At 44.0% G+C, this 72,089-nt stretch overlaps 3 protein-coding genes and 1 long non-coding RNA gene across 4 annotated transcripts; 2 read left to right on the forward strand and 2 right to left on the reverse strand.

Annotated features, from left to right (window-relative positions):
- Positions 1 to 20,304: 20,304 nt before the first annotated feature.
- zgc:152830 (putative aminopeptidase W07G4.4) lies at positions 20,305 to 30,279 on the reverse strand. Its single transcript, XM_026995617.3, has 16 exons — positions 30,170 to 30,279; positions 29,782 to 29,823; positions 28,765 to 28,855; positions 28,399 to 28,547; positions 27,770 to 27,878; positions 27,477 to 27,610; positions 26,867 to 26,966; positions 26,694 to 26,769; positions 25,796 to 25,881; positions 24,740 to 24,844; positions 24,476 to 24,551; positions 24,228 to 24,346; positions 23,762 to 23,845; positions 23,156 to 23,213; positions 22,533 to 22,714; positions 20,305 to 22,415 (listed from the first exon to the last, which is right to left on the reverse strand). The coding sequence occupies exons 1-16, from the start codon at positions 30,253 to 30,255 to the stop codon at positions 22,284 to 22,286; spliced, it is 1,629 nt and encodes a 542-aa protein (XP_026851418.3). The 5' UTR covers positions 30,256 to 30,279; the 3' UTR covers positions 20,305 to 22,283.
- A 27-nt stretch (positions 30,280 to 30,306) lies between these two features.
- Positions 30,307 to 34,520, forward strand: fahd2a (fumarylacetoacetate hydrolase domain containing 2A). Its single transcript, XM_026995614.3, has 8 exons — positions 30,307 to 30,675; positions 31,069 to 31,331; positions 31,490 to 31,706; positions 32,273 to 32,332; positions 32,656 to 32,818; positions 32,945 to 33,053; positions 33,303 to 33,390; positions 34,319 to 34,520. The coding sequence occupies exons 2-8, from the start codon at positions 31,069 to 31,071 to the stop codon at positions 34,379 to 34,381; spliced, it is 963 nt and encodes a 320-aa protein (XP_026851415.2). The 5' UTR covers positions 30,307 to 30,675; the 3' UTR covers positions 34,382 to 34,520.
- A 919-nt stretch (positions 34,521 to 35,439) lies between these two features.
- On the reverse strand, positions 35,440 to 59,037 carry gpat2 (glycerol-3-phosphate acyltransferase 2, mitochondrial). Its single transcript, XM_035536450.2, has 21 exons — positions 58,943 to 59,037; positions 55,919 to 56,029; positions 55,204 to 55,277; positions 54,396 to 54,506; positions 53,254 to 53,379; positions 50,637 to 50,736; positions 47,471 to 47,604; positions 45,813 to 45,912; positions 43,453 to 43,638; positions 42,179 to 42,277; positions 41,721 to 41,803; positions 40,560 to 40,678; positions 40,409 to 40,479; positions 39,932 to 40,196; positions 39,523 to 39,665; positions 38,405 to 38,482; positions 38,010 to 38,135; positions 37,565 to 37,685; positions 37,072 to 37,140; positions 36,208 to 36,263; positions 35,440 to 35,829 (listed from the first exon to the last, which is right to left on the reverse strand). Exons 1-21 carry the CDS (start codon positions 59,003 to 59,005, stop codon positions 35,713 to 35,715), a joined length of 2,352 nt encoding a protein of 783 aa, XP_035392343.1. The 5' UTR covers positions 59,006 to 59,037; the 3' UTR covers positions 35,440 to 35,712.
- Positions 40,069 to 45,651, forward strand: LOC145652585 (uncharacterized). The gene is made up of 4 exons (XR_014118814.1): positions 40,069 to 40,244; positions 40,605 to 40,742; positions 41,184 to 41,609; positions 44,040 to 45,651. It is a non-coding gene; the product is annotated as an uncharacterized LOC145652585 (long non-coding RNA).
- Positions 59,038 to 72,089: the final 13,052 nt, after the last annotated feature.

A 72,089-nucleotide genomic window follows, 5' to 3' on the forward strand; every position in this document is an offset into this window, starting at 1 on the left:
TAAAAATTCAGGAAAAAACCCATTAAGCACCAAGGATTTAGTATCGATTTTTTTTGCTCCTGGGATTAGTGCATGGAAACCTTTTACTAGGACACGTGCCCCTTTAAATTGCCCTAATGACGTCCCTGCATTGAGTACATTCATCTAATTATCACAAACTCGCTACTTGGAATTTTGCAAATGTTTAAACCCTGGTAACACAGCATGTTTACGACTGAGGGAGTCATTTCCCTGTGGTTGACATATTTCAAGCTTTTCTGTTCCACCATTTACCACTGGATGGCACACTGGGTGAGACTTATTTCTTTCTAAAAAGCTGAGCAGATCCCGCTTGTTCTCGCCGGGCGCAGTGGCGCGCGCCTGTAATCCACGTTACCGGGAGGCTGAGGCTGGAGGAGCGCTTGAGTTCGGGGGTTCTGGACTACAGCGCGCTATGCTGAGCGGGTGTCCGTACTAAGATCGGTGTCGATATGGTGCTCCTGAGGGAGCTTTGGGCCACCAGGTCGTCTAAGGAGGGGTGAACCGGCCCAGATCGGAAACGGAGCAGGTCAAATCCCCCGTGCCGATCAGTCGTGGGAGCGCACCTGTGAATAGACGCTGTAGTGCAGCCTGAGTGAGATAGTGGGACCCAACCTTTTACACGGCGATTCTTTAACCTTTGAATAAATTCGTGTAACTGCATCCCAAATCTCACTACTAATTAAAACTTTCACAAAAGTCACATAAAAACACATTTTTGCTATAAATATAATTTTGATTCACTACTCACTTTTCAGGATCCATATGAAGATCTTTGCCAACCTACTTAGAAGAAAAGTCCCCTTTTCATATTATTTTGTAAGAAATTACATATTTTGATCTCTAACCAATATTGCAATTTTTGCAATAAGTAAATTGTAATATTTTGTTTTGATTTTACATGTTTAAAAACTTTTTTTTTTTAATTATGGCTATTAAATCATGAAATATGCAGAATGCATGCTTATTGGGTCAGTACTGTCATGATGACTGAGGTTTAGAAAGTAGCCACACAAAAAATTGAAACACAAAATGATTTGATAGAGCTGCATTTTGTGCGAACATTTCAGTGGACTACTTGAAATGATTTGAATCAACAGTCCCACATGAATTTTTCAAAATTATCCTTAAGGTTCCACTAATTACACTGAGGGCACACTGGCAGAGAAATGTCTCATGTTAAAAGATTGTGTTATCTATTTAGAAGAGGCCCCTTTTTCTAACATAACCAATGTCTTTGCTTTAGTGGTATAATGTATTTTTGGTAGCTTAAATGGCTATATATGGCTAGCAGTCAAATGTATGCGTTATCTTTCCTTTGTCTTCTGCGTGGCTGGATTGCTTTTAAATAGTAGCATAGGTCAGTTTTCTACTGCTAGCTTCATATAGTGAACACAGAGACTGAAATGAACTGGCTCTGAATGAAAGTGTTTCCCGCTAACGCGTCTGGAAAAATACTGGTTGTTTATCGGAAATGTAGGACCTGTAAATGAGCGGGGCATTAATATTTGCGTCGTGTAGTATTTCTGCTTAAAAATTCAGGAAAAAACCCATTAAGCATCAAGGATTTAGTATCGATTTTTTTTGCTCCTGGGATTAGTGCATGGAAACCTTTTACTAGGACACGTGCCCCTTTAAATTGCCCTAATGACGTCCCTGCATTGAGTACATTCATCTAATTATCACAAACTCGCTACTTGGAATTTTGCAAATGTTTAAACCCTGGTAACACAGCATGTTTACGACTGAGGGAGTCATTTCCCTGTGGTTGACATATTTCAAGCTTTTCTGTTCCACCATTTACCACTGGATGGCACACTGGGTGAGACTTATTTCTTTCTAAAAAGCTGAGCAGATCCCGCTTGTTCTCGCCGGGCGCAGTGGCGCGCGCCTGTAATCCACGTTACCGGGAGGCTGAGGCTGGAGGAGCGCTTGAGTTCGGGGGTTCTGGACTACAGCGCGCTATGCTGAGCGGGTGTCCGTACTAAGATCGGCGTCGATATGGTGCTCCTGAGGGAGCTTTGGGCCACCAGGTCGTCTAAGGAGGGGTGAACCGGCCCAGGTCGGAAACGGAGCAGGTCAAATCCCCCGTGCCGATCAGTCGTGGGAGCGCACCTGTGAATAGACGCTGTAGTGCAGCCTGAGCGAGATAGTGGGACCCAGCCTTTTACACGGCGATTCTTTAACCTTTGAATAAATTCGTGTAACTGCATCCCAAATCTCACTACTAATTAAAACTTTCACAAAAGTCACATAAAAACACATTTTTGCTATAAATATAATTTTGATTCACTACTCACTTTTCAGGATCCATATGAAGATCTTTGCCAACCTACTTAGAAGAAAAGTCCCCTTTTCATATTATTTTGTAAGAAATTACATATTTTGATCTCTAACCAATATTGCAATTTTTGCAATAAGTAAATTGTAATATTTTGTTTTGATTTTACATGTTTAAAAACTTTTTTTTTTTTTAATTATGGCTAGTAAATCATGAAATATGCAGAATGCATGTTTATTGGGTCAGTGCTGTCATAATGACTGAGGTTTAGAAAGTAGCTACAGAAAAAATTGAAACAAAAAATGATTTGATAGAGCTGCATTTTGTGCGAACATTTCAGTGGACTACTTGAAATGATTTGAATCAACAGTCCCACATGAATTTTTCAAAATTATCCTTAAGGTTCCACTAATTACACTGAGGGCACACTGGCAGAGAAATGTCTCATGTTAAAAGATTGTGTTATCTATTTAGAAGAGGCCCCTTTTTCTAACATAACCAATGTCTTTGCTTTAGTGGTATAATGTATTTTTGGTAGCTTAAATGGCTATATATGGCTAGCATTCAAATGTATGCGTTATCTTTCCTTTGTCTTCTGCGTGGCTGGATTGCTTTTAAATAGTAGCATAGGTCAGTTTTCTACTGCTAGCTTCATATAGTGAACACAGAGACTGAAATGAACTGGCTCTGAATGAAAGTGTTTCCCGCTAACGCGTCTGGAAAAATACTGGTTGTTTATCGGAAATGTAGGACCTGTAAATGAGCGGGGCATTAATATTTGCGTCGTGTAGTATTTCTGCTTAAAAATTCAGGAAAAAACCCATTAAGCATCAAGGATTTAGTATCGATTTTTTTTGCTCCTGGGATTAGTGCATGGAAACCTTTTACTAGGACACGTGCCCCTTTAAATTGCCCTAATGACGTCCCTGCATTGAGTACATTCATCTAATTATCACAAACTCGCTACTTGGAATTTTGCAAATGTTTAAACCCTGGTAACACAGCATGTTTACGACTGAGGGAGTCATTTCCCTGTGGTTGACATATTTCAAGCTTTTCTGTTCCAACATTTACCACTGGATGGCACACTGGGTGAGACTTATTTCTTTCTAAAAAGCTGAGCAGATCCCACTTGTTCTCGCCGGGCGCAGTGGCGCGCGCCTGTAATCCACGTTACCGGGAGGCTGAGGCTGGAGGAGCGCTTGAGTTCGGGGGTTCTGGACTACAGCGCGCTATGTTGAGCGGGTGTCCGTACTAAGATCGGCGTCGATATGGTGCTCCTGAGGGAGCTTTGGGCCACCAGGTCGTCTAAGGAGGGGTGAACCGGCCCAGGTCGGAAACGGAGCAGGTCAAATCCCCCGTGCCGATCAGTCGTGGGAGCGCACCTGTGAATAGACGCTGTAGTGCAGCCTGAGCGAGATAGTGGGACCCAGCCTTTTACACGGCGATTCTTTAACCTTTGAATAAATTCGTGTAACTGCATCCCAAATCTCACTACTAATTAAAACTTTCACAAAAGTCACATAAAAACACATTTTTGCTATAAATATAATTTTGATTCACTACTCACTTTTCAGGATCCATATGAAGATCTTTGCCAACCTACTTAGAAGAAAAGTCCCCTTTTCATATTATTTTGTAAGAAATTACATATTTTGATCTCTAACCAATATTGCAATTTTTGCAATAAGTAAATTGTAATATTTTGTTTTGATTTTACATGTTTAAAAACTTTTTTTTTTTAATTATGGCTATTAAATCATGAAATATGCAGAATGCATGCTTATTGGGTCAGTACTGTCATGATGACTGAGGTTTAGAAAGTAGCCACACAAAAAATTGAAACACAAAATGATTTGATAGAGCTGCATTTTGTGCGAACATTTCAGTGGACTACTTGAAATGATTTGAATCAACAGTCCCACATGAATTTTTCAAAATTATCCTTAAGGTTCCACTAATTACACTGAGGGCACACTGGCAGAGAAATGTCTCATGTTAAAAGATTGTGTTATCTATTTAGAAGAGGCCCCTTTTTCTAACATAACCAATGTCTTTGCTTTAGTGATATAATGTATTTTTGGTAGCTTAAATGGCTATATATGGCTAGCATACAAATGTATGGGTTATCTTTCCTTTGTCTTCTGCGTGGCTGGATTGCTTTTAAATAGTAGCATAGGTCAGTTTTCTACTGCTAGCTTCATATAGTGAACACAGAGACTGAAATGAACTGGCTCTGAATGAAAGTGTTTCCCGCTAACGCGTCTGGAAAAATACTGGTTGTTTATCGGAAATGTAGGACCTGTAAATGAGCGGGGAATTAATATTTGCGTCGTGTAGTATTTCTGCTTAAAAATTCAGGAAAAAACCCATTAAGCACCAAGGATTTAGTATCGATTTTTTTTGCTCCTGGGATTAGTGCATGGAAACCTTTTACTAGGACACGTGCCCCTTTAAATTGCCCTAATGACGTCCCTGCATTGAGTACATTCATCTAATTATCACAAACTCGCTACTTGGAATTTTGCAAATGTTTAAACCCTGGTAACACAGCATGTTTACGACTGAGGGAGTCATTTCCCTGTGGTTGACATATTTCAAGCTTTTCTGTTCCACCATTTACCACTGGATGGCACACTGGGTGAGACTTATTTCTTTCTAAAAAGCTGAGCAGATCCCACTTGGTCTCGCCGGGCGCTGTGGCGCGCGCCTGTAATCCACGTTACCGGGAGGCTGAGGCTGGAGGAGCGCTTGAGTTCGGGGGTTCTGGACTACGGCGCGCTATGCTGAGCGGGTGTCCGTACTAAGATCGGCGTCGATATGGTGCTCCTGAGGGAGCTTTGGGCCACCAGGTCGTCTAAGGAGGGGTGAACCGGCCCAGGTCGGAAACGGAGCAGGTCAAATCCCCCGTGCCGATCAGTCGTGGGAGCGCACCTGTGAATAGACGCTGTAGTGCAGCCTGAGTGAGATAGTGGGACCCAGCCTTTTACACGGCGATTCTTTAACCTTTGAATAAATTCGTGTAACTGCATCCCAAATCTCACTACTAATTAAAACTTTCACAAAAGTCACATAAAAACACATTTTTGCTATAAATATAATTTTGATTCACTACTCACTTTTCAGGATCCATATGAAGATCTTTGCAATCCTACTTAGAAGAAAAGTCCCCTTTTCATATTATTTTGTAAGAAATTACATATTTTGATCTCTAACCAATATTGCAATTTTTGCAATAAGTAAATTGTAATATTTTGTTTTGATTTTACATGTTTAAAAACTTTTTTTTTTAAATTATGGCTATTAAATCATGAAATATGCAGAATGCATGCTTATTGGGTCAGTACTGTCATGATGACTGAGGTTTAGAAAGTAGCCACACAAAAAATTGAAACACAAAATGATTTGATAGAGCTGCATTTTGTGCGAACATTTCAGTGGACTACTTGAAATGATTTGAATCAACAGTCCCACATGAATTTTTCAAAATTATCCTTAAGGTTCCACTAATTACACTGAGGGCACACTGGCAGAGAAATGTCTCATGTTAAAAGATTGTGTTATCTATTTAGAAGAGGCCCCTTTTTCTAACATAACCAATGTCTTTGCTTTAGTGATATAATGTATTTTTGGTAGCTTAAATGGCTATATATGGCTAGCATACAAATGTATGGGTTATCTTTCCTTTGTCTTCTGCGTGGCTGGATTGCTTTTAAATAGTAGCATAGGTCAGTTTTCTACTGCTAGCTTCATATAGTGAACACAGAGACTGAAATGAACTGGCTCTGAATGAAAGTGTTTCCCGCTAACGCGTCTGGAAAAATACTGGTTGTTTATCGGAAATGTAGGACCTGTAAATGAGCGGGGAATTAATATTTGCGTCGTGTAGTATTTCTGCTTAAAAATTCAGGAAAAAACCCATTAAGCACCAAGGATTTAGTATCGATTTTTTTTGCTCCTGGGATTAGTGCATGGAAACCTTTTACTAGGACACGTGCCCCTTTAAATTGCCCTAATGACGTCCCTGCATTGAGTACATTCATCTAATTATCACAAACTCGCTACTTGGAATTTTGCAAATGTTTAAACCCTGGTAACACAGCATGTTTACGACTGAGGGAGTCATTTCCCTGTGGTTGACATATTTCAAGCTTTTCTGTTCCACCATTTACCACTGGATGGCACACTGGGTGAGACTTATTTCTTTCTAAAAAGCTGAGCAGATCCCGCTTGTTCTCGCCGGGCGCAGTGGCGCGCGCCTGTAATCCACGTTACCGGGAGGCTGAGGCTGGAGGAGCGCTTGAGTTCGGGGGTTCTGGACTACAGCGCGCTATGCTGAGCGGGTGTCCGTACTAAGATCGGTGTCGATATGGTGCTCCTGAGGGAGCTTTGGGCCACCAGGTCGTCTAAGGAGGGGTGAACCGGCCCAGGTCGGAAACGGAGCAGGTCAAATCCCCCGTGCCGATCAGTCGTGGGAGCGCACCTGTGAATAGACGCTGTAGTGCAGCCTGAGCGAGATAGTGGGACCCAGCCTTTTACACGGCGATTCTTTAACCTTTGAATAAATTCGTGTAACTGCATCCCAAATCTCACTACTAATTAAAACTTTCACAAAAGTCACATAAAAACACATTTTTGCTATAAATATAATTTTGATTCACTACTCACTTTTCAGGATCCATATGAAGATCTTTGCCAACCTACTTAGAAGAAAAGTCCCCTTTTCATATAATTTTGTAAGAAATTACATATTTTGATCTCTAACCAATATTGCAATTTTTGCAATAAGTAAATTGTAATATTTTGTTTTGATTTTACATGTTTAAAAACTTTTTTAAAAAAAGTTATGGCTATTAAATCATGAAATATGCAGAATGCATGTTTATTGGGTCAGTACTGTCATGATGACTGAGGTTTAGAAAGTAGCCACACAAAAAATTGAAACAAAAAATGATTTGATAGAGCTGCATTTTGTGCGAACATTTCAGTGGACTACTTGAAATGATTTGAATCAACAGTCCCACATGAATTTTTCAAAATTATCCTTAAGGTTCCACTAATTACACTGAGGGCACACTGGCAGAGAAATGTCTCATGTTAAAAGATTGTGTTATCTATTTAGAAGAGGCCCCTTTTTCTAACATAACCAATGTCTTTGCTTTAGTGGTATAATGTATTTTTGGTAGCTTAAATGGCTATATATGGCTAGCAGTCAAATGTATGCGTTATCTTTCCTTTGTCTTCTGCGTGGATGGATTGCTTTTAAATAGTAGCATAGGTCAGTTTTCTACTGCTAGCTTCATATAGTGAACACAGAGACTGAAATGAACTGGCTCTGAATGAAAGTGTTTCCCGCTAACGCGTCTGGAAAAATACTGGTTGTTTATCGGAAATGTAGGACCTGTAAATGAGCGGGGCATTAATATTTGCGTCGTGTAGTATTTCTGCTTAAAAATTCAGGAAAAAACCCATTAAGCATCAAGGATTTAGTATGGATTTTTTTTGCTCCTGGGATTAGTGCATGGAAACCTTTTACTAGGACACGTGCCCCTTTAAATTGCCCTAATGACGTCCCTGCATTGAGTACATTCATCTAATTATCACAAACTCGCTACTTGGAATTTTGCAAATGTTTAAACCCTGGTAACACAGCATGTTTACGACTGAGGGAGTCATTTCCCTGTGGTTGACATATTTCAAGCTTTTCTGTTCCACCATTTACCACTGGATGGCACACTGGGTGAGACTTATTTCTTTCTAAAAAGCTGAGCAGATCCCGCTTGTTCTCGCCGGGCGCAGTGGCGCGCGCCTGTAATCCACGTTACCGGGAGGCTGAGGCTGGAGGAGCGCTTGAGTTCGGGGGTTCTGGACTACAGCGCGCTATGCTGAGCGGGTGTCCGTACTAAGATCGGCGTCGATATGGTGCTCCTGAGGGAGCTTTGGGCCACCAGGTCGTCTAAGGAGGGGTGAACCGGCCCAGGTCGGAAACGGAGCAGGTCAAATCCCCCGTGCCGATTCAGTCGTGGGAGCGCACCTGTGAATAGACGCTGTAGTGCAGCCTGAGCGAGATAGTGGGACCCAGCCTTTTACACGGCGATTCTTTAACCTTTGAATAAATTCGTGTAACTGCAACCCAAATCTCACTACTAATTAAAACTTTCACAAAAGTCACATCAAAACACATTTTTGCTATAAATATAATTTTGATTCACTACTCACTTTTCAGGATCCATATGAAGATCTTTGCCAACCTACTTAGAAGAAAAGTCCCCTTTTCATATTATTTTGTAAGAAATTACATATTTTGATCTCTAACCAATATTGCAATTTTTGCAATAAGTAAATTGTAATATTTTGTTTTGATTTTACATGTTTAAAAACTTTTTAAAAAAAAGTTATGGCTATTAAATCATGAAATATGCAGAATGCATGTTTATTGGGTCAGTACTGTCATGATGACTGAGGTTTAGAAAGTAGCCACACAAAAAATTGAAACAAAAAATGATTTGATAGAGCTGCATTTTGTGCGAACATTTCAGTGGACTACTTGAAATGATTTGAATCAACAGTCCCACATGAATTTTTCAAAATTATCCTTAAGGTTCCACTAATTACACTGAGGGCACACTGGCAGAGAAATGTCTCATGTTAAAAGATTGTGTTATCTATTTAGAAGAGGCCCCTTTTTCTAACATAACCAATGTCTTTGCTTTAGTGGTATAATGTATTTTTGGTAGCTTAAATGGCTATATATGGCTAGCAGTCAAATGTATGCGTTATCTTTCCTTTGTCTTCTGCGTGGATGGATTGCTTTTAAATAGTAGCATAGGTCAGTTTTCTACTGCTAGCTTCATATAGTGAACACAGAGACTGAAATGAACTGGCTCTGAATGAAAGTGTTTCCCGCTAACGCGTCTGGAAAAATACTGGTTGTTTATCGGAAATGTAGGACCTGTAAATGAGCGGGGCATTAATATTTGCGTCGTGTAGTATTTCTGCTTAAAAATTCAGGAAAAAACCCATTAAGCATCAAGGATTTAGTATGGATTTTTTTTGCTCCTGGGATTAGTGCATGGAAACCTTTTACTAGGACACGTGCCCCTTTAAATTGCCCTAATGACGTCCCTGCATTGAGTACATTCATCTAATTATCACAAACTCGCTACTTGGAATTTTGCAAATGTTTAAACCCTGGTAACACAGCATGTTTACGACTGAGGGAGTCATTTCCCTGTGGTTGACATATTTCAAGCTTTTCTGTTCCACCATTTACCACTGGATGGCACACTGGGTGAGACTTATTTCTTTCTAAAAAGCTGAGCAGATCCCGCTTGTTCTCGCCGGGCGCAGTGGCGCGCGCCTGTAATCCACGTTACCGGGAGGCTGAGGCTGGAGGAGCGCTTGAGTTCGGGGGTTCTGGACTACAGCGCGCTATGCTGAGCGGGTGTCCGTACTAAGATCGGCGTCGATATGGTGCTCCTGAGGGAGCTTTGGGCCACCAGGTCGTCTAAGGAGGGGTGAACCGGCCCAGGTCGGAAACGGAGCAGGTCAAATCCCCCGTGCCGATTCAGTCGTGGGAGCGCACCTGTGAATAGACGCTGTAGTGCAGCCTGAGCGAGATAGTGGGACCCAGCCTTTTACACGGCGATTCTTTAACCTTTGAATAAATTCGTGTAACTGCAACCCAAATCTCACTACTAATTAAAACTTTCACAAAAGTCACATCAAAACACATTTTTGCTATAAATATAATTTTGATTCACTACTCACTTTTCAGGATCCATATGAAGATCTTTGCCAACCTACTTAGAAGAAAAGTCCCCTTTTCATATTATTTTGTAAGAAAATACATATTTTGATCTCTAACCAATATTGCAATTTTTGCAATAAGTAAATTGTAATATTTTGTTTTGATTTTACATGTTTAAAAACTTTTTTTTTTTAAATTATGGCTATTAAATCATAAAATATGCAGAATGCATGTTTATTGGGTCAGTACTGTCATGATGACTGAGGTTTAGAAAGTAGCCACACAAAAAATTGAAACAAAAAATGATTTGATAGAGCTGCATTTTGTGCGAACATTTCAGTGGACTACTTGAAATGGTTTGAATCAACAGTCCCACATGAATTTTTCAAAATTATCCTTAAGGTTCCACTAATTACACTGAGGGCACACTGGCAGAGAAATGTCTCATGTTAAAAGATTGTGTTATCTATTTAGAAGAGGCCCCTTTTTCTAACATAACCAATGTCTTTGCTTTAGTGGTATAATGTATTTTTGGTAGCTTAAATGGCTATATATGGCTAGCATTCAAATGTATGCGTTATCTTTCCTTTGTCTTCTGCGTGGCTGGATTGCTTTTAAATAGTAGCATAGGTCAGTTTTCTACTGCTAGCTTCATATAGTGAACACAGAGACTGAAATGAACTGGCTCTGAATGAAAGTGTTTCCCGCTAACGCGTCTGGAAAAATACTGGTTGTTTATCGGAAATGTAGGACCTGTAAATGAGCGGGGCATTAATATTTGCGTCGTGTAGTATTTCTGCTTAAAAATTCAGGAAAAAACCCATTAAGCACCAAGGATTTAGTATCGATTTTTTTTGCTCCTGGGATTAGTGCATGGAAACCTTTTACTAGGACACGTGCCCCTTTAAATTGCCCTAATGACGTCCCTGCATTGAGTACATTCATCTAATTATCACAAACTCGCTACTTGGAATTTTGCAAATGTTTAAACCCTGGTAACACAGCATGTTTACGACTGAGGGAGTCATTTCCCTGTGGTTGACATATTTCAAGCTTTTCTGTTCCACCATTTACCACTGGATGGCACACTGGGTGAGACTTATTTCTTTCTAAAAAGCTGAGCAGATCCCGCTTGTTCTCGCCGGGCGCAGTGGCGCGCGCCTGTAATCCACGTTACCGGGAGGCTGAGGCTGGAGGAGCGCTTGAGTTCGGGGGTTCTGGACTACAGCGCGCTATGCTGAGCGGGTGTCCGTACTAAGATCGGCGTCGATATGGTGCTCCTGAGGGAGCTTTGGGCCACCAGGTCGTCTAAGGAGGGGTGAACCGGCCCAGGTCGGAAACGGAGCAGGTCAAATCCCCCGTGCCGATCAGTCGTGGGAGCGCACCTGTGAATAGACGCTGTAGTGCAGCCTGAGCGAGATAGTGGGACCCAGCCTTTTACACGGCGATTCTTTAACCTTTGAATAAATTCGTGTAACTGCATCCCAAATCTCACTACTAATTAAAACTTTCACAAAAGTCACATAAAAACACATTTTTGCTATAAATATAATTTTGATTCACTACTCACTTTTCAGGATCCATATGAAGATCTTTGCCAACCTACTTAGAAGAAAAGTCCCCTTTTCATATTATTTTGTAAGAAATTACATATTTTGATCTCTAACCAATATTGCAATTTTTGCAATAAGTAAATTGTAATATTTTGTTTTGATTTTACATGTTTAAAAACTTTTTTTTTTAAATTATGGCTATTAAATCATGAAATATGCAGAATGCATGTTTATTGGGTCAGTACTGTCATGATGACTGAGGTTTAGAAAGTAGCCACACAAAAAATTGAAACAAAAAATGATTTGATAGAGCTGCATTTTGTGCGAACATTTCAGTGGAGTACTTGAAATTATTTGAATCAACAGTCCCACATGAATTTTTCAAAATTATCCTTAAGGTTCCACTAATTACACTGAGGGCACACTGGCAGAGAAATGTCTCATGTTAAAAGATTGTGTTATCTATTTAGAAGAGGCCCCTTTTTCTAACATAACCAATGTCTTTGCTTTAGTGGTATAATGTATTTTTGGTAGCTTAAATGGCTATATATGGCTAGCATTCAAATGTATGCGTTATCTTTCCTTTGTCTTCTGCGTGGCTGGATTGCTTTTAAATAGTAGCATAGGTCAGTTTTCTACTGCTAGCTTCATATAGTGAACACAGAGACTGAAATGAACTGGCTCTGAATGAAAGTGTTTCCCGCTAACGCGTCTGGAAAAATACTGGTTGTTTATCGGAAATGTAGGACCTGTAAATGAGCGGGGCATTAATATTTGCGTCGTGTAGTATTTCTGCTTAAAAATTCAGGAAAAAACCCAATAAGCATCAATGATTTAGTATCGATTTTTTTTGCTCCTGGGATTAGTGCATGGAAACCTTTTACTAGGACACGTGCCCCTTTAAATTGCCCTAATGACGTCCCTGCATTGAGTACATTCATCTAATTATCACAAACTCGCTACTTGGAATTTTGCAAATGTTTAAACCCTGGTAACACAGCATGTTTACGACTGAGGGAGTCATTTCCCTGTGGTTGACATATTTCAAGCTTTTCTGTTCCACCATTTACCACTGGATGGCACACTGGGTGAGACTTATTTCTTTCTAAAAAGCTGAGCAGATCCCGCTTGTTCTCGCCGGGCGCAGTGGCGCGCGCCTGTAATCCACGTTACCGGGAGGCTGAGGCTGGAGGAGCGCTTGAGTTCGGGGGTTCTGGACTACAGCGCGCTATGCTGAGCGGGTGTCCGTACTAAGATCGGTGTCGATATGGTGCTCCTGAGGGAGATTTGGGCCACCAGGTCGTCTAAGGAGGGGTGAACCGGCCCAGGTCGGAAACGGAGCAGGTCAAATCCCCCGTGCCGATCAGTCGTGGGAGCGCACCTGTGAATAGACGCTGTAGTGCAGCCTGAGCGAGATAGTGGGACCCAGCCTTTTACACGGCGATTCTTTAACCTTTGAATAAATTCGTGTAACTGCATCCCAAATCTCACTACTAATTAAAACTTTCACAAAAGTCACATAAAAACACATTTTTGCTATAAATATAATTTTGATTCACTACTCACTTTTCAGGATCCATATGAAGATCTTTGCCAACCTACTTAGAAGAAAAGTCCCCTTTTCATATTATTTTGTAAGAAAATACATATTTTGATCTCTAACCAATATTGCAATTTTTGCAATAAGTAAATTGTAATATTTTGTTTTGATTTTACATGTTTAAAAACTTTTTTTTTAAAATTATGGCTATTAAATCATGAAATATGCAGAATGCATGTTTATTGGGTCAGTACTGTCATGATGACTGAGGTTTAGAAAGTAGCCACACAAAAAATTGAAACAAAAAATGATTTGATAGAGCTGCATTTTGTGCGAACATTTCAGTGGACTACTTGAAATGATTTGAATCAACAGTCCCACATGAATTTTTCAAAATTATCCTTAAGGTTCCACTAATTACACTGAGGGCACACTGGCAGAGAAATGTCTCATGTTAAAAGATTGTGTTATCTATTTAGAAGAGGCCCCTTTTTCTAACATAACCAATGTCTTTGCTTTAGTGGTATAATGTATTTTTGGTAGCTTAAATGGCTATATATGGCTAGCATTCAAATGTATGCGTTATCTTTCCTTTGTCTTCTGCGTGGCTGGATTGCTTTTAAATAGTAGCATAGGTCAGTTTTCTACTGCTAGCTTCATATAGTGAACACAGAGACTGAAATGAACTGGCTCTGAATGAAAGTGTTTCCCGTTAACGAGTCTGGAAAAATACTGGTTGTTTATCGGAAATGTAGGACCTGTAAATGAGCGGGGCATTAATATTTGCGTCGTGTAGTATTTCTGCTTAAAAATTCAGGAAAAAACCCAATAAGCATCAATGATTTAGTATCGATTTTTTTTGCTCCTGGGATTAGTGCATGGAAACCTTTTACTAGGACACGTGCCCCTTTAAATTGCCCTAATGACGTCCCTGCATTGAGTACATTCATCTAATTATCACAAACTCGCTACTTGGAATTTTGCAAATGTTTAAACCCTGGTAACACAGCATGTTTACGACTGAGGGAGTCATTTCCCTGTGGTTGACATATTTCAAGCTTTTCTGTTCCACCATTTACCACTGGATGGCACACTGGGTGAGACTTATTTCTTTCTAAAAAGCTGAGCAGATCCCGCTTGTTCTCGCCGGGCGCAGTGGCGCGCGCCTGTAATCCACGTTACCGGGAGGCTGAGGCTGGAGGAGCGCTTGAGTTCGGGGGTTCTGGACTACAGCGCGCTATGCTGAGCGGGTGTCCGTACTAAGATCGGTGTCGATATGGTGCTCCTGAGGGAGCTTTGGGCCACCAGGTCGTCTAAGGAGGGGTGAACCGGCCCAGGTCGGAAACGGAGCAGGTCAAATCCCCCGTGCCGATCAGTCGTGGGAGCGCACCTGTGAATAGACGCTGTAGTGCAGCCTGAGCGAGATAGTGGGACCCAGCCTTTTACACGGCGATTCTTTAACCTTTGAATAAATTCGTGTAACTGCATCCCAAATCTCACTACTAATTAAAACTTTCACAAAAGTCACATAAAAACACATTTTTGCTATAAATATAATTTTGATTCACTACTCACTTTTCAGGATCCATATGAAGATCTTTGCCAACCTACTTAGAAGAAAAGTCCCCTTTTCATATTATTTTGTAAGAAAATACATATTTTGATCTCTAACCAATATTGCAATTTTTGCAATAAGTAAATTGTAATATTTTGTTTTGATTTTACATGTTTAAAAACTTTTTTTTTAAAATTATGGCTATTAAATCATGAAATATGCAGAATGCATGTTTATTGGGTCAGTACTGTCATGATGACTGAGGTTTAGAAAGTAGCCACACAAAAAATTGAAACAAAAAATGATTTGATAGAGCTGCATTTTGTGCGAACATTTCAGTGGACTACTTGAAATGATTTGAATCAACAGTCCCACATGAATTTTTCAAAATTATCCTTAAGGTTCCACTAATTACACTGAGGGCACACTGGCAGAGAAATGTCTCATGTTAAAAGATTGTGTTATCTATTTAGAAGAGGCCCCTTTTTCTAACATAACCAATGTCTTTGCTTTAGTGGTATAATGTATTTTTGGTAGCTTAAATGGCTATATATGGCTAGCATTCAAATGTATGCGTTATCTTTCCTTTGTCTTCTGCGTGGCTGGATTGCTTTTAAATAGTAGCATAGGTCAGTTTTCTACTGCTAGCTTCATATAGTGAACACAGAGACTGAAATGAACTGGCTCTGAATGAAAGTGTTTCCCGTTAACGAGTCTGGAAAAATACTGGTTGTTTATCGGAAATGTAGGACCTGTAAATGAGCGGGGCATTAATATTTGCGTCGTGTAGTATTTCTGCTTAAAAATTCAGGAAAAAACCCAATAAGCATCAATGATTTAGTATCGATTTTTTTTGCTCTTGGGATTAGTGCATGGAAACCTTTTACTAGGACACGTGCCCCTTTAAATTGCCCTAATGACGTCCCTGCATTGAGTACATTCATCTAATTATCACAAACTCGCTACTTGGAATTTTGCAAATGTTTAAACCCTGGTAACACAGCATGTTTACGACTGAGGGAGTGATTTCCCTGTGGTTGACATATTTCAAGCTTTTCTGTTCCACCATTTACCACTGGATGGCACACTGGGTGAGACTTATTTCTTTCTAAAAAGCTGAGCAGATCCCGCTTGTTCTCGCCGGGCGCAGTGGCGCGCGCCTGTAATCCACGTTACCGGGAGGCTGAGGCTGGAGGAGCGCTTGAGTTCGGGGGTTCTGGACTACAGCGCGCTATGCTGAGCGGGTGTCCGTACTAAGATCGGCGTCGATATGGTGCTCCTGAGGGAGCTTTGGGCCACCAGGTCGTCTAAGGAGGGGTGAACCGGCCCAGGTCGGAAACGGAGCAGGTCAAATCCCCCGTGCCGATCAGTCGTGGGAGCGCACCTGTGAATAGACGCTGTAGTGCAGCCTGAGCGAGATAGTGGGACCCAGCCTTTTACACGGCGATTCTTTAACCTTTGAATAAATTCGTGTAACTGCATCCCAAATCTCACTACTAATTAAAACTTTCACAAAAGTCACATAAAAACACATTTTTGCTATATATATACTCGTTCTAAATGATTCTCTGTGTTTTGTTTATGATTATGATTCCTGTGATACATGAAATGTTCGTCTTTATGTTTATATGTAGTTACTGATTGCAGGGAGTGGTGCCTGTTTGTTAGGGTTTTGGGTTTTCGTCTGTTTCTTGTCAGGGAGTTAGTGTAGATTTGTATTACGTTTTTGCCCTGTGAAGTGTAGTTAGTTGTCGTGTTTCTTTTGGTAGTGTGGGTTTTGTTTATGTTGGAAATTAGCCACTCCTGAAATTATTCACCGTTTGTGTGATTATATATATATATATATGTGTGTGTGTATGTGTGTGTTCACCATTTCAATACACCAAATTTCACTTCATCGTCCAGTCCAGTCCGTTGATTAATCATTCCACATACCATCCTGCTTCCAGTTTTTCACAGTGCTGTTGCGAGCTCACGGCCTGGACAGGGTCGTAACACAAGTTGGTGCTCATCCTCTGTTTTGCTCCTTCCCTCTTTCTCCTTGTTCTCTGTCTTTGGTTTGGTTTTTGTTTGGCTGGTGTTTTTTTCCGCTTTTTTTTGGGTGGGGCGCCTTGTGGTTTTGTGACTGTGTGTCATGTCTACTTTTTACCTGGCCGAGTTTACTGTTCGTCCCACTATTGAGCAGTTTTGATAAATGCCGTACGGCTGACTTGCTTTTCATAGCTGACTTCTATGATGTTGTTGTGCCTTGTTCTGCTCCTAAGAGAAAGATGAAGTCGATGTTGGAGGCACGCTTAGCTAATGATGGGGTCCTTCCTCGTAGAGGCTGTTCTCCAGGTGTTGCCGCTGACTCGGCCCAGAGCGCAGAAACAGTGGAGGCTGAGATTGGCTCCGCAGGCGGGTTGGCCACGAACTCTGGTAGGTATCCATCTCTTGGGAGGGATCCTAAGTTGGAAATAAGATTAAAAGAATTTGAGCTGGAAAAAATCAGAGTATGGGCTTGGAAAAGCATGTATCGCTTCCTCAGGAAGTGGTCTCACCAGCACCAGTTCCTGCCACGCACACCAATTCCTAAGCCTCGCTCCTCCAGTGGCTTGTCCAGCTATTCCTGTTCCAGAAAATGCGATGTTCGATGCAAGTCGGCATATCGGGTTGGTGCCAGTATTTAGGGAACATGAAGTTGATGCGTATTTTCCTATTTTTGAACGCATTCCTACCACACTCATCTGGCCACCTAGCATTTGGTCTTTGCTTTTACAATGCAAACTTGCAGGTAAAGCACAGGAAGTATGCTCTTCTTTGACTGTGGAGTTTAGATTATGACTTGGTAAAGTCTACTATTTTGAAAGCTCATGAATTGGTGCCAGAAGCGTATCGGCAGAAGTTCAGAAACACACACAAAAAAACCCAGTCAAACTTATGTGGAATTTCCCAGAGATACGTTTAGGTTGTTTGAGAACTGGTGTGCAGTGAGTGAAGTGACTACTTTTGAATAGCTTAAAGAAGCTGATTATATTGGAATAACAAACACTGTCTTCCGGATAAAATGGTGTTTTTTTTTTAATGTAGCTGCAGCTACATTGGCATATACATTTGTGTTAACACACAAAACCATCTTTTACCCAACTCCACACAGCGAGACCGCAGGTCAGTCAATGACTAGTAAACCAATCGGCAAAGCCATTGTTGGTTCAGACCACCACCACCGGATGAGACCACTGATTTGGATACCCGTGAATGTTTTTGTTATTATTGCCATATGTCCTGTTTTGAAACGCAAAAATGCCCGTAAAAGTGAATGCGTATTGCAAGGTGACTCTAGGACCCTGGAAATTGTGAAGTACCTACTGCTGAGGTTGAGCCTCTCTTTAAGCGTTTTGTGTTCTCAGGTACTGTTGCATTGACAGAAGATGAGCAGAGCAAGTCCATAACTCTCCTGCAGGATACTGGGGCAGCTCAATTGTTTGTTTTGGACAGTATACTATTGTTTTTGGAGTCGTCATATTTCGGAAGTGCTGTACAAGGTCTTGTACTAGGGGTACGTAGAGTTCCTCTCTATCTATATTTGTGTACAAATGAGATCTCTGGTTTATTTAAAGTTGCAGTTAGTTCTGAGTTACCTGTAAAAGGGGTTTCATTTATCCTTGGTAATGATATTGCTGGTGGTACACTGTTTTGACTTCCTGAGGTTGTGGATAAACCACTGGAAAATGTGGCCATTTCTGATCAGACTTTAGGGCATGTGTTCCCTGCATGCATCATGACTAGTGCGCAGGCACATAAGTTTGGTGAGGTGAACTTATCAGAAACATTTAGGTAATGAGTTGGTCTTGAGTTTAGCGTCTCGGCATCCAGAGCGTCAGAATGAGCAGCCTTTACTATTAATAGGACTGCTTTGATTGCTGCTCAGAAAGTCGATGCTGGTCTTGCCACTTGATTTGAGGCTAGTACAGACAACAGTGAGAAAACTGCACTGGAGGTGCAGCAGATTGCGGTTCCTAAGCCCATTGGCTCATGATCACCCTTTTTCAGGGCACGTATCTGAAAAACATGGCGTTTGTTGAAGCGTTTCTTTTGGCCTGCTGTGAAGTCAGATGTCATTAGTTACTGTTGATCTTGTTGATCTTGTCATGCATGTCAGCTTGTTGGAAAACCAAATCAAGTCATCCCTCCTGCTCCCGTGTGTCCCATTCCCGTAACAAGTGAACCTTTCGAGAGACTCTCGATTGATTGTGTAGGACCGTTACCAGCTACTAGATTCCCAGAAGCAAACCCGTTGTGGTCATTAAAGTCAAAAATCGTCACAAAGGCACTTGTGAAGTTCTGTACTACATTTGGTTTACTTAAGTATGTTCAGTCTGATCAGGGTTCCAAATTCACATCAAAACTCTTTGCTCAGGTCACGGCCGCGTTGAAAATACACCACCAGGTATGGAGTTCTCATCATCCCGGAAGTCAAAGGGCACTGGAGCAATTCCATCAGACATTGAAGAATGTGCTCTGCTCTTATTGTTTGGAAGCAGGTAAAGACTGAGACAAGGGTGTTCGCTTGTTGCTGTTTGTGATACGTGATACTGTTCGAGAGTCTGTGGGGTTCAGTCCACATACCCTAGTTTTTGGTCGTGAAGTGCGTGGTCCTCTCAAACTGTTATATGAGAAGTCGTTAACTCCTGCTACAACAAACCCTTAATTATCTGTGGATAAGTTTGTAACTACGCTCCGTGAACGGTTAAATGCTAGACTTAACTTAGACGCGGCCCAGGAATCTATGAAGGGTAAATACGACTGTGCTGCAGTCAGTCGGTCATTCGAGATGGGGGATAAAGTGTTGGTGCTTTTACCCATGCCTGCTTCAAACGCTTCGGACACGTTTTTCTGGTCCACATGTAGATCAACACAAACGATGTTGTGAGTACCCCTGATCGAAGATGTAAATCTCCTGTTTGTCACATAAATATGTTAAAGCCAAATGTTGATCGCAACGCTGAGTCGGAGGCTACTGCCACTGCTACTGTAGCTCATTCTTCGCCCTGTCCAAATTCAACCACTGTAATGTCATATTACAATCCAGAACAAGATGGTCTTAGCCCGAGTAGAAACAGCATTCCTACTGCCAGACTGCCAAATTCAGAAGCATTGAAACAATTGTCTACTAAGTTATCATAGTTATCTTTAGCTGCTCAGTCCGATCGTTTCACGCTGATTGGCCGGTATCCTTCTCTTTTTGTTGATGTACCTCCCGTACATCGGTTTTAGAGCATGAGATTGATGTACAGTCATTCTCCAATTAAACAGCAGCCCTATCGTGTGAGCTCTCAGAAACGATCATTGGCTAGCAATCTTGTTAAGGCAAGTAGTATCGCCTGGTGTTCACCATGTCTTAGTACCAAAGCCTGACGGTACTTTCTGTTTTTGCAGACTACCGCAAAGTAAATACCGTTACAGTACCGGATTCCTTGCCTCTGCCCAGAATGGAAGATTGTGCAGATAGAGTGTGTTCTGCAAAGTATGTCAGCAAATCAAATTTACTAAAAGGTTATTGGCAAGTCCCTTTTACTGATCATGCATCAGAGATCTCTGCTTTCACAAAAAGTTACATAAAAAACATTTTTGCAATAAATATAATTTTTATTCGTTTTACATGATTATCATTTATTTCATTCTTTAATCTCCAGGTTTGGGTTCTGAGTGAAAGATTAAGCTGTTAAACGACAAAGACATTGTTTAAGTTGTCAAATTTACGAGGGCACTGTACATACGTAAATATCATCCGCCCAATTTTTAAAAAAAACAGGTCAGTGGAAACGCCACAAAACTGCACAGAAAACAGTCATCACCAGTATCAGAACTAAAATGTACTGATTCTGTAATTAAAGCGCATCATAGCCATGAACTACAGGATAAACAAGACAATCACACGCCAGATCTCAAGTTCCTGACAAACATTATGAAAGGCAAGTATGGAAATTCAAATTTGTTATAAGTGACAAACAGCGAGTCACCTTTAGCATCGGTGTACATTTTTGGTGGAATAAAGGGTCAGTACACAGAGTGCAGATGTCACTGACATCATTTCCCATAATAATCTTAAACACACATTTGCAGTCATAACTGAGGTTTCCATGACTAGGTGGCATAGACCCTACCTCCTCTTGCCTGCTGGCCGACAAATCCCAAATAGTTTAGCGCTATATATATATATATATATATATATATGAAGAATGAATCGTTTTCTTCTCATATTTCTTCTCGACATTTCTACCATTCGTTTTGTACGGAATCAAATGTCGGCGCTTTCAAAGAAAAGATCATATGAGAAGAAAACGATTCGACTTCATACTCAGCCGACTATATATAAGCCCGCCTGTTCCACTGGGGTCGTGAAGTTATCATCTATACAACTGCATGCGATTTAAAGTGCCAAAATAACTGAAGGGGTCTCAGGTTATACTCTTGCAAGCTGAAATCTTGAACGTTTGTTGTTTGTAAAAATCATATGAGAAGTTGTTACAAAGAATTTGTAGGCCATCAGTGCAACGTCTGCAGTAAATAGGAACTGATCGTAACCGAAGGCACCGAGACGGTTTGATGGAAGCAATAGAACTGTCCATGGTGCTGAACGGGGAAGGCGCACGTCCGCCGTAACTACAATTTACAATGAAGGATCGATCTGCATTCGCCACACATAAATCATCTTTACACAGAAGCACGAAAACATAGTCGCTGGTACTATCTGCAGATATGAAGGCATTTTATCTCGAGCTGTTGACAAAAGGACCCGAAAAATAACATTTTAAAATGTTGCTTTATGACGTGAGAGTGTTCAGTTAGGCTGTAGCGAGTCAGCTGCACTGTCTCCATTGGTCTTTCAGAACTGATTTACATATACCGATGACCTTCAAATGCCTCCTAGTCTCACCCCATCAGAAAATGAATAAAATCCTGCTGTTGAAGGGAAAACACCCACTTCAGTGCCCATGTGGGTGAAGATGACAAACATAAGGAGAAACTGCAGACACACTAGCAGCACTCTATTGGTTTCAGATTATGTCTATTTCAGCAATGATTAGTAAATAAAGCTTTACATGGTTTCAAGTGTAATATTAAATTCAATTTATTCCCCCAATTTTAGTCACACACACACACACACACACACACACACACACACACACACACACACACACACACACACACACACACACACACACACACACACACACACACACACACACACACACACAGGATTTGGCAGGAGTCAAACTGATAAATAACCAATCCCATAGCCCTTCACCCTTCGGAAAACAGAGGTCAGTTTGTACGTGCCGATTATGAAGGGAAACAGTAAGCGCATGAAAGGACAAACACTAAGTGGACAGCGAGGAACAGAGGATGCCAACATGACGAGCAGAACCCCTGAGAAGCTTGCGATTAAACGAGCACTGGGCACGCTGCATTAGAACAGGAGCAAGGTGCTGTAAGAGAGGAGTAGAGCAGAACCGAACAGAGAAATCGGAACCAGCCAGACGTTTCCGAGCCAAATGGAGGGACGTTCGGTTAAAGGAACAGAAGACTGGACAGGCAGCATCTCAGAGCTGCAGGATGTATTTTGTTGCCATGGCGAGGAGAGGGGCCCCAGTAGGGACTCCTGGGAAGGGCCCGCTGGATCCAGCGATGTCGATATGAGAGTAGGACAGAGGCTGGGCAGAGTCCAGGCCGTGCTGACACACAAGACAGGCAGTGAGAGAGAGACTGTTTACGAATGAGGTGAATGTGTATTGTTTTGCAGTTGTGACATGTGAAATTGTGACTTGTTGAGTAATAAACAGGGTGTGTACCTTGTCCAGTCCAGAGGCCATGATGAGAAAGGCAGCAGGGCTCTGGTGCCCCCGGGGGGTGGCAGATGAAGGCAGGTTATTGGACTGAAGCAGCTCTTCATATTCTGACTTCCCTTTGTGGAAGTCATAGTCCTCTCTACGTAGAGTGGACACCTCGAACATATCGCCCAGAACCTCGCCCGCTGAAACACGCAGGCACGCACAGGCAAAGCAGCATATAAACAAATATTTATTTTAAAAGGCTTTGTTCCAGCCCCCGCACAGTACACAGAGAGCGAGAGACAGAAGAGTTTTGTTTATTTTATTGTTGTTTCCATGTATTAAGTATGACTGTTTTCGTGGTTGCATGTTACTCTTTGATTTTGTTAGGGAAAACATTGTCATGTAACTCTCACCAGGGGTCTTTAAAAGCACATAGTCTGTGCATGAACAGCTCAGGGACAGCACGTCTTAGCCTACAGTATCACTTTAGGTAGCATGAAGTAATACTTGATTAGCTGCCTGACTTTCCATTTCTGGAAGGGGCTACATAATGGGAAGAAATGGCAGTATGACAGGGGTGAGCTACGTGTGTTTATAACCCCCACCCACCCACACACACACACACACACACACACACCCACCTTTTTGCCACTGCAAGGCATTGCCCACAAGGTTAGCAGCTCCATTATCAAGGATTATCTAGAGAGATGGAGGTCAAAGCTTTAGAAACATACACATCTTGTTCAACTCCTTAAAGCCAACCGTTTCTTTATGAGCAGACACGGCCCAGAGTCAGGGCCGCGACTCAGCAGACACGGTCCTATTAGTGTCAGAGTCAGGGCTATTAGTGACCAAGGTCACCATCTGGTCAGGCTGCTGGTAAAATCAAGTACTAAGCCTTTGATGGTTAAAGATATTTTTCTGTCCATTACGTTTAGGACATGTGTGTGTGCACCAGCAAGCACGCCATCATCCTACTGGTCAATGTCGAGGTACAAGTAGTAGGAGTTATCAGAGTAGAAGACAGAAAATACACAAAAAATCAGACTCGTTAAAAAAAAAAAATCTGGGAGTGTTGTGGCGTGTCCCAGATGCCACATTACTGTTCTTCCACTGTCACACTATGAGGCTCATTCCTTGTGTCGCGATGCTGGAAACACATCGACGAGGACAAAATTGTGTCCAAATCAGGCTAACCTTGTGAAGTCCGACCTCAGCATTACACGGGTCAGTGTACTTGAACTCACAGAGTAGTGCGGGCCCATGGCTCTTATGGCATGACCAGTCAGGGTGGCAATGGTGACCAGGTGAGGAGATACCTCGTACACTGCCTGAACACACACACACACACACACACACACACACACACACACACACACACACACACACACACACACACACACACACACACACACACACACACACACACACACACACCCTCTAAAACATTTACAAACATACATCCAGCTGTAACCAACAGCTAATTTAGAATATATACTTATAAGTCAATGGGTGTGTATGTGTGTGAAAGCAAGGGTGTTTGTATGAGTCAGTGTTTGCATGAGTGTGTGTGTGTGTGTGTGTGTGTGTGTGTGTGTGTGTGTAGCTATGCCAGCACTGGAGCCTGTAACAGGAGGTTACCAACTGTTACTAATGCATGAATTTGCCTGTATGTGTGAGTGAGCGCGTGTATGCGTGAGCGTGTGTAAATACTTTCTCCTTCATCTCACAGAGCAGGTCCACCATTGCCATGCGCCCTTCAGCGTCTGTGTTTCCAACACGTATTCGACGGCCCGCACGAGACACGACCAGCTCATCAGCCACATAGCAGTCTAATAGTCAGGAACACACACGCACTTAAAACTGATGCAACTGTATGTGATGGGAGAAAAAAGGAAAAACCCACTTCCTTACAGCACAGACAGACAGACACAGACAGACACCCTCCATGCCGCACCCACCTGAGCCCACGCTGTTGCGCACCATTGCCATGGCTCCCACAACCTTTAGATGTTTGGGCTTCAGCTTGGCCAGAATCTGAGAGAAGAACATTTTGGCTCAAACTCTCCAATACACAAAGGACAACGATAAAGGACATTCAGTTAGACCTTCACCAGCCTTTCACAATGGCACCGTTATAAGTAGTAACATTGTTTGGTGGCTGCCGGATAATATAACAGATCAGTATCTGTGCTGGCTGTGGTGTAATGCGTGTGTGTCACCACCTGAAAGAATCCCGCCACAGCCGCAGATCCACACTTATCTCTGTGCATGCCAGCCATGAAGCCGCCGGCCTTTATGTCTGCGCCTCCTGTGTCATAGGTAACACCCTGCAGCACCGAGCAAGAGCAGAATTCACACACACACACACGGAGACACACACGGAGACACACACACCTTCCCTATGACCATAAGTGTCTCCTGAATGGGTCCTTCCCCACTATACTCGAGGTGGATCACACGGGCTTGATGACGTGGCACAGCTGTCCACACACACACACACACACACACACACACACACACACACACACACACGTGCGCGCACACACACACACGTGCGCACACACACACACACACGTGCGCACGGAGACACACACGGAGACACACACAGAGACACACACAGAGACACACACAGAGACACACACAGAGACACACACAGAGACACACACAGAGACACACACAGAGACACACACAGAGACACACACAGAGACACACACAGAGACACACACCTTCCCTATGACCATAAGTGTCTCCTGAATGGGTCCTTCCCCACTATACTCGAGGTGGATCACACGGGCTTGATGACGTGGCACAGCTGTCCACACACACACACACACACACACACACACACACACACACACGTGCGCACACACACACACACACTCACACACACACACACGGAGACACACACGGAGACACACACGGAGACACACACGGAGACACACACGGAGACACACACGGAGACACACACGGAGACACACACACCTTCCCTATGACCATAAGTGTCTCCTGAATGGGTCCTTCCCCACTATACTCGAGGTGGATCACACGGGCTTGATGACGTGGCACAGCTGTCCACACACACACACACACACACACACACACGTGCGCACACACACGTGCGCACACACACGTGCGCACACACACGTGCGCACACACACACACACACTCACGGAGACACACACGGAGACACACACGGAGACACACACGGAGACACACACGGAGACACACACGGAGACACACACGGAGACACACACGGAGACACACACGGAGACACACACCTTCCCTATGACCATAAGTGTCTCCTGAATGGGTCCTTCCCCACTATACTCGAGGTGGATCACACGGGCTTGATGACGTGGCACAGCTGTCCACACACACACACACACACACACGCACACACACACACACAAGCATGTGGGGGGGGGGGTGTTAGACCCACTCCTCTCCATTATATAATTTTAATGTCTAGCTGCAACTGTTGAATGCACTCTAATTTTTTTAAATGCACTGCTCTCATGAACACAACATATTTTGATATTTTTTCACAAATATTTATAGAGGCATGTTGATCTGCATTTTAAAGACATGATTTCTATTTTTAAATGCACGGCCCATCCTCCTATACTTATTAAGGCATTTAGCTTTGATTCAGATCTAGCCATGACCACTAACTCTATTCTATGATCACTAATTCTATTCTGCCAAGCTAAACTGCTAACAACATATGCCAACAGGCTAAAGCACCTTTAGCTATCATTATTTTGTGGCCATCATATGGATACAGAAACAGAGCTTTAATACACGGTTTCTATCCATAGTGCATTTATATCTACATTTCTTTAAACAGCATATTAATGAAGATTTTAGAACATTGATTAAGAACGACTGTAGCTGTGTGTAAGGTGCTGGCAGGTTTGCTGGACAGAAGTAAAGAACTGAACCGCATTGCCAGTGGTGAACCACCACTTTCAATTCTTATTAGTGTATTCTGGCTCTGGAAAACTGGCTCTAAATGATGTTACTGGAGAACTACCAGACCAACAGAATCAAGTATTCATCCATACCAAGCCATAATGGAAACCCAGTCGTAGTATAATAGTAGAGGACTGTACTACAAACCAGCATATTATCTCTAGACTACATAATGCAACTTAAGAAACTAATATAAAATCTTACCACTGGCACATCGATTGACAGCAGCCAGGCAGGGGTATTCTTTCTCCAGGGTGCTCAAATCACTCACTATTCTCACCTGAGAGAGAGAGAGATTTTGCTGCCTTCTGTAATAATTAGCTTACGCAGACTGTGGTAAGAACCTGCCCGAAACCCACTGTGGAATGAGGCGTTACCTGCACACAGGTGTTGCAGAAGAGTTCCGTAACATACTCAGCTACGCGAGGCGCAGCCATCCGTTCTGGATCAGAGCCCCCGATGTCTCGATATACAACCCTGCACACATCACCACACACAGCTTTCTCAAGTGCTCAATCTCTCTCTCACACACACACACCCCTCATGCAGAAAAGCCCATTTCACACAGAAAAGCCCTGCAGACCAGGGACACTATCCTAATAACACCCTGACAGTCCATCAACATATTAGAGAGTTTATTAAATTACATGATGCTCTCATAATACTAATGAAGTGATTTTTTTTTTTAAAGATGGGTCTCCAACTGGATTTTACAAAAAGTGTGGTTATAAAGTATGACCATCCTCAGGCATGTTAAAGTTGTCATTTTTTAAACAATAACAAATGTACCTCAAAATAACATTTTTATTTTTGTTCACAAAAGGCTGTTCACAAGACTAAAAAGACAGATAAATGATACATTCACTACATGCAGCATACAACTATAACATCTGTACAAAAACAAAACCCCTCACACACTACTATCTACACATGGTAAAGTGTCTTGAGTTTTCTACTGGAACTTCCTTATTGCAAACACAGCCTCACCTTCCACTCTCCAGAGCTGTGGCCAGCGCTATAATATCTTCACCCTCTGCCTGCTCCTTTACCCACACACCCAACACTGCCACCTTGTGGGGGGAGGAGTGTAGTGACAGCTTCACCTCCCTCAGCTCAAGCGGCTAGAACACATGCACAGAGAGATGAAAAAGATTGCAATATGGAGATGAAGAGCAGTAGATTGATAAGGAGGTCTTCATACTTAAAACTACACACAACATTGACATTTTATGAGAGTGTTTCATGTCCAAATGTTGCATTAAAATACCTCCCCCTCTCACCATATAGAGAGCCTGCAAGGCTCCCAATACAGCCGCTAAGGTGCTCTTCTCATAATCGCAGTGGGGAGGGCACACCAGCAGAGGGCGCTGCATACCCGCTTTCATCACCCTAAAGAAATGGGTGCGCAAAACCAGGAAGCGCTCAGACTGGTAACTGACATGACTTGACGGTCACACTTCATTTCTGAGCAAAGCTACAGAGCGGTAACGGGGCACTAGTACATTCCCAAGGGCCTTCGGTTTGGCAGAGGGTCATAACTGAGGGAACATTTGAAGGCTGACTATGTGACTGAGGTAATAAAACACTCCATGTGTTAAATACATATGTACTCTGCTTTATAAGGATCACCTGAAATTATACCATCTGATGCCTTTCAGACTATAGAATTTGTAAATTATTGTAATTGCAACTGATTATTTTGCTGTACAGCTATGACAAAAAAAACAACAAATTAAATAACTGCACGAAAAATCCAGCAAGATTTTTGACTCAAAGTCATAAACCAAACAAACACGCACGCGCACGCACACACAGATTACTTTAGGGCAATGGGAATCAGATCCAACAAGCAGTGACATGACGAATAATTTTAATACGAGGCCAAACCTGGTAATGCTCTGCCACTCACCTCTTTACGCCTTTAGCTGCAGCCTCGCTAAACAATCTGACATCATCGTAGTCCCTGTTCACTGGTCCAGTGGGAGCGAACACCAGTCTGTCACCTGGGAAACCCGGAACCTTCACCACGACTACTTCCTCTCCCAGGCCGCGGTCCACCTGCAGAAGAGAAGTGTCCAGTGGTGGTCGACTGTCTGGAGCCAACCGGAAGACTGTACACTCATACAGGTGCTACAAGCAGCTTCTCACGACTTCAGCTAAGATACAAACTCACTGGCTGAGCCTCCATGTCTGATCCACCATAGTCCAATTCTTTCCCCCACGCAAATCCAGCCCAAAACATGTGAATAAAGTGTTTATAGGCATTTAAACTCACAGTACTATAGTCCTGTAGTGGAGACTTCAGACCCTCCAGCTCATCAGGGAGGTCGTCAATGCTGTGGCCCACCAGAAGTATGCCATCGTAACTGAACAGAGATGGGTAGGAGATTAAAACTGAAGTCATTCAGAATTAAGACATTCACCAAACTAGGTCTGTAACTACATTTAGGATGAATAAACGCTCACTGATACTGTGTGGGTGTTTTGGGTTGGGGCTCAGAGTGGGTTTACTGCAAAACATGTTAAAACTTTGTGAAGCTGAGACAGAAAGAATTGAAGGTGAAACTTCTCACAGATTTGAGCCACAGCTGATCTGATAACTGAGGGTGAAGTGCAAAGGTTTAGTGAAGACAAACAAAAGGATTCCTTTGATGAAACTTTGATCTGAACAGGGTGGGCTTTCTCTGCTAAATGGTAATCATTAATGTATTGTGTATGTGTACACACACGTACGTATATATATATATAGCCTCCTCAATCCTATAATCAGTTCTACCACTGGCTGTTTCTCAAGTTATACCTTTAAGTCGGTTGGTTAATAAATTTCCTCTGTGGTTGTCTGGTTCACAAGTCGTCTGCCTGGTTGGTTGTTCTCACAGGTTACTTGAAAAGTTCTTTTTTTCTGTTTTTTATTAGACTAGTTGGCAACTTTGGTCCACGCTGGTTAAACTGTTACATTTGTTTTTATTTTAGTGGACTCGGTGACTCTGGTCATTAGTAGTAGAATCTTAGTGAATGATTTTTAGGCATATTGTCCCATCCCTGTTTACTCAATAAACAAACGTGTGCGGGTCAAGAGTGATGTTGCGATTTTTGTTAGACGGCAAATATTCACGTCATCGAACCTGCGGCTTTAGTGACTTGAGCCAGAATGATTAATCATTAACAAATGAGTTACAATTAATACATTTAATCTGTTAATAAGGGTAGTGCCCCAAATAACGATGAGGTTTAATAACACGGGTGTTTCTGAAACAGCCATGATGAGACCTTTGTTCTCTAAACGACTCACTCTTTGTTCTTGTAATCCGTGCTCCACCTGACGGGCTGGACGCTACAGGGACGAAAGCACATTATTAATAAAAGAGGCCATCAGAGGAGACCTCGCAGTTCATGTCAATGGCACTGAAAAAACGAAAGCGCCCGGAGGAGCTCCTAAAACCCCCGGGCAAATCAGATAAGCAAGGACGGTGGAACAATGTTACGCTGAGATTTATTCAGAAAGAAGGACCTCAGTCATCTCCCATAAACAAAGCATGCCGCTGCAAAAGATTAACAACATATAAGGCAACTTTCTATCATCGCGACAGAGCAGAGGCCAAACTAAACGGCCTCTCTCGCCAGCTACCACCAGCCGGAAAGCGCACAGACTACAGATCACACGACACGGTGCTGCTCACCTCAACGACATCTCGCGCTCGCTGCTCTCCGCAGACTGACACCCGCGTGACCCGCTCACGCCTATGTGACGGTCACGCGAGCACATGGTCGCCCGCGCGCTTGTGGGATTTGTAGTTTTGCAAAATGCTGCAGGTTCGGTGAAGTCGTCCAAAAGCCTGTCCTCGCAGCACGCCGTCGTGGCGCTGAACGGCAGCGCACACTCGCACGTTAATACCGGTGGCGGACACGACGTTATGATCGTGGGCTGCGTTTAAGAAGCTCAGCGTGAGCGCAGCGGACTACATTCACTACAAAGGAGGAGGCAACCCAGCAGGGTTTGCGAGAGCGCTTGAAAGGTCCAGGCGTTAGCTCGCAGGCAGGGCTCTGACCGTGCGAAGGTCTGTTTGTGGGCCATTAGTTGCTGGAAACAAAACTTTCGTTTCCAGTCATTGCATTGGGGTGCAGAATTCGTCGTTTCCTGAAGCTACTTCCACCTGCGCTGTGTGGTAACTGGTTGCGTTGACAGGTAGAGTTAACCAGTGTAATCATGCAGATCAAGATTTCGGTAACTGGTTATTTCAATGGAAATGCATATTAAACTGCCTTCGTAACTTGGCCAGCACCAGAGCCGGCTCTGGGCAGCACGTACCTTCGTAATCGTCTTATATCTATAGTGTTAGGCAGACTTGATAGTAGCTTTCAAATCTAGCTAAGTTTAAAACCGTCGACTGTGTTTCCTACCTAACTACATATTTAGGGTAAACATCGTTAAACTTAACACGAACACAAACCGTGGCTCTCTTATCTTCAGTTGTTTGTGTGTAACTTTATTTGTCCATGCTTTTCTGCTCTCGTCTCTTTCTTAATCTTACGTCCGTTCTCTGTCTCTCGTCGGCCTTTGGGTCTGTGTGTCGAGTAGATGAGAGGTCCGTGGGCTTTGTTTCTCAGCCTGAGGGGACTCGGTGGTGTGTTTTCCGTAGGTACATCCAGACGCACCTTAACCTCGGCCAGTATGCGACTAGTGCAGTTCTGCCACCCAGGAGCAGAGGGGGGAGTCCGAGTTGGCGTGGAACAAGAATATGGCAACGGAGTCATCGACGTGAAGGAGTTCGACCCGTCTATGCCCTCCACTATGAGAGAGTTTTTGGAGCTAGGAGAGAAGGCAATGGATTGTGCTCAAAGGTGTGGTTTGGAAAGCTCATTTTAAAGCACACCAAGCCGCTCGTCATCACTTGTGTTAGTTACACACACGCTCCTGCACTGTACTGCGTTGCAGCACTTGCTGTACAACTTAATCTGGCCTGTTATAAACTTGCTGACACCGGCTCTCTGTCGTGCAGAGCCTTATCCAGCGGTCAGACTACGCTCCCTTACTCTGCTGTCAAGCTGCTGTCTCCAGTGACCGGCCCAGACAAGGTGGTGTGCGTGGGGATGAACTATACGGACCACTGCCTGGAGCAGAATGCACCTATTCCCAAAGAGCCCATCATCTTCAGCAAGTTCCCCTCCTCCATCACTGGTCCCTATGACGACATCGCCCTGCCGAATGAGAGCCAGGTCAGACACGCAAGCACGGCAGCTACGGATGCTCTCGCCTTTGACCCTTGACCCAGCAACAGCACATTATGCTAATTAGCATGTTTGAATTCCAGCAGTGTGAAGAAAAAAAAAAAAAATCCTCCCAGGAGGTTCAATTTATGTAATACAACCATTAACTAGGACCATGAGTACACCTTTGCTAGAATTACTAGTCTGCCATTTTGTAATTTTGGCTACAGAACAGTAGGCCAAGCGTGATGACTATACAGGTATCCTAGAGGCATCTGAGCAGTGCTGTGACGCAGCTGCCTGAAACAGCTTCTCATTAAAGGAAAAGTTTCTGTTTAGTGACAGTGTGAAAGCTTTGGGTGGTTCAGAGTGAAGTAGTAAACAAAGCCGACTCCAGTGTTTGTATGGCTAATCTGCTCCAATTTCGTATTGGGGATAAATTGAAGTGTGATGGGAAGAGTTCTAATGTACAGCGAGCTAAACACTGCTTGGTGCAAGGCAGGTGGTTTCACTGCGTGATACATTTGTAACGGGTCTTTCAGTGGGCCTCTGGCTAATCTGGCGGTGTTTTCCAGGAGGTGGACTGGGAGGTGGAGCTGGCTTTTGTGATTGGACGAAAAGGAAAGCACATCAAGGCCAGTCTGCCCTTACACTCAGTGAAGAACATCTCCAATGAGCCACATGGGGAGAAACGAGACCTCTGATTTGTTGGAACATAAGACGACGCTGTGTAATTTGCTGGTTTGGAAACAGGAAAGGGGTTTGCTTAGTAACCACACGGCCTAACTAACCTTGAGATTCACATGAGCCATTTGGGAATCTGTTTGATCATTGTCTCCATTACTTTGTCATTCTTCACACACCTTTTTTTGTCTCTTAAACATTATTTCAGATAGAGAAATTGTCATACACGAGATGTGGGGTTTAACCAGCATTTAGGACCACCTCTCGTTTTCAGGAAGAGGACGCACTCTCTTATGTTGCGGGGTTCACCGTAGCCAACGACGTCAGCGCTCGGGACTGGCAGATGCGGAGGAATGGGAAACAGTGGCTTCTGGGAAAAACGTTTGACACATTCTGTCCTTTAGGACCCGCCCTTGTAACCACTGCAGCTCTGACGGGTAGGCAGGGTTGAGCAGGGAAATATGAACATGGTTCAGAGCTGAAAATATCGAGGGCTAGGAAACAAATCAGTTGTGTATGGTGTAAATAGGCATCAACTGATTACTGTGCTATTTTTAAATCAGATGTCCATAATCTGGGGATCCGGTGCCTCGTTAACGGCGGAGTAGTTCAGGACAGCAATACCAGTCAGCTTATTTTTAAGACGGAGAAGCTGGTGGCCTGGGTCTCTCAGTAAGTACCTACGGTGTGGTTTTAAAGGAGCACCTGTCAAAAAAAAGACACATCTCAAATAATAAAAGGAAACAGTAGCCAACCAGTAGCATTATGGCAGAAGGGGACAAGCTGATTGGTAGCGTCTTGAACTGTGATGTTTGTTCAGGCTTGTCTTTTATAGACAGCGTCAGCTTAGCGTGATGTTCAGGTTGTTACTGGCAGTTCTGCCTTCTGTTCAGCACCATGCTGTGTGTTTCATTATTGTAGGTTTGTGACCCTGCACCCAGGTGACGTGTTTTTGACAGGCACTCCTCCTGGGGTGGGTGTGTTCAGAAAGCCACCTGTGTTTCTAGAGGTGAGCTCACCTTTGGGGACGTGTAAATCCCCAACACCCTCCTACAACTTGAGACATTTTCCCTATACTGATTAAATGTAAATGGAAGTAAGTATAATGTCTTTTAAAGGTCACAGACTATCAGCACATTCCGTATTAAAATTTCTAATGATGAGAAACTACTGAATCGCACACACACACCTTGCTCAGGCCTTTTTGTCGATCGCATGCAAAATTCAATGTCAAAAACTGAAAAGTATATTATGTAGTGGCACTTCAGAATGTCTGACTTTAGAAGTACACTATGCCCCTCTGACCATAGGGCACAAACACAATAACCAAAGGCAGTCACAGACAATTAATTCCAGCATTGAAATAACCTGAACAGCTGAAGGGTTTCAGGTGAAAATGAGCACATTATGAGATTCATAAAAGCTCATTCTGCCTGCTTCAGCCTCCACTCTCAGTGCACGTTGGTATGCAGCGTCACAGGCTACAGGAGGGGCAGTAGGTTCTGTTCCACCCCACTGCCGCTGTGATTACCTCTAAACCGTCACACCGTGCTGCTAATTGATCAATCAGATCCTGTTAACACGAGCTCTCATTCCGTGTGGCATACTCAATTCACACCAGATTCATTCCTGTTGCAAAATGACTGACACTAATCTTGTCATTATGAATGTAATTCATACAACACTGACGTGACTCCTATTAGGAGACCCATCAGTTCATATTCAAGTACATCCCATTGGCTTAAGAATGTATTGACATGTTTTAAAATTAGTGTGCTGTATATCTGGCCTTAGAACGAACACATGAAAACCTCAGAATATTGTTTCAAAAGCTAAAGGTATACCTGAAGTCCACTTTTGGATCACTAAAATGAGTTCATATTTTCCAGTATATAACCAGCTGTGCATATCTTGTTGGTCTTGTCTGTCTCTTGCAGAGAGGAGATGTCGTGGAGTGTCAGATCGATGAAATCGGAACCATCAGGAACACAGTTGTTTAACTGCAACTTGTCAAGTTAATGGACTTACAAAAAGTACAACATATTGCCTAGACATGAAATCACACAACACTGATTCAGAAATTACACTGTTAACCTTGAAATCTAATTTCCAAAATAACACGAGCATTTGATTAAGATACTTTGAGATCAAGCTGAATTCTTTAATGATTTAAGTTAAAAACGGTGTATGCTATCAGTTTATAGTTCCTGAGAAGCAACAACAGCCACCAGCAGATGGTGCTATCCAGTTTTGTTTCTTTTTTAGTACTGGACCAGCTTTTTAAAATTTTTAATCCGGTCAGAGTAACTTTTTTTTTTTTTTTCTTTCTTTCTTCCAAGGCTGCTTTGTCTAATGTCCAAAGTACTGTCAGACGTCTCACAAGCTTTGCCCTTGGCTTCTGAGACGGGAAATGTCTGGTGTCATGTCATCAGTCAGTAACTACAGTCTCAGCACTTCTACTACCAATTATCAACTGATAATATCAGTAATATTTATTAATAACAGATATCTAGGTAAGCATCATCAGATAAGTTTGCTACTGCACATCCATCTTTAACTTTTCCCCTCCCCATCTCTGTCATACTGATGATGGGCCTGGAAGGGTGGGGTAGGGTGGGGCTTTGTGGGGTTGAGTGCTGCTCCTCAGGAAAGACCACTCAGCACCCAGCTGGTCTCCAGCAATCAGCCTGGGCTGTTCATGTCGCAGCCCCAGGGACTCATGCAGAAGGTCTTTTATCTCTGGCTCCGGGTGGGCGGTGCACCATTCAGGGCAGTGTTAAGTGATTGGAGGGATTCCAAGAGAGTGTTGCAGGCATCATCAACCTTGGGGTGTGTGTGTCTGTGTGTGTGTGTGTGTGTGTGAGAGAGTGAGAGCGAGCAGAGATACAGAGAGAATATGTAAGAAAGACATTCACACTGAATGATGGACAAAGAACATTTAAATATGTATGTAATGAACAGAACTATATTCAGTTCTCCAAACAAAAGCGATGGCGTCAATTTCTCAGAAACAAGCGAACATCTGTTTGATACAAAATTTCTGCCCATTTACACTCTTTGTGCATAAAAAACTCAACTACAAATACAGCAACATCCTACATAATCAAACATGGGCTCCAGAATAAATGAACTGAAAAGGGCTTTTGTTCTATCGGTTGCTCAAATCAAAAACTCAAAGCACAAATAAAAGTAATGAACTAATTTTTAAGTGCCAAGTTTGGTCTAACAAACCTCTTAAATTGCCTTGGTACCTTTGACTTTGACAGCATTGTAAATGAAGCCAAAACAGAATCAGGATTTGAGCACAGGCGGACACGCTGGCTTTTTGTTTTTAGCCGTAGAGGAACTGGGAGACGAACTGAAGGATTTTCCGTTTGTTCTCAGCCTGGAGAAACAGAGGGCTGATGTCCAGATACACAGCGTCTTTCTGCCGGTCCTCCATCAGCACCTGGTGCGACACACACGTGGCACTCACCTTAGGTTTGATTAGTACGCATCCTTTGCATTTGCTCATAACGATCTTAAGATCGGACTAGAGAACCCCCCAAAACAACCGAAATCTCACGGCTCCAAATCGGCAGCTCTCCTCAGACAGAGGGAGGCTGTGGTGCTCTATTTACAGTCAGTACAATGACTTTCAGCAGGTGAATGCACATGGACCAGAAGGTGCAGCTGGTTCTGGAAAAGAAAGTGGCTCTGATGTCTAGCAATAAAATAAAGCTAGGTCACGTCCCACTGAGGTGAAAGGAAGAATGTTCTTCACCCCTCAGGGTGAATGGTGCACTCCTACCCTGACAGCTGTGCAGCTCTGTGTGTGTGAACTCACCCCAAGGTCAATTAGGATTCGCACTGCCAGTCTCACCAGCTTAATCGAGGAGCTCTCTGCAAGACACACACAATTTACGGAAGAGTCACAATCACACGCATTGTTGGAGCTGTTAAATGTTTTTGTCCCAGTACTTAAATCACATTATTCTCTTGAACACTAAAACGGGATATTTTCAATTATTTCACTAAAGATGACTTATTCCATTTAATAACAGCAGAATGATCTGTGTGCCTGTACACTGGGCCAGGTCGTGGGCTGAGGTGCACCCTCACTGGCGAGTTGTCTAGTTTGCTGTTGTAGAGGGACTAGAAGACCTGATGTGGGATATTTCAACTAAAGCTACTCCACCTCAGAAAGTTAGCTGGGAGCTGCATAATAGCCAATCAGCAAAAGCCATATTTAGATGAGCTTTGGTTTTGCTTTTGGCAAGAGAATAAACGGAGACGGGAAGAGAGGAGGTGTGTGTGTGTGTGTGTGCGTGTGTGTGTCTCTGTGTGTGTGTGTGTGCGCGTGTGTGTGTGTGTGTGCGCGTCTGTGTGTGTGTACAGTGTGTGCGCGCGTCTGTACAGTGTGTGTGCGCGTGTGTGTGTGTACAGTGTGTGCGCGTGTGTGTGTGCGCGTCTGTGTGTGTGCGCGTCTGTGTGTGTGTGTGCGCGCGTCTGTGTGTGTGTGTGCGCGCGTCTGTGTGTGTGTGTGTGTGTGCGCGCGCTTGTCTGTGTACAGTGTGTGCGCGTGTGTGTGTGTGCGCGCGCTTGTCTGTGTACAGTGTGTGTGCGCGTCTGTGTGTGTGTGCGCGCTTGTCTGTGTACAGTGTGTGTGCGCGTGTGTGTGTGTGGGCGGGCGCAGCGACTCAGCTCTGACCGTGGTGCACTTTATCCAGCTGGGATCGGCTTCTCAGGTGCGCATGCAGTTGGATCACACACGCCGACTCTGGATAAACAGGACAAAATGGTGAGCAACACAAACACGTCTGCTGTGCTTCTCAACCCCAGGACCCCAGCTGACATGCGTCTACTGTTTCTCAGTCCCTCCGTGAGGGGAGGGCACACAATAGCGACTGGTCCTGAACGCAAGACAAACATCCACACACTGTGTGTGTGTGTGTGTGTGTGTGTGTGTGTGTACATTTTGAGGACAAGAATGTCCTGACTATGTAGAAAACAACAGGATTCTTATTATGGTGTAACATGTTTGATTCTTTTAAACTGAATGGGCAAAACCTTTTTTGGTTACTAAGGAATGCGTTGGCTTAGGTGCACATGGTATATATGAAGTTACACATATATAATACTTATGTAACCTATAGACCCTCACTTCCTGACACAGGACGTAGTGTGTGTGGGGGGGGGCTGACCTGTAAGAGGGGTGGGGAGCAGGTGTAGGCTCTGAATAGTCCAGCACAGCGCCCTCAACTGGACACTGAGCAAACTACAGAGGAAGAACAGCAGCTCTGGACACTGGGACGGCTGACTCAACTAGAGAGAGAGAGAGAGAGAGAGAGAGAGAGATTGACTTATATGTGTGTTAGAGAGAATATGTATTTAGCTCTTTATGGAGAAAAAGATGTCTTCAGGATGAGGAAACCAGTAAAATGGGGATGTTAGCAAGTCTCCATAATTATTATATTTTTTATTTTTAATAGTAATCTGTATTGAAATTTAGGCTTTAGTTTGTGAGTATACCATTATTTACTTATATTATTATACTAATCAATGTAAATACCCCACAAAATATAATGATACAAGAATGGGCAAGTATGATTATCCATTAGTGGTAGGGGTGTGTGTGTGTGCATATACCTTGTACGAGCGTGTATCCTGTTCCTCACATTCTGAATCACTGCTCTGGTTAGGGTCATCTGTCACAGTCCAGGATAACACTCCCTGCCTCTTCCAGAAATCACACACAGGAGTGGTTCTTGGTACCTACACACACACACACACACAATAATCTGGATGGAAGGTTAGCTTTATTACCAGTTCAGAGTCAAAGACCCTGCAGTGGGAGTGTGACATCACAGAGTGGTGCTGCCCCTCAAGAGACTGAGGACGCTGGAGGGTCTGGCTAAACTGGGTGAATACAGCTCACCTTATCTACTAGACAATATGAGGTTTAGGAATCTTGGAATGGACAGAGGAATAATCAGTGTGTGTGTGTGTGTGTGTGTGCGTGCGCACGTGCGTTTACATCTCACCTCCTCCATGATAAGGATGCCACAGCGAACCATACTGTCCACCACATCTAGAGCAAAGCTATGAGTAGTCTGGCAGGGCTGGGAGACGGGAGGGAGAGAGAGAGGGGAGGGAGGGAGGGAGGGAGAGAGAGGGGAGGGAGGGAGGGAGGGAGAGAGAGGGGAGGGAGGGAGGGAGGGAGAGAGAGGGGAGGGAGGGAGGGAGAGAGAGAGGGGAGGGAGAGAGAGAGGGAGGGAGAGAGAGAGGGGAGGGAGGGAGGGAGAGAGGGGAGGGAGGGAGGGAGAGAGGGGAGGGAGGGAGAGAGGGGAGGGAGGGGGAGGGAGAGAGAGGGGGGGGAGGGAGAGAGAGGGGAGGGAGGGAGGGAGGGAGAGAGAGAGGGGAGGGAGAGAGAGAGGGAGGGAGAGAGAGGGGGGGAGGGAGGGAGGGAGAGAGAGAGGGGGGGGAGAGAGAGAGGGGAGGGGGGAGAGAGGGGGAGGGAGGGAGAGAGAGAGAGAGAGGGGAGGGAGGGAGGGAGAGAGGGGAGGGAGGGAGAGAGGGGAGGGAGGGGGAGGGAGAGAGAGGGGAGGGGGAGAGAGAGGGGAGGGGGGGAGGGAGAGAGAGAGGGGAGGGAGGGAGAGAGAGAGAGAGGGGAGGGAGGGAGAGAGGGGAGGGAGGGAGAGAGGGGAGGGAGGGGGAGGGAGAGAGGGGAGGGAGGGGGAGGGAGAGAGGGGAGGGAGGGGGAGGGAGAGAGGGGAGGGAGGCGGAGGGGGAGGGAGGGGGAGGGGGAGGGAGGGGGAGGGAGGGGGAGGGGGAGGGAGGGGGAGGGAGGGGGAGGGAGAGAGGGGAGGGAGGGGGAGGGAGGGGGAGGGAGAGAGAGAGGGGAGGGGGGGAGGGAGAGAGGGGAGGGAGAGAGGGGAGGGAGGGAGCAAGAGATCAGATGTTGAAGTGGAGATAAATCCATCTGGCTGTATGTTTTGTGTTTTTGTTTGTGTGTGTTTATTCTTGTTGACATTTCACTGGTGATACATAATTACACACGCGATTCCTGCCAAGAGAGCACCCTTCAATAAAGAGGGACACACACACACACACACACACACACAGAAAAAGAGAATCCTGAATGTGTGTGTGTATTACTTACAGGTATATAGCCAACAGGGAGTAGGTGAATGAGTTGTAGGCTTTTCTCAGTCAGCTCCTCTTGACCCAAAGCGACATCAAACTCCATCTCCGAACTCCCTCCACAGCCGGCTACTTCACTTAGCATAGCAGTGACGGCACAGGCTACACACACACACACACACACCCAACAGTCTTTTATGGCTGTTTTCCACTCACCTCATGTCCTGCTGTAGCTACACATTGCAGTATATTCACTTAAACCCACCGCATAGTGAACATCAGGAACCAGAGTGAAGCATTGTATTACCTGCCAAATGTCTCTACAATCTCATCATTTGGCCTTTACAAAGTCAAATATATGCACACACACACACCAATCACCCACCCACACAAGCACCATGCACATGAACCCACACAAGCATGCACACCTCCAACAGCCTCGCGGATGAAGATATGCCTAAGCAGTTCACACTGCTGGCTCAGCTTGAGGAGGGAGTTGGGCTCGGGCCGCATTGCTATCACAGGGTCTCCTTTAGGGGGCGCTGCAGCCAGGAGCAGGCAGGGCTGCATCAGGAAAAGCGCGTGGTACACCACCCCGACCAGGGAGCCTCCGAATCCCACGTCACTGTTCCTGAACAGGACCTCCTCCACGAGCCAACACACGTCTCTACACAGCACAGACAGACGTACTCCCTGAGAAAGAGAGAGAAAGCTGGATAGACATCGAAAGGAGGCCGTTTGGTAAGGCTGTGTGGTATGGCGTTGGGTAAGGGTGTGTAGTATGGGGTAGGTGTATCGTGTGTGGCATGGGGATTGGTGTGTTAGGTATGGGGTTTGGTAGGGGTGTGTGGTGTGGAGAGTGGTGTGTTAGGTATGGGGTGTGTGGATTGGTGAGGATCACCCACACCGGGATGCTTGTGGAGAAGCAGACAGGACACAATGCTGGTGGACATCACAGCCATACTGTTGGTGACCGCTGAAAAGAAAACGGATACAATTCACACCAATACTGCACTTGTGTTGCTGTGTGTGTGGGTGATAAAGAGCAAGACTCACAGTGTATTAGGTGCAGAGTCAATGCAGTGGTCATTTCCTTCTCAGCTTGGGGCAGATCTGGCATCCAGTCTGGGGGCAGGAGCCAAGACACCTTCCGCTGCCCAAATATGGAGTCCACCCTGAGATGCAACAGAACCAGGCCCGAGTGGGACACCGAGAGGCGCGAGAGGGAACCATCCTGACGTGTGTTAATAATAATCTGTTCAGTTCTAACCCAGTAACGATGTACTGTGGGTTTCGTGCAGATAATGTTCATTTTTTAATTGGGGACAGGGGAGTCTGTTCACACACGCACACAGAATACAAACAACTGCACCTCACAAGCTTCCACTGAATAGCTGTCACCATTAAAGCCCAGAAGAACAGAAATAATGTAAAAATGGCAAACAGTGATTCATAGTAGTAAATCAAACACACACACAAATACAGACACATGCATTCACACAGTTTTTGATGCAGTCACAGGGCCAGAGATGAGTGAGGAAAAACCGCAGTGAGAGCTTGTGACCTTTTGCGATTCCTGCAGAACGCTGACTGGAACAGGCTGTGTGACGGACAGCTCCGCCTGTGACAGGAGACTGCACACTGACACAGCTTAGAGTATCTTTCTTTTTTTCTCCACAGGCCAAGGAAATGTGTAACACTCTGGCAGCCTGATGTGTGTGGAGGAAACTGAGTCAGTACGACTTTCACCAGGAGAGACAGATGGAGCTTTCGTGTGTGATTGTGTATGTGTGTGGGTGAGAGAGAGAGAGAGAGAGAGAGAGGGAGAAATGCATTAAAAATGTGTGGAGGTAGCGTGGCATGCAGGGGTGAATGCTGTAGGTGTGGATAGAGTGGCTGGTTTTGATGTAGTGCAGATCTGGGTCTGCGCTGAGATGAAAGGAGAGACTGGGGACGGAAAATAGAGGAGGAGGACATCAGACGCGAAAAGCCACAGAGAGCAGGAAACGAGAGGCAAAGAGGAGTCAAAGAGACAGACAGAGGCTCCGTCAGACAGACGGAGGGGCAGACAGACAAGGACAGAACATAACAGGAGCTTCAAAACAGGTGAGAGGAAGACTGCAGACATGCAAAAGGAGAAAGTAGAACAAGAAGGAGAACACGGAGGGAGAGAAGGAGGGATGGGAACAGGTTTGCTGGGTAGATGATGAGGAGAACCTGTTGAGCAGGACAGCAGGCAACAGGAGCTCCTGCAGGGGGCGCCCTCTATCCACACGACACTTCCCACTCTCACACATCTCCTACAGAGAAAGAGAGAGAGAGAGGGAGGAAGAGGGGGAGAGGGAGGGAGGAAGAGGGGGAGAGGGAGGGAGGAAGAGGGGGAGAGGGAGGGAGGGAGGAAGAGGGGGAGAGGGAGGGAGGGAGGAAGAGGGGGAGAGGGAGGGAGGAAGAGGGGGAGAGAGAGGGAGGGAGGGAGGAAGAGGGGGAGAGGGAGGGAGGGAGGAAGAGGGGGAGAGGGAGGGAGGGAGAGAGAGAGAGAAAGAGGACAAAAGGTAGAAATGGGAGTTTTGGCAAATTTTTTTAACCTAGTGGTTTTCTGCAAACTTCATACCTGATGTCAAAAGTTGTTTGTTTGTGTGTGTGTGTGTGTGTGTGTGCGTGCGTGCGTGTCATACCTTCAGAGAGAAAGCCTGTGCAAAATGTATTCTCACACCTCCTCTGTGATCACCACTCAGAAAAGAAAGCAGAGAACACAGTACAGACAGTACACCAGCCTAGGAACGAGCACACACACACACACACACACACACACACACACACACAGTGAGACAGAGAGTGAGAGAGGGACAGAAAGCAGATGAGTCAGTCTCAATTCAGAGAAAACAATTCTAATCTTCACAAGGCTCTAATGGTGATCGGCCATTAGTGGAGAATTTACTGACTCTAATCATCATAATAACTGACATCAATTAGTGAGGGACATTAGCACAGTTTTAGATCAGATTCTCTCTCGCTCCTTTTTTTCTCTGAAAAACAGAAATACCAAGAATACTCATTTCTAAATGCGCATGGCTGCTGCTTGCTTACCCATCAGCTCTGAGGAGCGCAACAGCTCTCAGACAGCGAAACTGACAACTAGAAACCACTGTTTCTCTGCATTTTTCAGACAGATGATTATGTAGCTGCTAATCACGACACATACTAATATTCTACTACATTAAACAACAAGTAGCAAAACCAAAGATGAAAGGGGACTAATGAATGGGAAAGTTCCTGAGAAAATGTGTGTTTATTTTCGGGGACTAACAGCACTATTCCTGGCGGGCATCCATGTTCGCGGGGTCAGCTGTTCTCAGTTCAGTTCTGATTATTACAGGAATTAACATGCAGGTTAATGTTCAAATCTGCTGAACTTGTCCACCATGCCTTTTAAATATGGACATTGTGCAGCTAAGATCAATGTTCTTTTAATTGTTGTAATTAAAATGCTCTTGTAATAATTGTTGTTGGCCAAACAAGAGCAATCATTGATTTATTCGGTTGCCTGAATAACAGCAGCTCACAATGGGAGTTACTAAAGCGATGGAGTTCTGTGCGGTTCTGTACGTGTCCCGCTGTAAAGCTCCTTACTTCCTACACCAGATGGTACTCTCCAGCCATGTTATTAGAAACCCCTGCCGGTTCTCTTCACTTCCTGACCACTACAGCAGTACAAACTGTTACCCATCCGTAACCCACCAACACCTATTAATCACTGGGCCATTACTGACCACAGGCATCCAAGTGACCAGACCTTATTGGCCATTTTGAGAACAGCATTAACGCCAACGTGCTGACCAACACTCCCGCTCTAATGAAGAGGCTGGCGAGTGTACAGAGCCCAGGCTGGACTGAGATGGAGCAGTGTTACCCTCTGGAAACTTCACAGCTGCGGCGGGTGACGCAGTACCTGCCCCTGCGTGGTCTCGCAGGGTGGGCAGTCGTAGGAGATTCCCACTGGCACCAGGCTCACGTCGGGCACCAGGCCATCGATGACCGCCTGCCGGACGCGCGCCAGCCACTGGCCTCCGTGCCTGCTCTCTGAACATATGCCAAAGCTGAGACTCTCTCCTGCCAGGAGCAGTTCGCCAACCAGCTACACACACAGGAGGGGGGAGCGAGAGAGAGAGAGAGGGAGAGAGAGAGAGAGAGAGGGAGAGAGAGAGAGAGAGAGAGAGAGAGAGGAGCTTATGTGCGGTAAATAGGGGAAAGGGCGGCTGTCGGAAGAGGCTGATATGAGACGGCAGAGACTTTGACGGTTTTATGATGGTGTGGAGAGACTTATGGCAGGGTCGAGAAAATGAGAACTGAAAAGCAATAACTGTAAAATAAGTCCTATAGAAAACTGATTAAAAGTGGGTCTGGAGATATTTGTCAGTGAGGGTGTAAGAGGAAGCGTGAAAGTGAGAGAGGGGGGGAGAGAGAGAGAGAGAGAGAGAAACGTAGAAACAGTGGGACAAAGTTCTGATCATTTTTGTTCTAAATGTTTCAACTCAGATCCAACATGCAGGGGACGGAAACTCAATTCCTCCTGCGCTGAGTCACAGAAGGTCAACGTAATGAAGCGGGTTAGAGAGCGAGGGACGAACCGCAGCAGAGAGCCCCCACACAGTTCAGCGGTGCTTCACCAGCACAGCAGCCTCCCGGGCAGAGGAAAGAGGAGAATCAGGCGGAGAAACCCAGTGGCGTGAACTTCTCTCAAAACTCTTTTTCGGCATTATATAAGATAACAAAACAGCAGCAAAAACAACAGTAACCACAATAAGAAGGGGAAGAAAGTTCTGTTTCAATTTCCTTCTCTTTACACGTACATGTCAGTGTATAGGGTCATTCCAGAATCAGTCCAGGATTGACAACCTGAGATATATAGACACGGAACCAGAAAACAGTTAGACAAAGAAGTGAAACAAAACCACAGCTAACAGTCCAGGGGAGGGTAGAGACCGACAAAGGAATACATGGAGCCAAGGTCTATAAATACACAGGTAGATTATAGGGGAAACAAGACTCGGTTTATACACAGCAGAAGACAAGTTCACACCCCTTATTATACACAACCAAAACACCATCACACCCCTTCAACCTTCCTTGCTTTTCAAGCTTGTTTTGTCTGTATTTTGCCATACTAATAATTCCCCAAGCAACACACACGGATGCACAAACTCTCCCTGCTCAGTGAGCTCCATAAATCTCAGACACAGAGATCTTTCTGCATTGTCTGACACCGTTTCCAGGAAGGTCACCTGTCAGGGTAGAGCTGGAGCAGCCAAGGCTAGCCATGTCTACACAATTACAGATTGCTGAAAGCTTCTTTCCTGTCGGTACGCAATTACAGATCTCTGGAAGCTTCTTTCCTATCAGTAATACTATCTGACTACTAAACAGTATTGTAACACTTACTATTTTAATAGGGTCAACACAACAGTACAGGGAGGCGACCTGTAAACCCGTGCAAAACAAGGCTGTGTTCCTAAAGGGATTTATCATATTGCACAGCAGTTACACTGAATAATCAAATGCCACGACACCAGTTTCACAGGCCAGAGAGGACACTGTGCTTTGCTGGGGTTGACAAAAATGAATAAAGAAACAACGAAACAACTTTGCATATGAGAATTATGGACTTGGCCATTAGACACATGACATAAAACCCCTTTGTATTAACATTACACTGTACTGATGTTTTCATTATTAGTTAATATAATGAATTAAAAAGAACGAATCTCCTGCACCGCTGCTGGGCTGTGCTTGACCCTCCACCCATATCAGGCCTAAAGTGTACACTGACGACTGATCAACATGGACGCTTCTACGCTGTAACACAGGCTACGGTCTTTAACTGTCCAGCTATGCTTCTTTAGGGTTACTTAAGAACTAATGTGGCTAACGTGAGCAAGCGGCTGGTGATCGTATACTGGTGAGTCTGTTCATATTCTACAAGGCTGCTGTTTTGACTGGGTTCATAAACTATTATTTAAACATTTTATAAGTTTTAGCTAGTGCGGTCTAACCATGGGTCCTGCAGGCGTGTAAAAAGAAGAATGGTGCTCCCCAACCAAACATCCAGCAGAAAAGCTCCTCACTGCCTTGGAGCGCAGAAAGCCCCAATCAAAACAGAGAATCAGTGCACGTATGTGTGTGAGATTATTTCTTGTCTTTGTTGAAAAACAAATAATCCCTTACCCAGATGTTCAAGTTGGCCCGGCAGTGTTCAGACTGTTCGGAATGGGAGGAAAAAAACTGGCCAATGTGCTGCAGTTGGGGACTTACAGAGGTCATCGGGGTCGTGAATGTGGCATCCGCTTCTGCCTCCTGCTCCGTACCTACGTGACTGGGAAGGAAGATGATGCCTAGCCTCCGAAGAACGGCCCTGGAGGAGAAATGTTACAGCACAACCAAACGATCAACACACGGACACACACTATGAACGACATCATACCCTCTAGCCTGGTCTTACTGAGAAGCAGCACTTAATATTGAAAAAAGACTATTTAGTGAAACATAGTTTCACTATGCCTCTATATATGCTTATATGTGTCTGTGTTTGTACTGGTTTAATTATCTGTTTATTTCTTCTTGGCACTGAAGACATCAGCTCAGATTCATTAAGCTCCATTATAATGGTCAAAGTAGGTACGTACATACAGACATATATCTAAAGAAGAGTATAGCAAGTAACTGCAGTGTGCTGTAGTACACAGGTAGTAAAAACCTCAGTGAAGCACACAAAACACACAAGGTTTCTAGAGAAACAGGACATTCTGGACAGAGCTCCTTCAACAGCTGTACAAGTTGAAGTGCTTCTGAAGTTCCAGGAGTTAAAACCAAATGTCAGAATTAGTAGATAAAATAACATTCATTCCAGAGTGTAGATCAGTTATTTTTCTTTGAGTTTCCCAACTTTTGCTGCCACAGGAAATGACAAATTCTTGATGGCTTAATTCCATTGGTCTAAAGGTGTTTCACAGAAAATGATCAGCAATCCTTCTCTTGGTTTCGCCAATGTAAAGCTGATCAAATCTCTTGCAACAACTACTATAGACAACTCCTGCAGTTAAGCATGAGGAGGAACGGGTAGCATCGATCCTTTTTTGCTAGTGGCTGTGTTAATACGTTTATGTGTAGCACATCTAGAGTTGTCGCAGACTACAGTACCACAGTATTGTAGCTCACTCTTTTCAGGGATGGATCATCCTGAAACATACATATATATATATATATATATAAAATATTGTGTGTGTGTGTGTGTGTATATATATATATATATATATATATATATATATATATATATATATATATATATATATATATATATAAATAAGCCTCTTCCACGTGCACAGCTTTATTTAGAACCTCCTGCCTCTACGGTTTTGTGACTCTTGCACATTAATGATGCATGACCTATAATGTAAAGCCAGTCTAAATCACTAAATCAGCCCATTTATAACTGGCCCTGGATGGTCATAAATAAGGCATACATGCAGCACAGCACCACCACGACGAGACCAGCCGCCCCCAGGGCCAATCAGAATAAAGCAGATATTCATTACTTTTATGACCTCGCCCAGAGAAAAAGGCCACACAATCTGATGTACAACTGGGTTTTGTTTACAAACTACACTGCTCATATCTGCTAGACTCAGACTTAGACTGTGGGTGGGTCAGCGAGTCCCTTTCAGCCAATCAGAACAATCACTGTCTTATGCAGTGAGCCTCTGCGATTGGTTTTTACAGTGCGGGAAGGAATAGGAAGTGAAGGGGAGATCATTTAGTGATGTTACACAAACTTTACATGTACTGATTTATACAAGCTTAATGTTTACTGATTTACATCAACGTATACAAATGAACATTCACATTTGCTGATTTACATAAGCTGTATGTGATCCAGTGTCTACTCACTGTGCGTGGGTGTGCGCTAGCTTTACCTCATACACCTGGACCTGACCGTGGCTGGGTACACACTGTAAGGAACTGCCAGGTTGTGACAGAACAGCGTTAGGATGATGAGGGCCTGATCGAGAAGGCTCTGACGTATGTACACATACACTAGTGGGCATTTCTGCAACACACACACACACACACACACACACACACACACACACACACTATTAATAGGCCTTAATTACCGAGTGCAGATAAGCTCTGAGAATGGACAAATGTGCACACATATCACTACATGAATAGATACGAACCTTTGTTTGAGAGGCATCCTCTAGATCACTTGCAGTATAATAAAGATGCAAACACACACACACTCTCCCACTACACTGAAAACTGCAGTCACAGGACTTCTACATGCTTCTCCATGTGTTCTGCCCAGCAGTGGACAATCATCCTACAATGCTAACACGACTGAGAGGGTTGGTGCCAGTCTCAAATTTGGAGCAGCTAGCCCTTCTCCAATCCAGGCCCTGATGGCCGTAAACAAGTAACCCCCTACGCCTGCGCATGCTGATCAGAGTCCAAGACAAATGTGGCTTAGTGCACAGAACAGCCCTAAGGTTAGACAGTGAGAAACTAACTGCATTTAGCTGCCATCAGTTCATTTCAACAACTGTTCTAGCTACAGCACGTTGCACACACAGTCCTAGAACGTGTCGGCCTGTGTTTAACTCTAAAGCAGTGCTTGGGACTGGCCATGTTCGTGGCTGAGGATCCAGACGAGGTGGAGGTATTGTGGCTGTCTGGAGAATGAGATTTAGTCACTCATATCTATGAAAGTGGACTACAGTTTTAGTCATTTTGTGCCATTTTCCTTTGGTTCACTCATCACAAAATGTTCCAGCAAAAAAGGCAGCTAGTATTCCTAGTAAAAAAAAAACCTGATAAAAACAAGGCTTTCTTATGACCTCAGAGTGTACAAATGACTTCACTTAGTTTACAAATGAAAACCTCTTGAACACAGACAGAGTTGATGCTTTTGTTAGCATTAATGTGTCCAAACATGTCCGTTTTTTAGGGTGTTTCTGGCATGGACTAGGATTATAGCATTGGTACGCTGCGTCACCACAAGGGCAGAATTAAGGAGGAATACGCAGCACCACAGACGCAGCACACACAGGCACAGGCAGCGCAGACCCCACAGACGCAGCACACACAGGCACAGTCAACGCAGACCCCACAGACGCAGCACACACAGGCACAGGCAGCGCAGACCCCACAGACGCAGCACACACAGGCACAGGCAGCGCAGACCCCACAGACGCAGCACACACAGGCACAGTCAACGCAGACCCCACAGACGCAGCACACACAGGCACAGGCAGCGCAGACCCCACAGACGCAGCACACACAGGCACAGTCAACGCAGACCCCACAGACGCAGCACACACAGGCACAGTCAACGCAGACCCCACAGACGCAGCACACACAGGCACAGGCAGCGCAGACCCCACAGACGCAGCACACACAGGCACAGTCAGCGCAGACCCCACAGACGCAGCACACACAGGCACAGGCAGCGCAGACCCCACAGACGCAGCACACACAGGCACAGGCAGCGCAGACCCCACAGACACAGCACACACAGGCACAGTCAACGCAGACCCCACAGACGCAGCACACACAGGCACAGTCAACGCAGACCCCACAGACGCAGCACACACAGGCACAGGCAGCGCAGACCCCACAGACGCAGCACACACAGGCACAGGCAGCGCAGACCCCACAGACGCAGCACACACAGGCACAGTCAACGCAGACCCCACAGACGCAGCACACACAGGCACAGTCAACGCAGACCCCACAGACGCAGCACACACAGGCACAGGCAGCGCAGACCCCACAGACGCAGCACACACAGGCACAGGCAGCGCAGACCCCACAGACGCAGCACACACAGGCACAGGCAGCGCAGACCCCACAGACGCAGCACACACAGGCACAGGCAGCGCAGACCCCACAGACGCAGCACACACAGGCACAGTCAACGCAGACCCCACAGACGCAGCACACACAGGCACAGTCAACGCAGACCCCACAGACGCAGCACACACAGGCACAGTCAACGCAGACCCCACAGACGCAGCACACACAGGCACAGGCAGCGCAGACCCCACAGACGCAGCACACACAGGCACAGGCAGCGCAGACCCCACAGACGCAGCACACACAGGCACAGTCAACGCAGACCCCACAGACGCAGCACACACAGGCACAGGCAGCGCAGACCCCACAGACGCAGCACACACAGGCACAGGCAGCGCAGACCCCACGGACGCAGAGGGCACTGAAGCAAACGAGCTGTTCCATTCACTATGCTGTCAGCAGCAAAGCGCCTACAACACAAGATCAGCCTGACAAGAGCATCAGAGGAAAGAACATTTTCCCCTTGAGTTTTTCAATCAAAATTCAGTTCGCTATACATGGAGAGATAAAGGGAAATGTGATGGAGAGCACAGAGAAGCTGCCAGCATAAAGACGAAAGATGTAGACGATCAGATGGACTTTCACACGGCCTTGAAGAACAGGGCTCATCTCGCATGCTGTACAGCCCTTACTGGTTTAACACCTCACTCTGAAAGAGCTCTGGCATTACATTCCTGGACTTTCAACACTGCCTTAACTGGGACAGCCTTGATCCGATCCAGAGGGCAGCAGGCAGTTTGACAGGTGCACTGCTCCAGAGCGGGTTGAACTACTGAAGAGAAGCTTTATTATCCACTTAGGAAAGTCAGCTGGTCACCTCCATACACCTACCCCTCCTACACCCACCCACCTCTATACATCTACCACCATACATCCACCCACACCCATACACCTGCCCCTCATACACCCACCCACCTCTATACATCTACCACCATACATCCACCCACACCCCTACCCCTCATACACCCACCCACCTCCTAACTCCACGTGCATACCATGTGTGTCCGAGCCAAGAACTGCATTTTGAGCGTGAGGTGCAAGTGACAACAAAGGGTGGTGAAGAGAGAGAAAAAGGCAGACAGAAGAAGAGAGAGCTAGGTGGAGACAAGAGGAGAGTGACAACGGACAAACGAATGCAGGAAGTGAGGGATGAAATAGCGGGAGCAGCGCAGTAAAGAGGCACGATGGGTGGGAGAGAAGAGAGGAGTGTGAGGACCTGCTCACCAACTGTTTGGCCCGGTGGAGACCAGACATCTGGTTCAGGTTGACCTGCAGGCTATAGAACATCACACTGAAGACCTTCAGCAGCAACCAGCTCACCAACCTGAGAGAGAGAGGGGTTAACAATTTATGAGAGGAGTAAATATACTAATAAACAAATTAATAAACAAATATTAACAAAATTAACAATAACAACAATAATTACCAATTTATCCTTTTATATATATATATATATATATATATATATATATATATATATATATATATATATATATATATATACACACACACACACACACACACACACACACACACACACACACAGAGCTCTGGAAAAAATAAGAACTCATTCTAATGTTTTCTTAAATCAGCATCTCCACATGTACAGCAGCCATTCCATTCAAGTGTTTGTTGAATTCCTTCACAGACACACATCATTCTACTTAATGAGATGCTGAACAGGTGATCACCTCAACAAAATCCTGTTCTAACAAGCAACAGTAAAAACCTGCTGCTGTCATCACTATTCTGTTATAGAACCAGCTGGACGGGAAAAGCAGTGCTAGGACCCAAAAAGTAAATGTAGTCAAAATACATCTGCAGGCCACGCCAAAAGAGTTGAAAAGAAAAGGTTCTTAATGAGGAAAAGAAGGGTTCACTCGTAGCTTTACTGGCAGAGGGATACAGTGTGCGTCAGGTTCCTTCCATCTTCAAAATTTCAAAAAATATGGCTCATAAGAAAAAGGTCAAGCAGCAAACACCTGGAACAACAACAGCTACAGACTGGCAGAGGTCGAAAATGACTCTCTACCCACCGTGATGATCGCCACCTCATTCACTTAACAACCGTAAGATGATGTCAAGTGACCTACAGAAAGAATGGCATGCAGCAGCTGGGGCGAATGCACAGCGAGGACGTTTGAAACAGGCTTCTGGAGGCAGGGCTGAAGTCCTGCAAAGCTAGAAAAAAGCCCTTCCTCAATGAGAAGCAAAGAAGAACCAGACTGAAGTTTGCAAAAGACCATAAGGACTGGACCATGGAGGACTGGAGCAAGGTCATCTTCTCTGATGAGTGCAATTTTCATCTTTGTCCAACTCCTGGTCATGTAATGGTTAGACGGAGACCTGGAGAAGCCTACAAGCCAGAGTGTCTCGCACCCACTGTGAAATTTGGTGCAGGATCAGTGATGATCTTGGGGTGTTTCAGCAAGGCTGGAAACGGGCAGATTTGTCTTTGTGACGGACACATGAATCAAGCCACTTACAAAGCTGTTCTGGAAGAAAACTCGCTTCCTTCTGTTCTGACAATGTTCCGCAACTCTGATGATTGTTTCTTTTCAACAGGACAATGTTCCATGTCACACAGCCAGGTCAATCAAAAGTGTAGATGAAGAACCACCAGATCAAGACCCTATCATGGCCAGCCCAATCTCCAGACCCGAACCCTATTGAAAACCCCTGGAATGTGATCAAGAGGAAGCTGGATGGTCACAAGCCATCAAACAAAGCCGAGCTCCTGGATTTCTGTGCCAGGAGCGGCGTAAAGTTACCCAACAGCAATGTGAAAGACTGGTGGAAAGCATGCCAAGACACATGAAAGCTGTGATTACAAATCAGGGTTATTCCAACAAATATTGATTTCCTGACTCATCCTAAGTTGAAATATTAGTACTGTACTGTGTTGTTTCTAAATGAATATGAGCTTGTTTTCTTTGCATTATTTGTGGTCTGAGATTTCTGTAACTGTTTTGTTATTTTGACCATTAGTCATTTTCATAAAAAACATGCTCTAAAATACAATATTTGTATGTGGAATTTGGAAGAAATTTTGCCAGTAGGTTATAAAATACAACAAAACTGCTCTGCCTGATCAAACACATACGCATCAATTGTAAAACTAGAGAAACTGATCATTTTGTAGTGATCTCATTTTTTTCAGAGCTGTGTGTGTGTGTGTGTCTATATATATATATATATATATATATATATATATATATATATAGAGAGAGAGAGAGAGAGAGAGAGAGAGAGAGAGAGAGATAGAGAGATAGAGAGATAGATAGATAGAGATATATATAGATCTAGATCTAGATCTAGATATATATATATATATATATAGACACACACACACATACACACACATACTATGCCCAAATTATATACACAACACAAGAGAGAGAGCGAAACATTTCAGGGTAGTATACTACATGAGTGACAGGTTGCCAGTTAATGCAGCACATGAGACAGCGAGGTCTCAGCAAGAGTGAGAGAGAGAAGGAGAAAGAGAGAGAGAGAGAGAGAGAGAGAAAGTATTTCAGGAGAGAGTAATGCTAAGTGTGTGTTTGTACACGACATGAGAGTTGGACAATGACAGCTTCCCAGTTAATGCAGCGTAGGAGACAGCAAGGTCTCAAAAAGAGCGAGGGGGGGGGAGAGAGAGAGAGAGGGAGAGAGAGAGAGAGAGAGAGAGAGAGAGAGCGAGAAGGAGAGAGAGAGAGCGAGAAAGAGAGTGAGAAAGAGAGCGAGAGAGAGCGAGAGAGAGAGAGCGAGAAAGAGAGAGAGAGAGAGCAAGCGAGAGAGAGAGTGAGAGAGAGAGCGAGAGCGCGCTGGCCAGTCAGACCGGAGCAGAGTAGGAGACAGCGAGGTCTCAGTGAGGTCCAGTATCTCGCTGGTGGCTCCTATAGCCTCCGCCACCTCCACACCTCTCTCTCCTGGACAGAGTGTCGGCATCAGTACCTGCCTAACCCTGAACACACACACACACACACACACACACACACACACACACACACACACAGGACAGCAAACTGCTCAAAGCCGTCATTGTGGGCAGCATCACACAGATAAGCAGTATCCCTACACAAGTCTGTTTATGCCCTTGGAGTGAGAAATGTCTGAAAACAGGAATGTGGTTTTTGGAGCATAAAAGGTTATTTAAATGTTAGGCACCAAATTAAGTTAAGGCCCCGGGCGAGAAGGACGGGAGCGAGGGGGGTGGCGAGCCAAACCGAGCCGAACCGAGCTGAACGGTGAAAGTGGAGGAGCAACACAGGCAGACAGAGCACAGGGGCGGGCCTTAAATGCCCCATCTCCAGTGCCTTCCCGCCACACTTCCAGCCCGCTGCCCTGGCCCCTTGGAGCTTGTTGTCCAATCGGCTTTCGTTTGCCTGACATTAACCAAGGCACGGTAAGGGCGGAGTTAGCCTCGAGCGGCATCCAGCGAGCCGTGTTCCAGAGTAGACCACGACGAACCCACAGCCCTGAGTACTGATGGCTGATGGTTAATCTATGTCCTAAAAACCATAGGTTTTGTTTGTTTCCCCCAAATTGCAGTGTTTAAGAAATAGCTATTATAGATTTTACATTTCATCAGTCATTATCCAGAGCGATTTGCATATTAATTAATAGGACAGTGTGTGTGTGTGTGTGTGTGTGTGTGTGTGTGTGTGCGTGCACCCTGGGAGTCAAAGCCATGCCTGTAGTGCTATTAGCACCTTACTCTACCTGCTCTGCCAGGTGAGTCACCACAGCAGGTCCGCTCCCTCCCTTTAACTCTGTCTCAGGTGTGATGGAGGCTAGTCAGTGGCCTTACTGGTCAATTAACTAGCAGGGATTTAAACTCCATTAGAGGAACGTGAACTCAAGGCTCAGAGGTGCACAGCAACCAGAGCACGTCACAGCACCTCCATTGCATGCCGTCTGCATTTCTGTGGCGAGTGGGAACCTAACAGCTGCTGTGCTGAGGCGTTCAGCAGGCTGTACCTGTCCCTGCTGCACACACGCAGAGGTCTGTCTCCAGCACGACTGGGCTGAACCTTGCGACCCCAGACAAACAGCACACAGCAAACTCTCCTTACTAGCCAGCCTCGGTACCTGAAACACACACACTTTTACGTACACAGACGCTTACGCACGCGCACTTGTCTGACCTCATATTGTTTCACTTGACCTGAAACAAAATGAAAACACTCCCAACCCAATTACAAACAAACCCACAAAGCCAATCATATCTGTGTCATAGTTTGCCGCTGAAATATTAATTTGCTCCTCAAACGAATGAACGTGTCTTCATTTGATTCTCACGGCAGGAGCTACAGCACACGTTGGAAGCTTCCTTAAGTAAGTGTGTGTGTGTGTGTGTGTGTGTGTGTGTGTGTGTGTGTGCGTGTGCATGTGCGCACGCGCGTGTTGGGATCGGGGGGGAATTGAAATGCTGAGAAATTGATCGTTCGTCCAAATGCCTCTTGTCCCTGGGCTGGCATGAGTAGAGTCAAATTCCATTTATCTGCTCTAATGAAGTGTACGGTGCCACACATGAGTCATTCTATTCAGTCGCAGGCTGCCACTGGAATACAGATAATAATACTGGGGGAAAAAATGAATCAGGAAGGGAGTAAATAAACATTTTACTGGCCGCACAGGTGAACCTATAGAAGGTGACAACTTGTTTCTGGGTGTATACTCAAGTCCCCTCAAAATGACTACCACATTTGGATCAAACTAGTCACCCTGATCATACTGCTGGTCTACTTAGTGTCGGATTAGGGGGTCTGGGTGGAGATTATCTTACCTGGTGTGCGTTTCATTCACACAGAGCAGATTCCGGAAGCCGAGCGAGGGAGCGTTATGTAGTAGTTTCCGACTCTGGAAGGCAGAAGTTAAACTTTAGGTCAAATGCAGATTGACTGTAGCTGTCCAAGTGTGTCACTGCAGGCTGCACCCTGTGTGTGACAAACAAAACCTTGCACCTTGTTGCCAGGGGAGATCACTAGTTGTCAGGGTCCAGATGTTTTTGCACGTGACAAATTTGAAAGCAGAGTCTCTAATAGGAGCTGATGCATTAGATGACTCAAATAGAATTCAGTGAAGCAGTGGGGCTGGTGTGGCTGAGATTAAAACCCCACACACCTGGGGATTCAACCTAATAACCATCTAATTACAGCTCCATTACATCCACTTCCTTCCGCTGCACTGATGCTTCTGCTGGGATCCGTGCTCCTACAAACAAGCCTAGTCATCTAGCAGCTCGTAAAAACCCTGGCGGTCGAATAAGGGGAAGAACCTCTAGAGTGTTCATTACTTTCACTGTCATCTCCTAATGAATGTTTTTCACACACAGTAAACAAAATGTTTCCTTGCATCCAAAATCACTTCTATCGTCTCCTTACAAGGCTCTTAAAGCCTGAATTTGAAATTCTGAAATGCATTTGTAATCAACAGGCTTTCACCGCAAACACACACACACACTCACTCACACACACACACACACACACACACACACTCACCAGGCTTTCAGGGGTGCACTGGTGACAGCATTGGCCCACCAGGGGCCTGAATTTGCCAAGGAAGGGAGTCACAACCTTCAGTTTCTTCCTGATCTTCACTCCCAAGGATAGCTACACACACACACACACACACACACACACACACACACACACACAGATCAATGGTTGGCAGAAGAAGCAAAAACTGGAAATGTTTCACGGCTGAAAGAGAACAAGATAAATAAACAAATCTGTCTTCTCCTCTTGCCAAACATTTCAAGCAGAGATCAAATGCGCCATTCCAGCCAACGGGCAGCCTGTGGCGGTTGCTTACGCCTGTCTCTCCATCATCCTCAGTCTCTGCACCAACACTCGCTACCCTTCACTCTCCCCTGTCCTGGCTCACACCTTTTCACAACACAAGTTATCGGTGGCGATGAGGCAGAGAGCCGGCTGGACGAGAGGGAGGAGATCCCACTGGGCTGGTGTCAAACACAGGATTGCTCTGAATTAACTCCTGTGTTGAATTTCAACTGAGGATGACATCAATTCAGACCATTATTGATCTTCACATTACAGTGCAGACAGATAAGACACTGGCCTGGAGACAGAGGGATTGATTTATCATTTAGGAAACGTTTCTGCAGCTGATGGTGTTGCAGCCTCAGATAAGCTGTGTGGGAAACTCCAATCATAGTACTGAATTATTAAAAAAGGTTGAATAATGGATGAGGATTCATGACACCCAGGTTAATTCTGTTAATATCCTCTGTCTCTGAAATCCTTTTTTAAAACTGATGATCTATTAGCTAGTTCTCACACACTCCCCCTGCAGGGCAGATATAATGATAATGCCAAACAAAAAAATGCTAGAGACAGTGAGGTGAATTGCACTGTTAAAATGGTTTTATTAAAACGTAAAAAGTGTTAATATAATCTTTGCTGAAGCTCTTATCTGGCACAGAAGACGACCGAATGTTTTTGTCCACAGACTAGAAGAAACTGAAGGAATTGTCAGTAAAACTGTCACCAAAACAGACGTGTTCAGTCCAGAATCAAACTGAGAAATGTAATAAGAAAGCAAACAGAGAGAAACTAATTCCCAGGAGTGTTCTCGATGTGCTCGCGCCTGTCTAGCAATAGACTGGCGAGAACTGCCTCTGACCCCTGTTCTGAGTGCATCTTAGTGAATTACATATTAGTTAATATTAGTTATTAGTTAATAGTTAATAACAGAATCATTCCCAAATCATCCACTGCAGACACCCTGATGGACACACTCCCGGTGAGCCTGGATAAGTACCAGCTTTCAAATAATCCAGGACAGATGTTTCACATATCCAAAAAACGCATCTATTCATGTATTTGAAATGAATAGCAGGTAATCAAAAAGGAAAAAATTACTTTGTTGAAGATTCTAAGAAATAATCAAATCACTCACATTTCCTGACGATTTTCTCTAAACAAAGACTGCTGTTAATGTAACTGTGGTGTGCGTGCATGCATGCATTACACACAGCTTATTCTGTGCTTAGAATGTGATTGTACTCAACAGTGGGGTCTGCTATGACAGTCATCATCCTACAATGCTAACATGACTTCTCCAATCCAGGCCCTGATGGCCGTAAATAAGTAACCCCCTACGCCTGCGCATGCTGATCAGAGTTCAAGACAAATGTGGCTTAGTGCACAGAACAGCCCTAAGGTTAGACAGTGAGAAACTAACTGCATTTAGCTGCCATCAGTTCATTTCAACAACTGTTCTATCTACAACATGTTGCACACACAGTCCTAGAACCTGTCGGCCTGTGTTTAACTCTAAAGCAGTACTTGGGACTGGCCACTGCACGAATTATACAAAAACCCACCCACATGTCATCGGAATAATTAGTAAATGTAGTAAATAGATTAATAGTGCAGTTTGTCATTAGAACTCTCGAGAGCTTAGTGTTCATTAACCACATCAACGGTAGCCTTTTATAAACTGAATTTGTGAGGCCAAAATCACAACATCAATTAATACATGATTATTTGTGCAGTCCTAAAGCCTAAATTCATAGAGGACATTTGTTCTCTGAGCACACTGCTTGATGGCTTGGTCCAATACACGTGCAACTTTAGTTCTGTCTGTAATTGGAGTTATGGAGTCATTTTCTTGTCTGCTTTAGTTATGTTTCTCTAAACCACATTATTAATTTATTTTCTGCCCTTACGTAAAAAAACAAAAAACATTGGTTTGTTTGGTTTGTAATGATTGCTAGACTATGATCTATATGTTTGACATACATGTTTCTATAAGTCCAACAGAAAATGTCATCATTACTGGAGGGCAATAGGAACCTTCAAATGGGTCAGGGTTAGGGGACCTGTGCACAGTTCGGTACTGATCAAGAAAATTTGTGCTGAGATGGGATGTAGTTTATCATTAGCACAACAAAGATGCGTCCAAAATGCAGAAATATGTCTTGGAGGTGATTTAGACGAGTACAGACCATGATAAATTGCTTGCTATGGTTACTCTGAGCAACACTGAAAGTGCAATTAATAACCATGATCAGTGCCTTTCAACATTCAGTCCCGGCACGCTTCAATGGAACGGCCATAATTTGTCTAGTTGAACACTTGTGATTTGTCAGTAGCAAATGAAATTATCTGAGATTTGTTGATGCAACACACACACACACACAAACCTGCCATTCATGAGAACACCCAATATTGATATTCATGATATGATAGTCATTCATATGATAGCAACGCGATTATTACCAGGAATGTTTTTGATCATTAACAGCAGAGAAACACAGGCATCATGGAGCTCTGGGTGTTTATTATACACTAATGTTAAGAAGAAAAACAGTGGGGTAACAGCTCTGCTTCCACAGCTGGGAATTCTCAAATGCCTCTCTCATTCATGCTGTCCGGGGGGCCATTTCCAAAAAGGCAAAGCCCTCTTGGCTTTCATGCTCGATATCTTGTTGTAAATGATCAGATTCCCTGGGCACACCCGTGAAGTGGGCAGCGTGCGTGCGGGACAGGGGAGCTTACGGCAGGATGTTTGGGGGCGGGGGCCCTCTGACTCAGGGGCTCTCTGGACGCGTCGCCGCTCATGAGGCTCACGTTTTCCCCCCCTCGTCTTCCTCAGTGCGTCTAGCCTGCAAGGAAAAAGAATCTGAGATGAATCACCAAAATCAGGAAAGAATGTCTGAGTATGTACGGAAACTTTAAAAATAAATAATAAAAAAATAATACAAATAATAAAGACTTTTAAAGACAAACACAAAACACACTGTCAGCTTTCTCCAAACCAAGAAAGCCAACAGTGTTTGGATGCCTTATATAAGCCCTCCCATCCATACCCCATACCAACAGTGTTTGGATGCCTTATATAAGCCCTCCCATCCATACCTCATACCAACAGTGTTTGGATGCCTTATATAAGCCCTCCCATCCATACCCCATACCAACAGTGTTTGGATGCCTTATATAAGCCCTCCAATCCATACCCCATACCAACAGTGTTTGGATGCCTTATATAAGCCCTCCAATCCAAACCCCATACCAACAGTGTTTGGATGCCTTATATAAGCCCTCCAATCCAAACCCCATACCAACAGTGTTTGGATGCCTTATATAAGCCCTCCCATCCATACCCCATACCAACAGTGTTTGGATGCCTTATATAAGCCCTCCAATCCAAACCCCATACCAACAGTGTTTGGATGCCTTATATAAGCCCTCCCATCCATACCCCATACCGACAGTGTTTGGATGCCTTATATAAGCCCTCCCATCCAAACCCCATACCAACAGTGTTTGGATGCCTTATATAAGCCCTCCCATCCATAGCCCATACCGACAGTGTTTGGATGCCTTATATAAGCCCTCCCATCCAAACCCCATACCAACAGTGTTTGGATGCCTTATGTAAGCCCTCCCATCCAAACCCCATACCGACAGTGTTTGGATGCCTTATATAAGCTCTCCCATCCATACCCCATACCGACAGTGTTTGGATGCCTTATGTAAGCCCTCCCATCCAAACCTCATACCAACAGTGTTTGGATGCCTTATATAAGCCCTCCAATCCATACCTCACACCCATTACAACTGCTTGTAACCAACTTTGCTGTCTTCTTCATAAAATTAGAATTTTCCACAGACTACAAATAATACCTAAAACAATATTCTTGACAGAGTGATTAAAATTGCACCAACATACCTTTTTAGAGAGAGGAGCCTTCTCTAATATTAATACCGTTCTCTTCTGGAAAGATCTGGAAAAACAACACTGACATTAACTCAGAAATCTTGGGATTGTGGGTTCTCTTTTCAGTTGCCAAGGCAGACATGAAGATACTTTCTTTTCAAAAAGGAAAGTATTCGCATCGTCAATTATGAGTCCTGGCCTTGTAGCTCAGGAGTGCAAAAAGCTGTCATCACACCCTGATCTGAAGGTGGCAATTCAACCAATTTGTAAGAATGTCAGAATCGAGTGATTACAATAAAATATGCACTCATATTTTGGACAAAAATGTAAAAATCCATTAAATCTACAAATTAAGACTGGTGCAAGATTTTTACTTCACTAATGCTATAAATGGTTTCTCAAATTACATGCTTGCTTTGTGCAATTTTAAAAATATGATTTGTAAAGAAATGATAAAAATGGATCGTGTTGAAAGGTAAGACTTGATTTATACGGCTATTCCCTGAAGAACTTCAACTGAATCATAGTGAGGTCGGAGTTACACCCCCCCGCCGAGTCAACTATGATTGGCCCTCCCACTCTCACCCCTCATTCCTCACTGCCGCCACGGTCTCACATTAAACAAACATCAGTCAAACATCAAACACGGGAGTGAGTCACGGAGGGCTGGCCACAGGGCTCTCAACCCCTTTATCTCTTGTTCATGGTCTCGCTCACTCTCTTACAACGACAAACTTTCATTCGAAGCTGAACCAAGACAGCTGAAGAACCAAGAAAAGTGTGAATGTAACACAGATACACACATGCACAAACAACAAATGACCCTGCCAGGCTTCCCTAACCTGATCCTGCCAGCGCTCTGACTGCCTCCTCTCTGAACATCTGAACTTCATTAAGGGCCTGTTAAGTAGTTGCTGAGCGGATTCAGGTGTGTGGTGCACTGGGAATAGAAAGCGTGCAGAACAGGGTGGAATTCGTAGTAGGACTATCACGCACAAACAGCAGTGCACTTAAAGACAAACACCTGCACCGGCGTCGTTAACATCCTGGTGATTTGCATACACCTGCTGTAGCTCAACTGCTTCCTTCGCCGTGACTTAGTAACTGTTTGTACATGGGGACACACAGTTGCCTTGCTTTAGTTCAGCCTTTCTGGGAGGTCTTTTCCTTGACCATGCAGGAATCCACTCTTATAAACCTGAGAGTTTGTGACGTCAAACAGCAAAGAGGCTGGCAGATAAAAGAAAATGTGGTTTACATGTGGTGTAACTGATCCATCCAATCTCCGCAGACCTGTGGCAAAGCAAGTCTTCATCAGATTCTTCAAATCTTCTTTAGAGGGTATTTCATGGCCCAGCTGAATTCATATTCAAGTGTATGGTGCAGCTAATAATACTTCTTTATTAGTTATTTCTACATGTATCAAATTTGAAATCCTGAAGACAAAACAGGATTGGTCAATGATTAGTGTGTGTGTGTGTGTGTGTGTGTTTGTCAGGGGCTGGTTGAAACTATGTCTTTATTCTCCTAGCCCTAAGAAGTCAGCATTGCTCAAGTGGATGGTGACTCCAAACATCTGCCCTGTCTTCACCTCTGTCTGACCTCCTCACCTCTGTCTGACCCCACCTCTGCCTGACCTCCTCACCTCTGCCTGCCTCCGGCCCTTCTCTCCTCCAAACGTGTTTAAACTGAGGTGAACGAGGCGTTGAGGCACATAAATTAATCATGCATGCCTTTCTACGCTGAACAGCAACAATGATCTTTTAACTAAATAATACATCTTAGGAGGTTTAACTGGAGTACGTTATTAAACCTTTACACAGCCTCACCAACAGTGGCTGCAAGCAGCATTGCAGCCTTTAGTATTTTTCATCAATGTCTCTGCTCATACTCAAGAGTTCCTGATGAGGAAATGAATAGTATGACAAAAATATATAAAATGGGAAACAGTTACTGTAAATTATTCATGCAAACTTTTGACTCTCGACTAAAACATGGCCCAAAGGCGAAGCACTTTCTCCTGTGGTGATGAATCCAGCCAGCCAGACGGGGGCTTGGCCAGGACACAACCCAGCCAGGGTATGCTGCTAAAGCGTCTAGCGGCCAGCTTTGTGCTGCTGTTAAATGACACGGTTGAGCGCCGAAATGCAGCTCCAAAACAGCATGGACTGCCAGAGATTAAATCGAGAGACAAGCAAAATGGATAAACCAATAATAAAAAAGGATCAGTGTTTCATTTCAAGGTTGGCTAGCTCTGTTCATGTCAAACTTCAGAGGAATTCATGACATCTGGTAAATTCAAAGTTTTAACATTTCAAGGCAAGTCTGGCACAATTTGCTCCCAAGTAACATCACAACTCAAGGTTGTCCAAAAACAGAAATGAACAGAAATAAGTACACAAACAAGCCTCGGATGAAAGTTTTTCTGTTTTAGTCGCACCAGTACTTGGCATAGAGTAGTGTCGCCCGTCTCAAAATAAATAAATAAATATATATTTCTGCTTTCATTAGCAATCAATTCCAACCCCCCAAATGTTTATATTTTGTGATGAACCTATGCAGATGTTATCTGAGCCAAAATATGAAATCCCTGAATTATTGACAGATTGACCTTTTTTCTTTTTAATTCAGGGGTTACAAGGCAGTTTTAAAACACCAAAGTATCTTTTATATTTTGTAGCCACGCTAATGTTAAATTACAGTTCTAATAAATCATTTGGGTTTTTATATAACTCTCAAACTCGTCACAGCAATGCAGTCTTTGCATCCCTGTGTTTACAGTAATGTCAAACTGTGTTCCCACATGTTCAAGTGCACCCTCTCAATGAATGGCGCACGACAACAAATGCATTTATATCTCTGATCTCATTTCTGCCATGTTTCATCATGGAAAAATGAGTTAATGTATTAAAATTCACTCTGTAACTAGGCAACCAAGCAAAGAGTACAATCGTGGGATAATACCACTGAAGGATTACTCCTTTCACTTACATCTGTTTGGAAGATGTGTGTGTGTTTTGGCACACAATGGTGACCGCGAATCTATTGTTTGTAAATAAAGCCAAAGGGTCAGTATGCACTTCTGACAGTATTCCACGAGGGAACAGAACATTTAGCACTGTGCTTTGAATGGCATTTCAACACATGAGAGACTGCAAAAGATGTCATATAAAAAATAAAAATAAAAAAGTAAAAAAATGTAAAAGAAAAAACAAAAACAAAAAAACAACAAAGAAGAAGAAGAAGAAAACCTGCCCTTTCCCGCCTTTAAGCAGGCGAGCACAACAGCGGAAGAAGCAACTCACAACAAAGGGACGAGGAGAAGTGCTGCTAAGAGGCTGGCGAAGTCCTCGCGGGAGTCGTGCCACGCACACCGTAGATCCACTGGGAAGTTGCGTGGGAGTGGAAGTGCGTACTTGTAACAAAGGACTGATGCTGACTGTCAGAAATAAAATTGATCTTTCACCGCTAATTTCTCCTTATAAAGCTTTTGTGCCTTTCCCTTCTCTGCCTTACTTTAGGGAAAACAAAAACCAGATCACCAACGAAAAACAAAGAAGCAAACAACAGTAATAACAACAATATAGCTCTTTGCTCCACTTTCCAGCATGTGCTGTTCTCTTCGCCCACACAGGTATGCATCCACAGTAAGAGGGCCGTGCGTACACCTTTGTAGGACAGTATCTTTGTCTAAAGGGAAACGTGTTCAGTTACTGTGACTATGTGACTGCAGATTCTTTCCCAGTTGACATTAAGACCTCTGGAATTCAACTTACTCTTTTTATTAACCAGCCATTTTTAATTATTAGTACCCATTTTATTTTATTTAACGAAAACATTGCCCTAGCATGTTTTGACCAGAATACCAATGAAATATGAAGGCCCAGAGGTTCATTTGGCAGCCCAAATCCCAATTATATAACATAATTAAGCATTAAGTGACATCAGTGACATCCCATCAAGCCCACACACAAATCTCAGCTAACATCTTAGACCAGTAAAGAAACGAATGACAAGTTATTTAAAAAACCCACTTCCATCAATGCTGTTCATACTATTTAGTCAAGTAAACAAATTTACTTTAATGCTCACACTAAGCAATTACTACTACATTAATTACGCATTGTGTTGCCACATCACATTATGATATAATGTTACATTAAGATGTAACATATGAAGTAACATTATATATCATGGTGTTACACTGTCAGCCACAGCATCAAACCCCTCTTCCATTCTAGATGTTCTTGATTTGGACTTGATAGATCCTGGTCTAGGCTCCACCAATCATTTGCCAGACACTACAGCCACAGTGCAACCTGACTCGGCAGGTCTGGTGATATAATAGCCTCACAATGGCGCACGGCATTCATCTGTATGCAGAAGCACACGTCCCGGCCTATCTATAGCCCATGTAGTTTACACAAGCCCGCTATATGACACACACACACACACACACACACACACACACACACACACACATGTTTATATGAGAGAAAAAAAATGTAGTGCATGTGTGTGGGAGAGTACAAGAAGTCTGAATGTGCGTGTGAAATTGTATGAGTGGGAGAGGAGGGGGGGAGAGAGAGACAGAGGGTGGAGAGAGTGATGGAGAGAAAGAGGGTGGAGGGAGGGAGAGAGAGACAGAGGGTGGAGAGAGTGATGGAGAGAAAGAGAGGGTGGAGGGAGGGAGAGAGAGAGAGGGGGACAGGAATTGGTTGCTAGAAGGGTGGCAGTCAGGAGCAGTGTGTCTCGGGTGTGAGACAGTTAGGAGCGGTGTGTCTCGGGTGTGAGACAGTTAGGAGCGGTGTGTCTCGGGTGTGAGACAGTTAGGAGCGGTGTGTCTCGGGTGTGAGACAGTTAGGAGCGGTGTGTCTCGGGTGTGAGACAGTTAGGAGCAGTGTGTCTCGGGTGTGAGACAGTTAGGAGCGGTGTGTCTCGGGTGTGAGACAGTGTGAAATGATAGCGGGATGTTGGGAGATGGTGTAAGGCAGAGAGCACGCCCTAATTAGTGACAATGACAAAATGGTCTCCACTGGGTACAGACGTATCTTCATAAGGGATATATTAGACAGAAACTACAGTACCTATACTTCATCTTCCTTATTTGGGATACCGTTAGGTTTGTAAGCAACAGTACTTACACAGACCGGCCCGTCTCACTTGAAATTAGCAATACTGGTGAATTCTAAATGCATCATTACAAGCAAAGTTGGCTGAATGCTCTGGAAATGTCCACAGACCACATCTTGGTGGTGTGCAGAACTAAATCACACCTGCTCTGAGCTCAGCAAAGCAACCCAGTATTGTAATGAAGAGGGAAGCTGGCGTTTTACCTCGTAAAGCACAGTCATTAAACACACACCCACACCCACTTACACACTGTGGCAACAGAGCACCTACTATAATGCTGTAAGCAGAGATATTTGGAGTGATTTTGAGAAAAATCTGGACAAACCTCACTGATCAATACTACCCCCACCTCGAGTTACACACCTCCAACCAGTTGATTTTTAGTACTCTGCAGTCCTTTGTCTGATTTTACAACTGGATTTGCAAGCAGTCATCAAAAGTAGTTCTTTTTTTTCAAACCATAAACTGTGTGATAGCACAGGCTCTCTCACCCAGACAAACAGACTGCTCACAGAGCAGTGAACATCATTTCATGTCTATGTGAAACACTACAGTAAGCCTAGAGGTTCAAATAAAGACTCCAACGGGGTTTTTCTCCCCCTCACTTGAGCCTAGAACAGCGTCTGAGGCGCCAGGCTCCATAATGAAGACTCAGAGCTGCAATAGCCCGTACTGGGTGTACTCCGGACAAAAACAGCATCAGCTTTCACTCTGCAGTTTGCAACAGATATCTACGTACTGATAAATGTCTGTAAAAAGATAATACAATCATTGATTGCTAATTTCACGAGGTACAATCATTATCTGATGACTAACAAATAGTCACAATAATAATTATCAATATACTTGATCAGTCACTTTACAGTAGAGAAAGAGCTACGCAGCGTACGACAGGATTGGGAGAGTCAGTGAAAGGACAGGGGTTATTTAGCTTGAGCGTTAACTGTTTGAGTAAAGCAACCCCAGGTTGTTCTGCAGTGCTTCCTACTATGATTTAGCTCAGAGCTTAAATCAAACTTTAATGGGGCAGCCACATCATGGTCAGGTCTGGGTATTACTAACCCATTATGAAGCCTTATAGGCCATAAATGTAAGTGCACATGACAGCTGCCCCCAATGAACATGCCTGTTACAATAGCTGTAAATTTTACCACCTCATTTAAAATACAAAATGCCAGGAAGATATATATGATTAAACAAAGGTGGGCAGAGTCGGGCTTTAAGGTGTTCAGCAGTACAAAGATACAATGCATGAATCAACTCTATATGTCTTTAGAACGTTGTCTCATTGCAGTTTGAATAATTTTATGCAGTTGGTATTTAATATGTTGACTGGCTAACATGAATAGATCATTATTATAATTAGTGAAAATTCTGAAAGAAGCTTGTAAATCTAACCTTGAGCCTAGTCACAATCCTAATCAGACCACTGGCTAATCTCATAATTATGACCCCCAAATATAACAGCTTTTATAAACACTAGTGTACTTTTTCAAATGAATGTTTATTGTTGATGAGATTTATGAGATTGTGTCCTTGTTTATTCCATCAAACTATCCAACTCCCCAGACTAGGAAACACCTAAAACCCAGACTAGGAAACACCTAAAACCCAGACTAGGAAACACCTAAACCCAGACTAGGAAACACCTAAACCCAGACTAGGAAACACCTAAAACCCAGACTAGGAAACACCTAAAACCCAGACTAGCAAACACCTAAAACCCAGACTAGGAAACACCTAAACCCAGACTAGGAAACTGAAAACTGCTGTAGCTCAAGTGTCCATTCCTATCAGAACTAGTTTAACTCATTTGTGTGACCCACATAAACTACACATAGTTCTATCCACAGCAATGCCATGTTCTCTCGAGTAAGTGCTCGGCTGGCTGAGCTCATTTCTGACCAGTTCTGAGAGATACTTGGGAAGTGTGTGGGGGTACCAACTCAGTCCAACCTGGTGCACTTCAGCTGCATTTTGTTTTTCCTTTTTTTTTTCTCAGGTAAATTAGACCTTTCTTCCTTTAAAAGTGAACCAGTGTTGTAACAAGCACACAAACAAAAAATTCAGAGCAGTTAAAAATGGTTTTATGGTGTTTTTTTTCTTCAGTTGCTTGGTTTTAGATTTAAAAAGGTTCATTGCATAGACATCCTGAGGGCATGATTTCTGCATCATCTGTAATTCTGAAATCGAGCATTTGACAAAAGGCACCCTAAAGCCATTTTAAACTACTCTGATTGCTGAATGTGTTTTGGTTTTTTTGAGTTTCAATGCTGGAATAATCCTTTAAAGTGTCAATTATACACTTGCCCACATCACATCAACAGGCACTCCCAAAACTGACTGGGACACGTGACTCACGGAGCAGCTGATGGGACTACTGGAACAGGAGGTCATGGGTTGAATCAGAACAATCACCTGAGGATATTATGAAAGCATGACGGGAAGATGGTACAGGAGGTCAGACAGAGGTGGGAAAGATGACGATTAAAAACAGGGGCCAAGGGACACGTCTGGATGGGGAGACGGAGGGCCTGGTGCAGTGCCCACCAAGTCTGGCATAAGATCACAGCCCGATGCTGATCTCTAAAGGAGTGCTAAGGAACTTTGCAGACTGCATTGAGCCTGTTATACTATTAAACTACATAAATCATTATGAAGAGCAGTTTTTAAATGAGGGGGATGCTGATATTACAATAAAGGCACATCCTAGTCTATAAGAAACTAACACAAAGAAATGAGCTTATTAAGTCTTAACATTTAAGATGATGAATACACATGTGGAATAATGTGATTTATTAGACCTTTCAACAGCTGATGCCTACTGCGACCATCATTATGAATTAATTTATAACCCTCAGCATCATAATGACAATTCCAGCATGTTTCAAACAGACTGTAAGACAGGGCATGTTGCATAGTGAAGCAGGTTTCCAAACTTCATTTTGCTTTTTGGCTGAAAAAAACCCCCAATATCTCACTCTGTTCTCTGGGCTAGCCTTATGTTGGACGTGTTATAAACATACCCTCAAGGAAAACTTGTCTTCATACAGATCAATGAAATAGGCATTTGCATACATAGTTAACATTCGAGAAGTGGGGCATGAGGTACTTGGGCAGTTTGAGCTAATCACAAAACAGTATTCATTCATAAAGAGGGGTTATTGAATTTCTTTATTTATGTTAACCATTAGCATTACCAAAGGGTAGTCACTCTCCTCCATGTGCACTGGTGCGTTTGTGTACAGAGGAGCGCTGCTGGAGTAAGATTAAGAGTGACTTTCCTTAGCTAAAATGGCAAGACATTTACTGCAGATAACCTTGCAAGACTTTATGTCCTTAAATGAGGTTATTGGAATTTTAAAATGCTACATGAAAACAAACCCTATTTTCTTTACACAACGGCGATGACATCACCTTCTTACAAACCACTTCCTTCAAGGCATTGCTTGGTCATCAGGGGAATCCTTCCAGGTCTGGTGGTCAACTGATATATCGGCCAACCGATTAATCGGGCTATCGGCCAAAGCCTACAATGATGAGGCCGATAATAAAAAATGCCTGGCACAACGCAGCCTGGTCAGTCTGGCTAATGTGGGGTGGTTGGAGTTCCCCTGGTATCCTTTTCACCATTCTACAGGCAGATGTCAGTGGGTGCTGTGAAATAGTGCATACCAATGTTGGATGTAATGTCTCCTGAGTGAAAAAGGTGAAACTTTAAATTCCTATCTTTCAAAGCTTAATATATTTAATTGGTCTCTCTTAACATATACAACATTTACTGTCCGTATAATTACATTGATTTTGGTCATTTAGTGAGAATGTTTGAATAATGTTATTTGGCAATTGTGATGATGTGTTTGGGAATTGTGATAACTGTAATGTTAGCAAGCCTTTAACCAACTAAACTAGCAAGATAACTTACAGGGCTCATAAAACTATTGTTCTTGTCTCAAAGCAACAGCTATCATAAATGACTGATTTGATGGTTCTAAGACACCCAAGATAAGTTAGTCGGTTGCATTTGCCAATGTGAGAGTTAACTTGTCTTACAATAACAGGACTTTGAAAGCTAGCGTTAATGTTATCAGCTTGCCAACATCATTTTGGAGAACGAACATTATAGGTTTATAGCCAACATAGTTTCTGCACGTGTGTGTGTGTCTCTCTCTCCCAGCGTGGTATAATTAGCTTAACTAAACGAGGGACAGAATCTGCTCCATCACATTATTGTCACCTCTAGTCACTTGTTAGATGATATTAGCAGACTGTGTAAACAAAATTTTTACATTTCATTTCAGTTGTTTGATCGCTTAGAATGACTATTTGGCTTGAAACAGATTCAGTCAGCATACAAAAATATGCTTGGGGACAGTTTTGGGAAGGTGGTGAAAAAGTTAGTTAGAGCCTTATACTTGTCATGATTAGTCCCTCCCAGGTTCCAGCTTCCGTGGTTTCCCTGTCTTGTGCGCTTTGGTTCCATGCCTTAGTTTCGTTTTCTCAACCCCTCCTTTGATTGCTCACACCTGCCCCTCGTTTCTACCTTTGGTTCATGTATTTAAACCCTGTTGTGTGCCTTGATCATGGCTGTTCATTGAATGCATGTTTATTCTAATGGTTATGTTTCTTTGTACTCCGTGTTTCCTAGTCTGTAATAGCCTGCTTCACCTGTGTGCTTCCGTGCGTTTAGGTCTCGTCTCTGTGCGTAGTTACTTGAGTATCCAAGCCCTTGTTTCGTTAGTCATGAGTCCCCGTACGCTCCCTGTCGGCTCTATGACCCTGGACTGCCTTAACGACTCTGAGTCTGGATTTGCCCCTATTAAATCTCACTCTTCCCTGCCTCTTTACTGCTCACCGTTACAGTACAATAAATCTCATGCACACTGCTGGTTTTTATTACCTGTTATTACCTCATTTAAGTTCAGCAATTGTGGGTCTCATTTATTATTAATTAAATTATTTATCAGTTGTGACATTGGTCGTATATATATCGGCCATCTGTAAATATCTGCATCAGCCCTTAAAAAACCCTTATCGGTCATCCATTAAGGTGGACACTACTGAGCTAAAGAGTCTCTTCATTGGTACCTGAAGATTTGAACCAATTTAGGCTGCACCTCAGGGACATCAATGTTCAACAGCATGTGAACAAGCATGTAGCCACTTAAAATGTATCTTAATTAAAGTTCAAGCGAAACAAACTGTTATGAGCTACTACAGAACAAAAAATAGGCCAGAGAGGGTTGTCTTTGGTATGCACATATGCACACACAAACACACACACACAGACACACACACACACACACACGTACCATCTGTACTTCCTAAATCACTATTTAAATTAATGTGTCATGTCTTCCTTAAAAACTATAAGGCTACATATTGCAGTGTGGATGCAGATACTGCAATAAGCTATACATTCATTATGTTTGTATACATCATTTGTATACATCATATATTAGCTATGTCCCAATCCTGATCTGAGTACTTTAACAGTAAGGATCTGATATGAAGTGTGGTGCAATACTTCCATTTTCATACAGAATAAACACACACTTTTATGCACCTCAATTACTAGATAGTATTCCTTTTTGTACTAGTTAGTAGTATATTCAAGATATATCTTGCTTGAGCTCAAATAACCGTAACTCTGTTTTAAGGAAAGAAACCAGTATCATAGCATTTCTGTTATAATCATAGCTGTATTCTAGTCACAATTCAGTGAATTACAGAAGTTAGAAAACCTAAACAAAAAGACCTGATCTACACTCGCTGAACTTTTGAACCCCATGGAATGAATGTTATGATTTAAACAGATGCTTTCCCCAACAACCTGGTTCCACCTCCTATAACTTCATACATTGCTTGCACAACTGATGAAGGACCTCTGTCTGAAAGTCTTGTTTCTTGTGTGTGTCTTGATAAATAAATAGGTCTCAAACAATAGCCAAAATGATAGAACACTCTAAGCAATATCCTTTAATCCATGCTTATGCTTAAAAGTACTCTTAAAAGTGCTTTGTATTACCAGAGTGGTGTAGTGTAGCTGCATTATCATATTATCAGAGCATTTTTTCTCTCTTAAGGGCCTTCATCCAGACCTCAGCGTAACACTGGAGAACTACGGTAGCAGCCAGCTCGAAGACGATTACCCATAGAGTGTAGATATACCAGGTAGATGCGCTGTCCCTATTGCTCTTCTGCACAGGCCTGAATCCTCTCAGCCACATAGATAAGAGTGGGCACAGGACAGATCCAGGGGCAGGACTACCATCAGCTACCTGTTCATGGAGCACACCAAGCTTCACGCCAAGATGGATATGACCAAAGATATGACCACCCACTGCATGCGCGCACACACACACACACCTCTATTACAACATCTACACATACACACAGTGGTGTGAGTCAGCTTGTGTAGGGGGCTGGCCCATGCTCAGCAGCCCTGCAGATACGCCCTCGCATGGGGACAGGCCTTTCGGGGCTCCTGACAGCCTCTTCACTGTCAGCGCATTGCCTGATGCCGCTCCGACGCAGTCAGCTCAAACAGCAGACATGCGAGTCCCAGCTACTGCAGGCACGAAACAGTGGCAACACGCGGCGCAAATACCCTGCAGCCTTCCTTAAGGTGCGAGAGGGGAAGCTGTGTGTATGTGTAACAGAAGAACAGGTGGTTGAGCATGTGTCCACTGATATTAGACTAAAAAGGACCAAAGAAAAATGCGTAAAAAATACCTGTACCAAGTGAGTGGCCAGAAAGTTGCATGGATTTTTTCCTGGGGTACAAACGTTGACCTGCTTTAAGAAAATACTCTCAACAGACATGCTTACAGTCTATATCTAAAAAGCAAT

This window comes from Electrophorus electricus, chromosome 20 (assembly GCF_041902795.1).
Source record: "Electrophorus electricus isolate QZ-2024a chromosome 20, ASM4190279v1, whole genome shotgun sequence".
NCBI classification, from domain to species: Eukaryota; Metazoa; Chordata; class Actinopteri; order Gymnotiformes; family Gymnotidae; genus Electrophorus; species Electrophorus electricus.

Coding starts and splice junctions, on each gene's coding strand:
- gpat2 (XM_035536450.2), bottom strand. CDS start 59,005: ATGAGCGGCGACGCGTCCAGAGAGCCCCTGAGTCAGAGGGCCCCCGCC. Junction 43,639..45,812: donor TCACGACCCCGATGACCTCT/GTAAGTCCCCAA, acceptor CTGTGTGTGTAG/CTGGTTGGCGAACTGCTCCT. Junction 39,666..39,931: donor CATCCGCGAGGCTGTTGGAG/GTGTGCATGCTT, acceptor GTGTGTGTGTAG/CCTGTGCCGTCACTGCTATG.
- zgc:152830 (XM_026995617.3), bottom strand. CDS start 30,255: ATGTGCTCGCGTGACCGTCACATAGGCGTGAGCGGGTCACGCGGGTGT. Junction 26,770..26,866: donor TCTGCAACACCTGTGTGCAG/GTAACGCCTCAT, acceptor TCTCTCTCTCAG/GTGAGAATAGTGAGTGATTT. Junction 22,416..22,532: donor TGGCCTCTGGACTGGACAAG/GTACACACCCTG, acceptor CTTGTGTGTCAG/CACGGCCTGGACTCTGCCCA.
- fahd2a (XM_026995614.3), top strand. CDS start 31,069: ATGAGAGGTCCGTGGGCTTTGTTTCTCAGCCTGAGGGGACTCGGTGGT. Junction 31,332..31,489: donor GCAATGGATTGTGCTCAAAG/GTGTGGTTTGGA, acceptor TCTGTCGTGCAG/AGCCTTATCCAGCGGTCAGA. Junction 32,819..32,944: donor AACCACTGCAGCTCTGACGG/GTAGGCAGGGTT, acceptor TTTTTAAATCAG/ATGTCCATAATCTGGGGATC.